We start from the raw sequence: 72,089 nt of genomic DNA, 5'->3' as shown, positions 1-72,089 counted from the left end.
CGATAAGTAGCTGATAGAAGTCTCGTGATAAATCAGATATTTGCGTAACTGAAATGAACATAAAGAATTCCTTCTAATTAAAAATTATACAAAGTATTAAACCTCTGCTGTCCCTTATCTTTGAATGCACATGCAGACTCATGTGTAATGTGAAACTGCAGTATTTTATTTAATAAATGTACCTGTTGCTGGAGAAGAGTATATCTCTAGCTCAAAAAACACATGTAAAGTCAAAACTACACACTTCCCCTTTCTCCTCTCCCACCTTCACTTCCAGTTCACATCCCATGCCATTTAAATATACTTCTGCCCCCTCCCCACTCAGCCTAACGCTGCCCATCCTCTATTCCACTCTACTTATAACTCCTCTAGCACCCCTCTACCTCACCCCCACTAAGCTGTAAGCATCCATGCTTCTCTATCAAGCTATGCCCACCTCCCCACAAACCGCCTACCCTTTCTCCTCCCCTCCATCTCACACATCCCCCATCCTACCGACCCCATCCACTAATCCTGCTTCACATTGCCTACCCCTGCACAACTCCCCTCCCACTAGCACCACAGCTCCCCTCTACTCCTCTCTTGCATTCTCATCAACGCCAGGTCTGTCAGTAGAAACAAGTACTTGATATTTGACCTTATCTCTGATGAAAACTCAGACTTTATTTTTTATCACTAAAACATGGTTCTTTGACAATTTCCTTCCTACTGCACGCATGGCATGTCCCCTGGTTACTCCCGGATCACGCACAACAGATCCAGCAGAACACAGGATATAGCTATCCTTCGCAAACCTCAACTCAACCCCCCACACTCTGAGAAACAACCCTGTAGCGATGACTGTGAATCCCTGCTTGTTAAATTGCAAATTTTACCCTCTTTCATTTGTCCACTCCTTCCTCCTCTTTTACAGATCCCTGGGCTATAATAGAACTTTTGCAGATTCCCTTTCTGACTCTGCAGCCACATTGATGATCTTGCACACCTCACTCACCCTTCTAGGGGATCTGGACATCTGGTCCAACATCCCATCCAATCCTATGACCCGTAAACTCATTGACAATCTGGAAGCCCTCATTCTGTCACAACGTATATTGGGGCCTACCCACATAGCAGGTCACACCCTGGATGCAGTGTTCAGCTCCACCAATCTAAGCTCTGCCATCTATGTCTCATTCCTAACACCCTGGCATCCTCCACCCTGCCTCCCTCTTCCCCCACTCCTGTATCCCTCTTTGGAACAAGGTATCTCCCTGCACATGTCTAACTCCCTACTCTCCTCCCTTTCCTCACTCCACCTGCAAGGTGGAAACCCCTCTCCTGACCACTTCCACCAATGGATTTCCGATGCCCTCTTGCCCCTCCCTCTGAGATCTGCCTTCAACTGTACAGGCCTTTCTCCCATGCGGTTAATCCCCTCCCTCAATTCACTCAAAATCCTCAACCACAGCCCCATCCTCCAGAATGAAACCACCCATGCTAGACAGACCAGGGCCCACAGGATGGAAATGAGGAAAGTCAAGAAATCATTCTATGGCTCCCGCATCTCCAACACCAACAACCCCTGTTAGGAAGTCCACAAAGTTATCACAGACTTCAAGTCTCCTCTCTGTGCAACCCCCTTCCCTCTGTTTCCCAAGCATTCTGTGTTGCCCTAATAGACACCACTGTTACAACATAGCCATTGAAAGAAACCTCTCCATTCTCAACACACTAGCATCCTTCTCCCCACTCTCACCGTTCCCACAATGCCCCGCCCCAACACACGCCCTGTTCTTTTCCTTCTCTGCCATCTCCCACCCCGAATACTTAAACCTCCTCTTAAATAGTCGCCTCTCAGACTCCCATTTTGACCTTTGCCCCCCGCTCTCCTCAAGAACATTCTCTCTTCCACATGCACAGGTAGCCTTGCCAGATCTTTAATCAACCACTCACTGATATCAAGCATTTCCCTGGAAGCATACAAAACCACTGACATCAAAAATGTACTAAAATATCCATCTCTTGACCCCCTCTGTCCCTCAATTACCACCCCATCTCTAACAAATGCTTAGTTGCCAAACTCATGGATCACACAGCTTATGCCCAGCTCAGCCTCTTCACAGAATTCCACAGCCTTCTTGACCCTGCTAGTAAGGTTTCAGACCCCTCCATGGAACCCAAGCTTCCCTTGTCTCAATCTGGGATGACCTGAAAATAAAAGCAGATTCAGAAGGCTGTGCCACACTTATCCTCCTGAAATTTTCGGCAGGTTTTGACACTATCAACCACACACTCTCTCAAACGGCTCTTCTCTCTTGGCATCATGGACTCTACCCTGAGATGGATCTCCTGTTTACTCTCCGACCTCTCCAAAATCACTTATCTCCAACCTTTCACATCTGTCCCCTGGCCGGTCCCCCATGAATTCCCTCAGGGAGCTTCCCTCTCCCCTCTCTTTTTCAACCTTTACCCATCCCCACTCCCCGCACTCACCCGGTCCCACAACCTCACATGCTACAACTATGCTGACGACACACAGATTTCTAGATCCCTAAATCCCCTTCTTCACCTTACCAAGATCTTGCATCCTGCCTAAAAGACATAAGGCTTCATTACGAGTATGGAGGTAGCCATGGTGCTATTAGCGCCATGGCTGCCTCCATACCGGGCTCCAATACCGGGTTCCTTCAATGAGGAATAACCGGGTCATTCCAACATGGGAGGACCCGGTAATTTCTCCTTGTAGGAACCATTCCCCATTCCCATTTGAGCCCCCATACGGCTCAATGGGAATGGAGAGGGAGCTAATAATGGGCATGTTTATAACGGCCCGTTATTAGCTCCATGTTCCCCTCATGGGACCCGAAAAGGACATCTGGTTCTACCAGACGTCTGTTCCGGGTCCCGCAAAGGGACCCTCATAATAGGCGCTCCCATAATGAAGGGTGCCGGTCCCGTACCGGCACCCTTCATTGCGGGAGCGCCTGGGTCGTAATGAGGCCCATAGACTGTTGGATGATGAACAACACTATTTTCTTCAACCCCGGAAAAACAGAAACACAAATCTGCGGCAAAACTGCTCTCCTTCCCCAACCCACCCCTTGGCTGCCCTCCTTAGGACAGCAACTCGCTACTTCATCGTCAAACCTGGGTTGCACATGCAGCTCAGACCTAACCCTATCTTGCCACATCATTGCCGTCTCTAGATCTTGCCACTTCCACCACTGCATGCTCAAGCAAATCTTTTATTACCTCTCCTACCCTCATAGAATCTCAGCAATCCTGGCCATCATCCTACACTGACTAAACTATGCCCATTCCCTCTATCTCAGCACCCCTGCTTTTCAACTCAGAATGCACCAACGGATGCAAGACTCTGCATCAAGGCTCCCCCTTGCACTCTCCCCCAGATAACACACCTCCAACTCCACTGGATGCCCATCGGCCGCTGGGACTTGTTCAAAGCCATGTGCATTACCCATCATGCCCCCACACAAGAGAGGCCCCAAATTCCTCCAACACAAACTTATACACTACCGCCCCAACAAAATCTTAAGATAAGGTTCTACACACCTCCTGGTGGCCTCACCGTTTAACTTCTCCAGACTAGAAGGCTCCTCCTTCTCACACACACACACACACACACACACACACCCCCCCCACACATTTTACCTTGTGGGGACTATGTGTGGATACCTGCCTTGTGGGGACTAACCCTTCCCAATGTTTTAGAAATGGGCTAATAGCAGAACTATGTTCAGAAAAAATTCATAATACAGGATCCAACTTCATATTTGCAAAAATACTTATTTTTACTCGCGTGTACGGTACCATCTTTGTGGGGACTTGAACGCGTGTTACCATCCTTGTGGGGACTTACTTTATTATTCTTATTTGGGATGGATTTCACCATAAGCAAATGGAAAAATGCTTACTTTATAGTACTCAATCGACATTATACAATTGTATTTCTACAAGTGAGTACCTGCCTGCATTATAGCTATCACAACAGATGGATTTCGATGGTTGGGGATTTCCTACAAGATGTTTAATTTGCATGCAAAACTTAAAAAGGCACTTAGTTTCTGGCATTAAACACTATTATAAACACTGAAAATGTTCCAGAAAAGATAACTGGGACAGAGGAGATGACTTGATTGACCCAGGCTCACACATTGTGGCCAAAAAGGAATAAATAATTCAGATTTAGATTTCATTCTTCACAGGCATCATCTTCCCTGCTAACTCATATCTCCTCTTTAGAAATGGTCTAATGGAAATGAGTTTGCTTTCTTCTTTTTGAATGTGTATACTAATAGTGGAGTTAACCTTCCTATAGGGGTCATGTTTGATTATGGAAAAGTTATTTTCCACAGAGATCATGTGCGATAATCATGAAACGATCCCCACAGAGACAGTGTGTACTTGCAATCATGTTGAGGTCACCACAGAGATGGTGTGTGATTGCAATGATCGTAAGATGCCCATAGAGATGGTGTGTGATTAGGACTATACTCAAGTCCCCACAGCGACAGTGTGTAATTATTGTGCTGTTGCGTGCTTGGGCATTAGCCGCTATATAAATCTAAATAGAATGCAAAAAATACAAATTCAAAATATGGTCCTCAAAGATATGGCAAGTGATTATGATAACACTAAAGTCCCCAGAGAGATGGTGTGTGATTACAATGATAAGGCCACCATAGTATAGTGATGGTGTGTGATTAGGACTATACTCAAGTCCCCACAGAGACAGTGTATAATTATGGTGATGTTAAGTACTTGGGCATTAGCTGCTATTTACATCTAAATATAATACAAAGAATGCAAATACAAAATATGGTCCCCACAGATATGGCAAGTGATTATGATAACACTAAAGTCCCCACAGAGCTGGTGTGTGATTACAATGATGATAAGGTCCCCATAAAGATGGTGTGGGATTAGGACTATACTCAATTCGCCACAGAGACTGTGTGTAATTATGATGCTGTTAAGAGTTTGGGCATTAGCCGCTATAGAAATCTAAATAAAATACAAAATAAAATACATATATAAAATAAGATCCCCACAGATATGGTAAGTGATTATGATAACACTAAAGTCCCCACAGAGATGGTGTGTGATTATGAAAAAACTCAAGTCCCCACAAAGACAGTGGGCCTCATTACCCGGTAGGTGTTAAACCAAGGTGCTATTAGCACCTTGGTTGACACCGGTACCATACCGGTACCACCTTGGCGGAAAGGGGAATTACCACCCCATTCCAAGGTTGGTGGGGCGGTAATTCCCCTTCCTCCAAGGCCATTCCCCATTCCCATTTTTGCCCCATAGGGCTCAATGGGAATGGGGAAGGTGCTAATTACGGCACCGCAAATTGCGGTACCGTAATTAGCTCCCTGGTCCCTTTGCGGGTTGGGTTTTAACACCTGCAAAAAGCAGGCGTTAAAGTATCCGACCCGCAAAGGGACCTCGTAGTAAGGTGTTAAGGGTTAACGGTCACCGGTACCATTAACGGTGACCGTTAACCCTTAACACCTACCGTGTAATGAGGCCAAGTGTGTAATTATGATGATGTTAAGCGCTTAGGATTAGCCGCTATAGAAATCTAAATAAAATGCGAAAAAATGACGAGTACAAAATAAGGTTTCCACAGATGAACACTAAAGTCCCCACAGAGATGTTGTGTCATTTCTAAGATGTTAAGGTCCCCACAGAGATGGTGTGTGATAATGATAACACTAAAGTCCCCACATAGAAGGTGTGTGATAAGAATATTGCTAAAGTCCACCCAGGGGCCACACAGAGGTCAACAAAAAACTGGAACTAAAAATGTGAGTCTAGTATTCAACTCCTCAATGGTTGTCCTAATAAATCATCACCCCTTCCACATATTAAATGATGTACCCCTCCTTCTCCTACCACTTACACTACACACACGTATTACACCTCACACATTGCAGCATTATGTCTATTAATACCAAATTAACCTGATGAAGACTTGCCAACGCTATCATCTCTATTTATTTGACTCACCCCCCTAAGGCAGTGGAAAATCAAGTATCACAGTGCTGCCATTTAATAGATTTGGGGCTTTCCTGTCTGGATAAAAGAGAAGTCCAAGTGCCACTGTCACAAACCACACAGACCCATACTGGCACTGAGGACTCAGGCACTGCCTCTGGCCTCCACACATCAGCAATGCTGGTTTTGAATATGATTCCCCCTCTAACCCACTATGACTCCGACCCCACCAGTTTTCTAGAAACATTGCATGCAATAAAACCACCAAAATGCAAAAGGTTTACTATGGAAGACCACATTTCAGTTCATGTATTGAGTGTGAAAATTATGTTGAAGTCCCATACAGATGGTGTGTGATTATAACGGCTTTATGGTCCTCACACAGATTGTGTGTGATGATGGTGATGATTAAATCCCCACAAAGATGGTGTGTGATTATAATATTGTTAAACTCACCTTATACATGGTGTGTGATAGAAATGAGGTTAAGGACCCCACAGAGATGGTGTTTGAATATAGTGATGTTAAAGTCTCCACAGCGATGGTGTGTGTTTATAAGGGTGTTCAAGCCCCTACAGAGATGGTGTGTGATAAAAATAAGTTTGAAGACCCCACAGAGATGGTGTTTGATTATATTGATGTTTTAGTCCTCACAGCAATGTTTTGTTTGATAATGGTGCTATTAAAGTCTTCATAGTGGTAGAGTGGGATAATAATGATGTTAACGTCTACACAGAGATGATGTGCAGCAATGTTAAAGTCAGAGATGGTAGGTAACAATGTTTGGTAAATGGATCTTGTATAATGTGGCTTAAGCTGTTTTGGTGGCTTCATGGCATTACTTACTGAAATAGAGGAAGGTGGGTATTGGTGGAAGCAGAGAAAATGTGATCTGCAAGTCCTGAAGTGTTTATTAATACAGATGTGGAAGTACATGCTTTTCTTTCTGTGAACTGGTAAAATACAGGGTGAGTTGGACATGTGGATTTTGTGTTGACATATGGGCCCTAGATGTGTTCCATGAAATACTAACAGGATTCATCTTATGAATATGGGTAGGTGTGTCAATGCAACATGGGGGGTGGGGGGATCATGAACGAGGGAGTGTGAAGGTTAATAACTTCACAAAAATGATTTTAAAGACCCCACAGAGATGTTATGTGATGTTGGTAAAGTTAAAATCTCTGTAGAGATAATAGATGATGATGGGAATGTCAAAGCCACTACAAATGTGTTATAAGATGGAAATGTTTAATGTTATATTCTGCCCTCATTGTTAATGTGTGATGATGGTTGTCTTACACATCGCATAGACAAGTTGTTGAGAGATGATGGTGATTTTGTTGGTCCCAGAAAGGTGCTGTGTGATGACAGGAAACTGAGGAAGCTGAATTAGAAGTCGGGTGTCAGTGATCCATAGTCGCCAAATTAGCATGTAGACCACATCGCCTCAAGCCAACAGACATCTTCTCCACAGCAATTGTTTGATGATGTTGGTGCTTTCATCTACATTGCTTTGAAATGTTGTTTTAAAATTGTGTGTACGGCACCATCTTTGTGGGGACTTGAACATGTGTTACTATCCATGTGGGAACTTGCATCATTACTCTGTTTTGGAATCCAGTGCTTTCATTTTCAAATGTAAATATGCATGGTTTACAACAACACACATTAATTACACAATTTTCTCTTCTATACAAGTAATTTTAAGACTCTTATGGGGTTCTTACTGAATGCAGTTTAATGATTTTGAATTTTCTACCAGATAAGTCATGTTTGCATGTTCACTTAAAGACACTAATGTTGACAGGAACCCACATTCCAAGTGAGTTAATTGGGATTGGCCTAGGATCATGCTATGTGGCAAAGATAGGAAACTGGGAATTATATTTCGGTTTTATGGCTCCATAGACACCATCTTAACCATGAGAATAGGTTCTCTGCACAATAATGGTATAATTATAAATATGTTACTCCCTACTTTGGGATGATGCATTGCGACAGTGAGATGTATGTCTCCAGAGGGATTTTATGTAGTGTGATGAAGTTGATTTAAAGTCCTCATAGGGCTGGTGTGTGATGATAGTGGGATTAAAGTTCCCATAGGGTTGGTGCGTACTAATGACATTAAAGTCCACACAGAGATGGAGTGTGAATATAGAGGTGTTGAAGTCCCCAGATAGATGGTGTATGATGACAATCAGTGAAGAGTGATGTTAAGATCAAACACAAATGTTTACGTGACCATAGATATTTTGTGCAATATTACAATGTATTAAGTTTCAACATAGGGGGTGAGTGAGGTGGGAGATTGCAAAGTCCTCCGAGAGTTGATGTGTGAGGATTGCGTTATTGAAGTCCCCACAGAGATGGTGTGTGATGATTGTGGCATTGGCGTCCCGAAAGAGGTGGTGTAGTTGTTGGAGATGTTTGAGTCACAACATAGAGTGAGCGTGATGAAGGGTCTGGTATAGTCCTTAAAGAGGTGATGTGTGATAATAATGCAGTTGAAGTCTCCACAGACATAGTGTGTGATAATAATTCCATTAAAGTCCCCACAGAGATGGTGTTTGACAATAGTGCTTCTGAGGTCCCCATATGGATGGTGTGTGAGGAGTGTGAAGAGTAACATTAATAACCAAAAGAGATGTTTAACTGACTGTAGATATTGTGTGGTATTAGAAATGTTTGATACCCAAAAGAGGTGTTATTGAGGAGGAGGATGCTACATCCTATCAGTGATAGCATGTGAAGATAAATTGCCAACACGCTGACCTATCCACAAAGGATGTAGATTGGGGATGTCTGGGGTTGTAAGCAAGTCTAAACCAGCTGTAACCACACACCGTGTGTTTAGGTATAGGCTCTGGGTGAGCCCACAACAGCACAACAGCCATTTTAGACCTGCCTTCTAGTGCCCAGAGAGAGAGTAATGGCTGGGGAAAACTGCAAGATGTCGTCTTTTCCTCCTGTGACACAAAGTGGCTTACAAAACTTTCAATGCAGCAAATGATACATTATTTTTTAGGAGAAATGATCTTTCAAATGTAAAGAACACCAGTCCTTGAACTTAGTAGGGATGTACATTTGCTCCTCATGGGCAGCTGGTATTCTTAATGAAATGGCAGCAAAATTTGCAATGAAAATAATGTATCAAGTATATAACAGAAAGCTACAGTACTGCAAGCGCTTCCCATGATAACACTGGGGGAAGCCGAAAATAAAAAGTATTCAAAATACTATTCCGAGGAGAAAAAGGGGTGTATTATCATCTGCTCAATGGTGGGGAGTAGGAAAGAGGACAACATGTGAAATGGTGGTCTTCGGGTGGGCTTGGGAGCCCATTTGGGGTAGAACATTTTTGACTTATTGGTGGAATACCTGGGGAATCTCGCGAGATTAACGCGGCAACATCGCAAGACCTGCTTGGAAAAGAAAGGGCTTCACACTAAACTAAAAAAGTGAAAGGGGTAGTAGAAGAGGGTCGAGGAGGGAAAACATAATGGTTGTGGTGGGGACCCAAGAAATGAAGGGGTGACATGGTGAGTGCCAGTGAGGATGGGGAAGACATTTTCATTTTGATACTTTGTCTTGTTACATTGCCGGGAGTGGGAATCTGGATACTCTGGTGGTATCATCACAGGAATAGGAAGAGGGGGGAAAAGTCCCTTGAACTCCAATTTAAACCTCATTTAAGCACAGATCAGGGGGGCAAAGGGTCTTTGGGAAGACTTGAAACAACATGTTAAATGGACACAGCTGTGGCCAGTGAAATACAGTGGACACAGCTGTGGCCAGTGGACCTGAGACCATCAGTCATGGCTACTGGCCCACTGGAAATGGCCATAGGGAAGTGGATCCTAAGATACCTAGGGGGTTATGGGCCTCAGCGGGTAGACCAGTGCAAATGGCCATGGTCTGGCCAGTGATCTTCCCTCTTTTAAAATCATTGGTGCAACATGCACGGTGGCCACGACCGGAACTGACTTCTAAAGTGATGGTTTCCTCTTTCCTCACACGATACTCTACATGGGTATGTTCCATAACATAGTTGGGTGGCTTGAGTACCTGCAGGAGGGTTTGGTGTGAACATGCAATTCACTGGTTCAAATGATGATAGAGCTGTCTCAGTCTTTATTCTTTGCTAATGATAAAATGTGTACCAATGAGTTAACAAGTGAATACAATCTATTATTTTTTATTCACTTCTATAAAACCAGCATATGTACCAAGAGCTGTAACAAAGTGCTAGAAAGAAACAGTTATCAGGACATTACATGTTTTAAAGATTACAGCAATTTATTGAAAGACATGCAGGGCTGAAAGAAGACGTTCAAGGGGCCATTTCAAAAAGTTGTTTGGGTCCTCTTGCCAACAGTTGGGAAAACCTGCCTGCATATGTTAACATAAATTACAGATCTGATATAATGTAAGGCCTTTAAATGGAAAAGGGCAGTGGAAAATGGGCACAGATATTTTCCATTGGTGCAGTTTTGTATTCATCGAGTGTCTGATCAAACAATGTGTTATGAGGTCTTTGAAGAAGGAAATCAGTGGAACATATAAAGGACCTCAAGTGGGGTAGGCAGCTGTGTGGTGAATAGATTGTTTCCTAAACAGTTACAATGGGTGATTTCCGTGGTTGAGGTTGCGTACCATGAGCCTCCTTGAAGCTCATTAATCTCCAAGCATACTCACTGCCCCCACACCATAGAGGTGAATGCAGAGCAAAATACTTTCAGGAGATTCACCTTTGGCCAGCAAATGCACAGCTTTTGGTTTGTGAGACTTATGCTTTCATATGAGCATACCTTCAGTACCATCTTGTAGCTTCATGTTATGGGAAACACCTAGATAAAGCAATGGAGGCAGGGGGTTATAGCTGCAGGTTATCATGAGACTCTTTATTGACTTCTGGCCAGCAGAACAAGCAGCCAGTGCCTAGCTGAAACCTTCAACGATCACTTAAGAAAAGCAACTAAACCTTCTTCTTCAGAGTCACAGGAGGCACCCAAAGCTTGGGGCACAATTTCAACGCGCATAGATTAACCTCCCTGATGCCACCTGATGACTTGAGATACCTACGAGAAAACTGAGATGATTCAAAGTGCAGTTACCAATGCAGTTGTGATATGAGGGGTCTCTAAAATACTGTTCACCCAAGCAGACTATCATCTGACTATCATCATGACAGCTCTACTTCTACTCTTCTGCATCAGCCCTTTGCCCTTTTGCCCGCTCTTCAAATGGTAAAGTCCAAAAGTAAATTGCTTTGATTTTCAGGCACATTGCATGACAAAAAATAAAAATAAAACACATCTTTTAAAAACAGTTTGCATTGTGGACCTTTTATCAAAAGGCTAAAACAGTGAGAAATGTGGACAACAAAAATGTAGAACAAGTTTTATAAACAACGTATATTTTACAAGATCAGACCAGTTGCAATTCAGTAAAAAAAATACAGGTGCAGAACAACGATTCAGCACAGCTCCAAAAACCTTTAGAAATACAGCTATTGTATGGACGAGCTTGAGTCAGGATTTTTTTATCGTTGCAAGCATTAGTTATCATAACTGTCTCTATACGATCGACCTCCATAGCTGCCACTGCTCCCACCACCACTGCTCTTAGAGTCCTGGGATCTACCATATCTGCCTCCTTATCCACCACCTCTATATACTCTGCTTCTGGATTAATACCCTCTCCTACCATAACTATCGTCACCTCGCCCTCTTCCTCCACATGAAAATCCACTCCCAGTCCCTACTCGGTACCCTCCACGGCTTCCGTCCGATTTGCCTTTATGGTGCACTCGGATCTGGCGCCTATCCAGGGCCTTGCCGTCCATGCCTTTTGATGCATTCTTTGCATCATCACAGGAATGCAAACCCTCTGGATCTCTGTGTTTCACGGTTCTTTATTGCTACAACCTCATCGATTGCGCCATATTTGCTAAATGCTGCTCCAAGTCATGTTCAGTTGTATCAAAACTGAGTCCGTCAATGAATATCTTGCCTTCATCAGAAGACATTGGACCTCATTACAAGTATGGCGGTCCAGAAATAAGGGTACCAGTAGCAACGTACCGGCACCCTTTCCAGACCGCCATACTACAACAATGCCGGTAGGTGCCACAGATCCGCCAACAGGCCTGACCTGCCGGGTTTTCAGGCACCTACCAGCAGGGTTGTCACTGAAGCACCGGCACCGTTTGCAGCGATGCCAGTGCTTCAGTGACCCCATTTCCATGGAGTCCTAGTGGACTCCATGTAAATGTGGAATTATAGTTACCGCAGCCACTTGTGATATCCTGGTGGCACTGGGATATCAGGCAGTGGTAATGCCACCCTCGTAATGAGGCCATTGTGTCACTGTTGGTTTCGAAAGTAAAAGGCGATGTAGGATTTCCATGAAGAACAGCTTCATTATGAGTTTGGGTTTATTATTGGGCTTCATTATGAGTTTGATGATAATTTGACCGTAAATCTGCCAAATTACCACCAAACTCATTTACCGTTACTGCCACTTGGTCTTGTGGGTTTACCACAGGATTACACGTGGTGGAAGCACAATGTTAATCCCCATTTTTGGATTTCGTAGGACTCAATGGGGATTCTAGTTTAATTTCTGGAAGCGGAAATGTAGCCGATGTTTGACCTTAAAGTGGCAGATTTAACTGCAGCATGAGGCTCGAGGAATATCTCAGACTCCAAGCCAAACTTGTAGTTTGGGGGTGGAGGGTGGTAAAAAGGCTACCCTTCCGTTGCTGACCAAAAAAGTGGTTGTTACAGAATTTCCACCAGTTTCTTCCTGAAATCGCTGCCCTTTTGTGCTAATATCCACAGACAGCTCTGTTAGTGGAGCTCAGTCCTAATGTATCCCCAACACGTTTGCCAAGTGTGGGCATAATAACAATAACAATTACATGGTTGTATTTATGTCAGATTTCTCCCCCTTCTATAAGCTGAAATAATAGGAGTTATAATGACCTAAATTAATGGTATGCACGTTATTGATATTGGAATTATGAAAGACTGAGCCAGTCCTGCCAAGATTTAAATCTTTGACTGTAGATTGCACACCCATGTCTTCAGTGAGCCCTTTCTTCACTGAGCGGTCTCTCCCTGGATTTGCACACTATTCTGCCAATGCAGCTCTGTTCTGACATTCAATGCGACATTTCTATTTCTTTCATTGCTTCAACCACACACAGCTGAATCAATGCACCTTAATCCTGATGTGGAGCTCGATAGTTTCTAATGCTCACCTAAATGTTTATATGCTATATGTATGCTGCTGATCATGTTTCCATATCTGCAGTATGTCCACATTATAGCTCGGAGAGCGTGTACAAAAACAGTTCTACCAAAGGACCTCTGCTTTGGTCACAGTGTTCCCGATCCCGATTGCTCACAGCACGCATAGGCTTTAACTAGATCTGTTTTCTTGGACACACAAGCAAAGGTGATACATTCCTGTGGGTGTAAATATTCCCTGCGGCTGTAAACTGAAAAGCACAATTTCATCTCCAAAACTTAAAGTAACTCAGTGAACTTTTCGCCTGTAAACTGTGACCTCTGGACATTTACAATTTCATGATATAAACTGACCAGCAAGGTATTTCCTTTTCAGTGTGCCCGCCTGAATTTCCCTTGTGTTCTGGGCAACCCCTCTCCATTGCAGATAAGCTCCCATTGCCATGGCTACCAGGTGGCTAAGCTGTGAACGGCAGCCATCAAGTTCTGAATGACAAAGGCTGTGTGCATTTGACTCTGCTTTGCGCCCCCTCACCCACTCTCATCCCTTCCTGGCTGCAAAACAAAGTGCTTCACGGGAATGAATGAAAGCACTCTTTACTTGGGCGGCAACTTTAAATATGAATCAAAGCAATTGCTGCATCATCTATTTCAAAACAAGGAATTCATGACTTGCAAGACAAGCACCTCAGTGAACTTTTGCTCTAACTTTCCTATAAAAATATAAACAAAGCGCATCTCGCAAAAACATATATCGGGGTATCATAGGAGATTGCTCTATTTGCGAGTTTGACATAAGGATCAACCTATTGTAGCAACAAAAATAGTAATTAATTGCTCAAACAATTACATGTTTAAAAATAAACGGGAATACGCATCTGTGGTGCCTAAAACATGTAATGTTAGCTAAGTTGATATTTTTATAGCAGTAAGTATCATGCCAAAACTCGCATTTAGAGTATGGGTTTTTAGAAACCCTGAAGTTTTAAATAGTTTCCACGTGATGTTTCAATAAACAGATCAGATGAATAACGTATTAGAGTATTATCCGTAAAACATGAACTTAAAACAGCAAATCAGCGCCCTCTGTGAATGTCTGGGCCATGCAAAATCTGTGGCTGACATAGCATGGTGCTTGTCCCAATTGAAGTGGCATGGTAAAACGACAATAAGCAATAATTTGGAAAATGTGTCACTATAAAGCACATTTAAAACAAAAATTCTGCTGGGTGTATACGCATGAGCTAATATAGATTTGAGAGCTTTAAGCGAGAAGTTTACATCAACTCTTCATGAATGAAAGTCATCATTTGCCATCAGCAACTGAGGGTTTTGGTTTTAAAGCAATGGTGTTTCCTGTTCTATTGAGAAATTCCTTTGCTTGGTATATTCTTTTCAACAGAAATTATCTAACTATATTTTACTGCCTTTAAATAAAATATAATTTGTATTGTGTTAATGCATGTATTTGATTGAGAGTTAAACATTAAACATAATAGTGAATTTTTTTCAGCCTCAACATCCCAAAAATACATGTTATGGTGCTCAGTTGTTGAGTCAAATCAAGCATGTATATAACAAATAAGTCATCAGACATGAAAAATTAGGAACTTTCCTTATTACTAGCTCATCCCTGATATTATGCATCGTATCCAATGTGGTAACTATAGGCAATTGGATCATTATGCCGATTCAGATTTTCTGTATATATGATATGATATGGCATTTGTAACGCACCTATGCACAAGTGTTTCAGGGCGCGACAAGGCAAGGAAGGGGGAACAGAGGGAGGACAGAGACAACGATCTTACTAGACCAAGTGACATTGAGATCGCGCAAGTGCAGGGCCAGGCGGGGAGTGGAAAAGTGCCAGGGGAAAGGGGAGGGGGCAGTGCTGTACATGGGATCAAAACAATAACAAGAAGTGCAGCCAGCAGCAAGTGCAAGGGTAGGTGCAGACAGCAGGTGTCTAAAAGTGCATGCAGGGGGACTGTAGGATTACAGATACTGACCCAAGTGCAAGGGTTGCTGGGAGGCAGTGCAGGTGTGCAACTGGGCAGGCAGGGACCTGTGCCCAAAATCAGAGGGTAGCCAGGTGACCAGTGCAGTATCAGACAGGAAATCAGCAGGGGAGAGGTAGAGAGAAGGCAGAAGCAAAGAGGAAGGTCTTGAGGTGCTTCCGGAACCATAGATTTAATAATAGAATTGCATCAGTTCGAGTGCTCTTTAATATCCATGTTTTCATTTTTTAGTGTTGCTAAAGTGTGGTTGATCTACGTTTTGAAGTGTTTTTATTTCGCTTTTATTGTTCTTCACTGGTTATATATTCCTATGGAAAGAGGAATTTTGTTCTTGTGCTCCAAATAGCATGTCGGCTTGTCTGACTACTTTGTCCACAAGGACCTGGAGCTCTGTAACACTGAATTCACTTGCAAGGCAATGGGGATAGGTGTCGGGTGCAAATCAATAAGCAATTGTAATAAGTATTTAATAATGTATTTATTTACAGGAGGAACAATGCTCTTTTGATCACAAAAGAATGTCCAATAGATAAGAAATTAGATTTGCCGGGAAGCTGTGAGCTTCTTACAATGGGAGCTTGAGGGACATTCTGATCAGGTTGTGGAGGGGAGTAAATGGAACAGTCACTGGGTACAATGCATAAGTGGACATTGTGACGAATCCCAGGATGTCGACACTGCTTCCATGGAAGAAGCCCGTTCCTATGATTCCAAGGAGGTGAGGCCGCTATCCGATAGTCCCTGTGGGGATGGCATTCTGAGAGTGGATCTCATGGAACGGGAAAACCCCTATGGGACCAGTGGCGACGATAGTGGGAGAACGCAGTATCCACCTTGGCCCACCTGTCCTTCACCCCCACTCTCCTCAACCCTACCCTCCTATCCTATACATTTCTGTACTATGGAAGAAGTAGGAAGGACTGATACGAGGAAGAATAGGGATGATTAAAATGAAGATCTGAAGCAAGAAACTGTGACAAGGAAGATGCACAGAGCTGCACAGTTCACTCAGAAGACTCTATCTGAACAGTCTAGTCTTCAGTCACAGAGCATACTGGTTGGGAGCATAAAGACAGACAACAGACTTGTCAGATGCTCCGGGGAGGAATCACGAGAGGGACTGAGGCTCGGAGAGAAAGTCGGCAAAAGTAGATCCAAGCACGGAGACAATAAAGGGGCGATCTCTACTGTTACCGCTAAACAAAATGAGAGGCTGGCTGTGGCAAGTGTGAGCAGCACAGCCTAACAGGAACACGCGGTCCGATGAAGAGGGAGATGCTAAAGTGGGTTTGGGCCATTGCGGCAAGTGGACAGGAATGTCAGAGAACCAGCAAAGCAGAAAAAACACAGGGTAGCCCGCGACCAACCGGAAGGCTGCAGCAAGATCCTGGCGGTAAATGGATGGCTGAGCCTTTGGTTGGGGGTCCCCATAAACTGAAGGAAACCTTAAAAAGCATGAACCCTGAAAAGTGGGGGAAAGAGGACAGCCCCTACGCAATCCTAAGAGACGGTTTACCAAGACACGGTAACAAGGGAAAAGGACATATCCAGTGATAAGAAGGCATAATCTTCTTCATGGCAGTACTTGGAGTGAGGGTGACCCAGGACTGTAACATAAAAAACACAAAGAGAACTGTGAGTGTCATATATCTGAAGACAGTACTTGGCAGGGGAGTAAACCAAGTCTGTAGAAGAGTACAAAGGAACACAGAGCTTGGCAGGCCTTTGAACTAAGTCTGTGTTTGAAACTAAGAGACCTGAGGAAGGAGTAAACCAGGTCTTCCAATCAGGGTTAGGGACCAACCACAGCTTGGAGGAATATTCAAGCCACTCTTCCTGGTTGCAGTGCCTGGTAGGAGAAAACCAGGTCTGCCAAGCAGTGTCAGGGACCCACCTCAGCTTGCAGGAGTATCCAAGTCACTCTTCTTCATTGCAGTGCCTGGTAGGAGGAAACCAGGTCTGCCAACCAGAGCCAAGGGCCCACCTCAGCTTAGAGGAGCATCCAAGCCACTTGTGTTCTCTTCTTCATTGCAGTACTTGGTCAAAGGAAGCCAGATCTGCCAACCAGGGTCAGAGACCCAACGCAGTTTGGAGACATACTCAAATTCATCTTCTTTTTCATAGTGCCTGGTGAGAAAAGAACCAAGCCTTTTTATCCAAGCGCCGGGGGCTCGAGGGACAGAGAAGAGGAATTGTGTTACAAGCCGGAAGAAGGCTGGGGAAGGAAGATATCCCCTAGCAGTTGATGGACTGCAACAGAAGCCTAAGGAAGGCTGGGGAAGGGAGACATTCCCTTCACCAGTTAAAGGAACTAATAAACTCTGAATTCTCTTTTTGTCCAGGCAAAGAGAGTCATGCCTGTGGGCCAGGAAGACCTCCTTATCATTTAGTTTAAACGTAGCGTGTGAGCGACAGAGTTAGGATTCTGACATTGGACATTGAGACTTTTGCTTTCGACATCTTGATGGTGACATCTGTTATTTTGGCTGAGGCTGGGAAACCCCACTTAAAGTTAGGGTAAAATAGGCTTTTCTTTACATTTTCATGATATAATAAAGGTTTATGCCAACCAATATGACCCATCTGTGTCACAGTCTAATACTGCACCCTTACACCATACATAGATTAAGAACAACCAACATTGCACATTTTTAATTGCAGGCCGATGTTTGGCCAGCTTTGCACGGGATGTTTGTTTGTTTTTTTATTTGTTTTTATATAGCGCTCCTGACCCAGGGGTATATGGGCGCTTAAGTATCAAGTTACAGGCAAAGGTAAGAAACATTTGTACATTTGTGCAGCATATGTAAAGTTACAAGAAAGCAGATACTGACAAGCAGACATAGTAAGGATGCAATCATACATTAGGCATACAAACATAATTGGTTATTTATTGAGTAACCAAGTGATGACCTTAGTTCTGAAAGGTTGGAAGGTAGGGGTGGATTTGATATCCAATGGGATAGTGTTCCACAGTTGTGAGGCTAGAACTGGGAAGCTGGATCCACCGGATCTTTTAAGGGAGTATTTGGGCACCGTCAGTTGGAAAGTATTGGAGGATCTGGTGGTTCTGGTATTCTGTTTTACGGTGAATTAATGTGACTCTGATGAGTGAAGTGCTTGAGTGGAAACAGAGGAAATGAGGGGCAGAGGCAGGTTAGAGGCAAGGGAAAATGTTAGATAGCAGGCAGATGAGAGGTAGGTTAAGAAGGTAACTCAGAGGTGAGGAGGTAGACTTTTAGTTTGTTTTTGAACAAGTAGTCATGACATAATTGTCAATTTGTCAGGTAATCTACCGACGGCACAATTGTTACATAATTTCTCGCTCTCCCTGAATCATGCAATGCCTTATGGAATAAGGGGGGAAATGGTTAATGTCACTAGGGGATTACCCCATTTCCACCAGAGGTAACAGACATGAACTGCAACTGGATTGCGAACATACATGTTATCTTTGAATCTTCAATACTGTAAACTCATGCATGTGCCTTGATATGCTTTCTTATAATCTTGTGCACTTTGTGATAGTGGTCCTGCTCTTGGGAAATGGTGTTCATATGGTGCAGCCTTTGTGCCATCTCTGTGTGTCTGTGTTGCACCTGTCATCTTACACCAGAGAACTGTGTTGTCTCCTGTCTAGGTATGGTTTTCCTATACATTAGGGGACTTGTAGTGCAGTCTTTAATCATGTGGGTTTTTGTATTCCTTTCATGCCCAGATGTTGTTGTGCAGGGATTTGTCCAGTGGAGTAGCGCTTCTCAGGTGTTGGGTCAGAGAGCCGGTCCTTCTAGCACAGGGCTGTGAAAGGGCTTGTATTACATTATAATCACATAGGTGAAACCCCTCCCCTCATGGGTCCTACCCTTTGCACTTGTGAACCTTGTGTGTTGGATGTTGATTGCCTTTGTTGGGTCACAATATATATTGGTATTGCAGAAGACCATGGCATCATTAGTGGAACCTGGGGAAGAGGGCATAGCAATGGTTCATATTAAGGTCTGCATCACAGGTCACCTGCATGTTAAAGACATGTTGTTGTTTCCTGTTACAATACACCTCTTCCAATACCTAGGGCCCCACCAATGTGACCACTATTATTCATTAGGATGTATCATTCAGCTTGCACCATGGCAGAAAAAGTCACTACACAAATATTAGAAGTTGATTAGATAATTTTATTCAGATATGCTGGTGGAAATTATTTAAAAATACGAACCAACCCTGGCATTTGAATATGTTATGTTTTTACATATGACTATTTATTCTGGTAAGATTTGGCATATTCATTCATAGGAACAATAAGCTGAGCAAAAGCAGTACTGACAAAGGAAACTGTCACTGAGGGGTATTGTCACTAATTCAGTTTTTGAAAGACTGGCATTGGTCGTTATTATCTCGGATTTTGGTGTGCACCAATCACAAGCATTTTACTCTCCAGCTCAAGACACCTTTAGAAATCCACTTCACTTGCCATTGAGGCTCCATGCCAAATGTGCGTCTATTTTCCCTTCTCCTATTCGTTTTTCCCTAAATTAATTTTTGTATATACGAAAGGGAGACATATGTTCTCTACAGTTGCTTAAAGCACTTCCTATGTTTGAAAACACCACCAGCCCAGTAGGCTTTTGGAATGAACAATTTGAAACAACTTACTTTGTACATGAAAAACGCCTCTAAAATTGTATTTAGATAACAACTGATTATGTGAAATAAAGTGACCCAGTGTACTTTGAAATACACCATTTTACCAGTAATGTCCAAAACATCCATTGCAATGTGTCATCTACACAATAACCTGCCAAAATATCACTAAACTGTATTGTGCTTTCACCAACATTAATCCAGTTCACTTTAAAATGGAACATTCCTACAGCTTCTCCAGAATGTCAGACTCGCTTAGGGCATGCATGGTCATACTCTTAATGATTTAATGCAGCATATGGAAACATGAGAAGCAGGATTGCAGTGATAGAAAACTTATTTTTTTTAAATTAAGCCTATACTTTGGAAACTCTGTTATAGTCGCACATTTTTGTGTGAAATCGGCTCTGAAGAAAAATATTAGGCCTCAAGTATATGCCGGTCAAGTGGCACAGCGAGTAGAGCGCTCGCTTTGACACTTTGACACACCGTGGGTAATAATAAGCAGCGCTCAGATACCCGAGGGTTCGTAGCGCTATATAAATGCGAAATAATAATAATAATGAATAGCACCCGTCTTAAATAAAAGAATCGAAAATACATATGCGGTCGAACAATGTACCATTTTGGAGAGAGTGTTTGGGAAATCCAGTCTGAAACCACTGTGGCTAATCAACCCTCTGCCCTCACTTTGCTTCCTCCCCCTTCTCCACATCAGGTTATTCTAAGTTGAAGAGTGGAAAGGAGGTGTGAATTTCCATGGGCAGAGCAGCTTCTACATGACAATAGCTGTTACCTTGAAGCTTTGGCTCTTGTGAAATCTGATCCCCAGTGCAAACCCAAACCGATGGCATTCATTGAGAGACAAATAGTTTAAAATAATCCTTATATTTAGGATGATAAAGTGAAGCAGCACTATTAACTTTATAATCTAAGCACATTTAAGGCGCACGATTATTTACTGTAATTAAACATTTCCATGGTTCCTTATTTAAAACATAATTATATTGTGCTTAGTTTAACAATATAAATGTATTGCAAATAACAATATAAATGTATTGCAAATGCTAAAGCAAAAATGTAATCTTTCATGTCAAGTGTGTAACCAGTTTAAATATTGACAAGTGTGTGCATACTTTGCACCAAAAGAAGTTTGTAAAGAAACTGAAAAGGTGTGTTTCCATTAAAGCAGTGCACAGTTTGAACTCTCCTAAAAAGGTAAGGTCTGTGAGGCATTGGTACAAGCCTAATTGAACGCCACAGTTGCGCAGCAGGACAATTTGACGTGGCCTGTTTTGTGCGGGCGATTCGCCATGACCGCTTTGGTGCAGGAGACTTTTGGGCGCCCCCATTTTGGCGCACCCATTTCAGAGCTGGAACATGTCGCCACAGTGATCTTTTGGTGCCAGGAATGCCGCATAATTCTTTTTTCTATATATGCTACACCTGCACAATATCGAACTTGTGACTTTCGGGGGACACGGAGATAGCTGCAGACAGCACCTTGACTCACGGAGCTATCATGCCTGCAATGCATCAGGCTAATATATGAAGTTACTTTGACATTCTGGAGTTTGTGTCACGAGAGACCAAAATGCCTATCCAAAAAAGCAATACTTTGCAGGAGGAGGCAGGTTCACAAGGCACACGTTGAAATGTACATGTCGCTTTGGCACCGGTGTGAGGCCTCCCAGTGACTGCGTTCAGGCTCCTGGCATGGTCGCAATAGGTCTCTGGCCCCTTCATCGTTGTGATCACCGACCCTTCAGTGGGCAAGTACCTTTCTTAACGATTTAATGTGCCTAGAAAGGGCCAACACAGCACCCCAAAGAAGAACACGATTGTTTCCGCGCATATTATAACCATTACTCTCTATTGTTAGGTATGGCATTTAAGACCAGCTTTTACCAAACAATTCCCGGTGTAATCTTTTTGATCGGGAACAGTTAATTTGAGCGCACACATTATTTTACAACTGAAAAAAGTGATCTCTAGTGGAAAATGTGAACTTACTAGGATTTATACAGTGCTCTGCTGCGATTTGCCTACTGCACACACAGAAACACACAGAAACGCGTGGGCGTGTGCACAGGCACACACGCCAAACATGACCAGACGTTGAGGTGGGATATTAAACGCTGAAATCAAATCGTGCATGGCGGGGCAGTGCCAGGGATGCGTGAATAAAGTGGCACACATCAACGGAATGCAGCGATCTGTTTGCACATCAGTGCTGCCCAGACTTGCAAGGTCACCCCCTGACCCCCAACCCCACAATTGGGGCAGAGAAAGGGACCGCATAATTGTCATTGGGGCAGGCTTGAGCGTATATGTGCCCGGGGCCAATCGCAAAATTGATAAGATCATTGATATTGATATTTTATTTCTATCGCGCTCGTACACAAATGTTTCAGAACGTGACAAGGCAAGGGAGGGGAACAGGGGAGAACAAAACAACGATCTTACTAGTCTCAGTGACATTGAGAACACGCAAGTGCATGGGAGGCGGGAGGGGAAAAGTGCATGGAAGGGGGAGAAGTGGAAAGTGCGGAGCAAAGGAGAAACAGATAAATAATAATATATAAATATATAATAAAGGCAACAAACAGTGGTACTGCAGCCGGCAAGTGCTGGGTTTAAGGCAGCAGACAGGGTAGGTCTGATAAGTGCAGGAAGAAAAAGGAGGGGACTGTATGGGTACAGATACAGTCCCCAGTGCAAGGGGTAGTGCGGGAGGGTGGCAGGGTGAGCAGGTACCTTGGCCCGGAGGACAGAGGGTGGCCAGGTGCACAGTGCCAAGAGAGAACAGATCAGCAGGAGAGAGGGGGAGCGAAGGCAGAAGAAAAGTGGAAGGTCTCGAGGTGCTTCCGGAACCTGAGCTGGTTCTCCTCAAGTTTTAGAGTGGCAGGGAGGCTGTCCCAGAGGGAGGCCCCAGCCGAAGACAGACATCTACCCCAAGCTTGTTTATTTAAAAAATAACTGACCCGGAAGGGAGTCAGAGATAGAGGAGCGAAGAGCTCGAGAGGGGAGGTATTTGCGGAGGGATAGCTGAAGGTATTCTGGACCCATGCCCCAGAAAGCCTTGTGGACAATGCAGAGGGATTTTAATTTAATCCTTGCATCTACTGGGAGCCAATGGAGGGATTTCAGAGCTGGAGAGATATGATGCCAGGGCTTAAGGCCAAAGACAAGTCTTGCATTCCTGTTCTGGATTAGTGGCAGAGGGCAGAGAGTAGAGGCAGGTAGATTTAGAAAGAGGCTGTTACAATAGTCCAACCTAGAGAGAACCAGAGCTTCGGAGACCATGAGCTTCTGGGGGAAGGAGAGGAAAGACAGAGTACCTCTGAGGAGGTACAGTAGGAAGTTTGACTTTTTGGAGACCTCAGAGATGTGGGCGGAGAAGGAAAGTGTGGAGTTAAAGATGACCCCGAGGTTCTTAGCCTCGCAGGTGGGGGTAGGAGGAGGGCCAAGAGATGCCGGCCAGATATTGAGGGGAAAAGGATGGTGTAGGTGTGCCAATGAGGAGGTTCTCTATCTTGCTGACATTCAGACAAAGATCATTTACAGCACACCAATCTTGAATGGCAGTTAGGCAATCAGAGACGAGAGAGGAAGAGGTGGCCGAAGGCAGCCTGAAAATGAGTTGAGTGTCGTCAGCGTAGCACTGGAAATTTGAGCAGAAAACGGCAATGCAGTGGGTGAGAGTTGCCGTGTGAGAGTTGCCAGGTATTGGTTGAAAAGCCAGGGCAAAGAGGTCAGACCCCTGGGGAACACCACAGGTAGAGAGGAAGATAGATGATAGAAAGGACCCAAGTTGGACATGGGAGGGTTGATCAGAGAGAAAAGAGGTCAGCCAGGCCTGAGCTTGATCAGTGACACCCAGGTTATCATGGAGAAGGTTGAGCAGGATGCTATGGTTGACTATGTCGAAGGCAGAAGAGAGATCGAGGAGGATGAGGACAGAAGGAATGTTAGAGTCAAGGTTGGAGAGCAGATCTACATGGATGTTCAGGAGAGCAGTTTCCATGCTTCTGGCAGCTCTGAAGCCAGACTGGTGGTCATGGAGACAGCCAACAGAATTGGAATGAAGGTTAAGCTGAGAGATGGCCAACTTTTTCAGGAGTTTGCCCAGTAAGGGAGTAATGGAAATTGGGTGATAGTTAGCCGGACAAGAAGGATCAGATGTGGGTTTCTTGAGAATAGGATGCACAAGGGGGTGCTTCAGAGGGGAGGGGAAGGATCCTGAGGCAAAGGAGTGGTTGCAAAAATCAGCAAGGGCTGGAGCGAGTGTGTCAATGTGGTCCTTGATGATTTTAGAGGAACAGGGATGAACCTGTTTTGACAAGGCTTTCATAGATCAGACTTGTCTAGCGACCTTGTCAGGGGAGAAAAGAGGAAAGGACGAGAAGGAGGGTGGAGGGGTGGCTGAAGGAGAGTCAGCAAGCACAAATGGAGAGGGGAGAGAGGGGCAGAGGTGGAGAGGGTGGACAGGATGTCCTGGGTTTTTTAAATGAAGTGACAGACAAGGGCATTGCAAAGAGCCTGGGAGGCAACAGGAGGGGTAGATACTGCAGCAGGGTTTTCCAGCTCCTTGCAGATTTTAAAGAGCACGTCCGAGTTGTTAGATGCTGCAGAGACACAAGCTTGAATGTGTGCGCTCTTCTTGGTGAGGACAGAGAGACAGTTTTTCCTTTGTAGCAGGCGACAAGCCATTTTGTCAGAGGATGAACAAGAAGCCCTCCATTTCCTCTCAGCCACCCTACACTTACGTTTAAGTGTAGCTAGGTCAGAGCCATACCAGGAATTGAACTTGGCTTTGGACTTCAAACAGATCCTCATGACAGGGGCAAGAGCAGCAAGAGTATCAGAAATTGAAGAGTAGAGCAGAGACAGGTCTATGTCAGGATGTGAGACAGCCAGAGGTGGACGGGGGGAGAAAGTGGTGGCGAAAGCCTCAACTGACACACGCTTCATGGGCCGGATGTCCAAGGTAGGTGGCAGTGTTGGCTTGGGGGGGGAAGAGAGGGAGAGATGAGAGGAGTGGTCAGAGGGATGGAGAGGGGTAGGTCAGAGGAGATCAAGACATCTAGTGTGTGCCCTGCAGAGTGAGGGAGGATGGACAGGGAGAGGGAGTCGCAAAAGAGTACAGAGGAGGAACAAGGAGAGTCTAAATGGATATTGAGGTCACCGAGGAGGAGCAGTTGAGTGGTAGAGTCCAGGAGGGAGGAGGAGAGGTCCGCCCACTCAGAGAGAAATGAGGTGATTTCGCCAGGAGGCCAGTAGATGGTAGCCACAGTAAGAGAATGGGTAGGAGAGAGAGAGCCTACAGACAAGGCATTCAAACGAGGGGTAGGTCTGAGTGGGAATGATAGAGGCAGGAATCCACTCAGGAAAGATCAGGGATACCCCCCCACCGGACCGGGAGCATCTGGTGTGGAGAGGATCTTGTAGCCATTGGGGATTAGAGTGTCAAACCTCGTGACAGAGCTTGCCATGAACCATGTCTCAGTAAGACCAAGGACATCAAGGTCTAGTTCTTCAAGGAAGTGGCAGATGTCAGAGGAGTGTTTGACAGCAGAGCGAGTGTTGAGAGTGGCAATATGAAGAAGGTTGCCAGCCTTAAAGACCTTCCGGAGAGGGGTACAGATCAGAGGTACGCTCTGCGGAGGAGAAGGGGCCCTAGGAGGGGCAGAGGAGGAGGAGAGAGAGGGTAAATTAGCCAAGGGGGGAGAGGAGGGGACAGCAGGAGATGAGAGGAAATTGATGAGGCGAGGGAAGCGCCTATCAAAGTAGAGGAGATTGGCCTGAGGGCTTTGGACCATGGTGCATGTTTATAGGGAAGAGAGCATAGAATGTCCAATTCAGAACCTGGAACCCCGGCTTCTACTCCCGGCTTTAGCGCTTGACTAGCCACACTGTGTGATTCTTGACAAGGGTAGAATTGCAAATATAATGCATTATACAGGTATGCAGTGCCGTGTACCCACTTCCTCCCCTCTCGGTTTGTGAGGTCAAGAAACCCATTCCCTACTCAATCTAGTCAAGTAGGAGAAAGTGTAGGCTTGCAATGAAAAAAGGCAACATATGTAACTTTAAAATAAATGGCCAGCAAAATTCCAAAGTGCGTAGTATGTTTACCCATATGCCACTGAGTGTTTTTAGATGGGTTATATCAATGCCAATTTCTGACAACCACAAAAACCGAGTCCCTAAAATGCACACAGCATTAACCTCCATTTGGCGTGAGGGTGTTTAAGTGCGGGCAGCTGGTGGCAAGTTCCAGGGTAAGTGCAGACATCACGTGTCAAGTGCTGGCAGGGGGCTGTAGGGGCACAGAAACAACCCCTGAGTGCTAGGGTTGCCAAGGGGTCAGTGCAGGTGTCCAAATGGCCAGAGAGGGGACCTGGGCCCGAGATCAGAGGAAAGCCAGGTAACCAGTGCAGATTCAGTTTCAACCCAGGCAATCAGCCGGAGAGAGAAGAAGAGAAAGCAGAAGCAAAGAGGAAGGTCTTGAAGGGCTTTCGGAACCAGAGCTGGTTCGCCTCAAGTTTGAGAGTGGCAGGGAGGCTGTCCCAGAGGCAGGCCCCAGCCGAAGAAAGAGATTTACCACCAACTAGTTGCTTGGAGAAGCAGCTGACCCTGAGGGAGTTGGAGGCGGATGCGCAAAGAGCTAGACAAGGAAGATATTTAGGAAGAGAGAGTGGAAGATATTGAGGCCCCAGGCCCCAGAAGCCCTTGTGGAAAATGCAGTGGGTTTTGAACTTGGAGTCAGTGCATAGTTCTCAGTCCTGGAGAGATACGATCCCTGGACTTGAGGCCAAGGACAAGTCTCGCAGTCCTGTTCTGGATGAGTTGCAGAGGATGGATGGAGAGTAGAAGCAGACAGATTTAGAAAGAGGCTGTTGCAGTAGTCCAGCCTAGAGATAACAAGAGCTCTTGAGACAGTGAGCTTCTGGGGGAAGGAGAGGAAAGGAAGAATACCTCTGAGGAGGTGCAGCTGGTAGTGTGATTTCTTAGAGACGTCAGAGATGTGAGAAGAGAAGGAGAGTGTGGAGTCGAAGATGACCCCAAGGTTTTTAGCCTCACAGGTGGGAGCAGGAAAAGGGCCAGGAGTGGCTGGTCAGAGAGTGACAGGAAAGGAGGGAGCAGGTGTGCCAATGAGGAGAATCTTGGTCTTACTGGCATTAAGGGAGAGATAATTGGCGGCACACCGTTCCTGGATAGCAGACAGACAGTCAGAGATGAGAGAAGGAGAAGAGGTGACAAAAGGGAGCCTGAAAATGAGTTGAGTGTCATCCGCATAGCACCGAAGGTTGTGGCAGAGAGCGGCAATGAGGTGGACAAGAAGTGCAAGGTATTGGTTGAACAGCCAGGGAGAGAGGTTAGACCCCTGGGGAACACCACAGATAGAGATAGAGACAGAGGAGAGGAGGTAGTTGGATCTGGGAGGTTTGGTTGGAGAGGAAAGAGGTCAGCCAAGCCAGGGCCTGATCGGTGATACCCAGGTTATCACGGAGATGGTTGAGCAGGATGTCATGGTTGACCATGTCAAAGGCAGAAGAGAGGTCAAGTAAGATGAGGACACAGGGTGTGTTGTAATCCAGGTTGGAGAGCAGGTCTTCACAGATGTTCAGGAGAGCAGTTTCCATGCTTCTGGCAGCTCTGAAGCCAGACTGATGGTCACAGACAACCAACTGATTCAGTTTGAAGATTAAGCTGGGCCAGCTTTTCCAGGAGTTTGTCCAGGAAAGGAGTACATAGCATGAGAACTATACCATCACATTATACATAGCATGCGTTGGTGTACAATGGTTACTTTGAACATTCCCAGTTAAATAGTTCATGGAGCTATAAGAGTGAAAAAGTGACTAACTGAAATCTGGTGGCAAAATCTTGTTTTTCTCTATGCATGCCCCAAAATGCATAGTGAAACGGGATCTGATGAACTACTCGCACCTGATATGAGAGACACTAACCCAAGAGTAATGAGATGGTTCCTAGATCTCCAATCATTTTGCTTCACCGTAGAACAGCGGATGGGGAAAGAACAGCGGAATATGTATTTTCTAAATTGATTTTCTAAATAGAGATGGGGAACCCACCATTGTTAGGGGAAGGGTATTTGACAAATCATAGGTATTCATCCCTTTTCCCCTAGTGGGAGACCCTCCCAGTGTAAGGCTAGCGATGTGAGCCCACTCCACAAGGTCCTTCCTAGGGGATGAGGCAAGTGGAACCTCAGTGGGAGAGACATATACAACACCACCAAACCAAGCCCATACAGACTTCAATATTTTCGCACAACTTCACTGTGAAGATGATCCATATTACCACAAGCTATCTCTGTAAGGTACAAAATTAAAAAACAATGGCAACTTAAATATCCTCACACACCATCACTACATTGACCTCTGTATCGCCATTGCACCATCACTTTGGGGACTTCAATATCATGACACAGAAAACCTGCAGGGACTTCATTAGAAGTGCACATAATGTTGGGACTATTCTCAGATAATTGCATATGTTTGGTGGTTAAAGGGGGCATTTTCCCATCTAGGAAAGCACCTTTTGATTTACAAACAAGATACTATTTTCAAAGTAAGGAAAATAAATCCACATAGCGCCAATTGCCTGTTTGGCATTGGCTCTCCCTATTGAATTGTGGATATTTCAAATTAGTTGCTCTGTAGCAATGGGGTTAATTCAATATGTACGTATGGCTGGCTGGGGTGCAGTGCCCGATGCTTGAAAAGGCTGGGTGACCATTTGGGGTCAGGAGAACATCCTGCCTTCTCTCTGTGACTCTGTCTATGTCCCATCTGGCTGTGGTGGCTCTAGTAGCTTACTCAGGGAAATTCCAGGTTTGGGTCTGTGTCTAAGCTAAGCAGGAAGTGTCTCATGTGGAGCCTGAGTTTGGTTGTAGTGAGATCAGTTGGAGCAGTTGTACCTATTGTGCCTTTAACACCATACTTTGTTTGTTACTGCCTTCATAAAAAGTTTGGGAATCATACTAGGAGAGAATTAGGAAGCAGCTTTGCAAGGGCATCGCCCCTAATGAATTGAGAAGGTGGTAGGTGGGTATGGGGAAGAGACCACTGAAAAACCCTACTCAGTCTTCCTCCAGGTAACTAAAGCCACTGGCCTAAGGGTCCTGGTAAGCTGGATTTCCTGGTCTCCATGCAGGTGTGGCTCATAGATACTGGGCGGCATGAAACTGGCCCACCACATATTATGGAGGATCAAAGCTAGCCCTGTGATAAGACTGAGTGCTTTCTATGCTGCGGCAAGCAGCTCAGTAAGTGAACCAGGTCTGAATTTAACTGCAAAGGGAAACATAGTTTCTCTTTGACAGCTTTCAGTACCCTAGTGAGCATGCCCAATGGGCAAAACTAATAAGTGTTATTGTGTGGCTAGACTGGCCTGAATTGGTGCATCCCACCTGCACATCTTTTCTTATTGTGGTATGGCATTTTGTGCTAGGCACCAAAGTTAAAGAATCATGATCAGTGTTATTATATGGCTAGATTGCCCTACAATGGTGCAACCAGTCTGCAAATAGTTTAATACTGTGGCATGGCATTTCTTAGTGGCATAAGGAGGTAAGCCAACATGAGGGTTCTTAAGTTGACATAATAGCGTACATTGGTGATGGCAGTCTCTCATTGTGGCATTGCATTTTGTACTGTCACAGCTAACAGGAGTATGTTTCTATCTGGTAATACTGGCATATTTGGTGCAGTCTGCATGGACTTGTATGGGCACAGCCAGCATGACATTTTTTTAAAACGTGCAAATATTGTGCACAAAGGCATTGTGGAAATGAATTGGAAAACGCTTCTGTGCATTGTTGGTGACTTGCAGTCATTGGAAGTTTTCATGTGTTACTATACAAAATCGATTGCAAACTGTGTGGCATTTTACCCAATTGTTTACTGTAAGTGTGCTGTAAAATGCACTATTTTAGCCTATTGTATAAAAAAGATTTTCAGGGAAGGAACCCACACGAGTCCCCCTTTTGTTAGTTCCTGATCCCTCGCTACACTCAGTCACTCCACCATATTCGTGGGAAACATATACACCCGTCCAATAAAAAATTCTTACCAGCCATCACTGTCCCTAGTGTACCCGCTAGCTCAAGGAACAGGGTCAGGACCCTGCATTTTTCACAACATAGAGAAAACTGTTGACATGAACTAATCAGATTAATATTGTATTAGTTTAGTACAATAACATGATCACTGAGGATAGAATCAAAATATTTCATTGCAAAATCTGAAACGTAGATAACACTGACATTTACTTGCAACTTTCCCATCCTTTTCTCTTACCTGCGCTCATTTTCTTTCTTCCAGCAGATTAAGGTCTGCATACCTTTGGTAGGTTCATGGTATGCCACCCCATGGGCAAGCATATGTGTTCTACTGTGCATACCACTGTGCTGGCAATTTCGCACAGTTTAAACCATGATCACATAACAAAGCATATAATGCCAAAACCTTGCATATTACAGTACATACCCTTTCTGATGTTCACCCACCCGTGACATCCAGTGCATCCTTCCCTTCAGTGCTAGGATTCCCAAAGCTCTGTCATTGAGTGGATCCCCCATTTTTATAGTGGGGGGATGGAAGACAGGTGTAGATGGGGTCAGCAATATAAGTTTATGACACTCAACCTTTAACTTTAATAATGTAACCTACTTCTTACCTGTCTCCAGCAGCCCCCACTTGCCTAAGATATGCCAATTCTAGAAGGGGCCAGTTATCTTTTAACAGAATGGACAACTGGTTCGGTCAGAGTGGGCCAGTTTCATAAGTTACTAATAGGCTTCACCAATGTTACTAAGCAAATATGTTTTCAAACATGTTAGTTGCAGCATATCTTACCACAGAGACCACCTTGGTTAATACACAAACAGTCTGTTCTGGATAGTGATGAATTGTAATGTGTGATTGTGACCCACTTTTTCAATGGTGCCTGGACCAATGTAATGCCCCAGTCTGAACCTGCCATGTTGCACCACGGTGGGAAGTGGACTTGGGATAAAAATGCAAAAACCTCTTTGTAAGAAACACAGGGATATGACTTTTAGCAGACAGAAAAGTAAAGACAGACAGCAAAATGCTGGTGTACGATTTGTTTAGTTGATCTTAAGCTTTTTCTCTTCTCCCAGTACACCAGCAGACTTTTACATTTGTATATAAAAAGGGGTAAGCACACAATACTATTTACATTATTAACCTACCTAAACAGCTGAATTACTAAAAACAGTACAGAAAAGAGTCCTTTTAAAATATAAACAGTTCTTCCAAAAAATAAAAGTCCTTAAAAATATATGCAAATGTTTCCATACAGTGTGCTGTAACTATGTATAAAAAACATTACTTGTGAGCCAGCCAGGCCAGCGCTGTCACAAGGTCCTTTCTGCTATGGGTATTTCTCTTCCTCTGTGTTGTGATGGTTCTCTGGCAGGCTAGCAGCAGCAGCATGTGTGATGGGTCCCCAAAGTTTCTTTTGGATGGGCAGCTTATGCCAGGTGCAGCCCAGCATTTATGGCAGTGTGGGGGCAGGGGCCCAAACCAATGCTCCACCCAGGCTGCATCTGCCAGATGCAGCCCCGGCAGTCTCGGAGGCCTGTCTTGGCAGGGGGCAGGCCTTAAATCATTACACAGCGCTCCCCTCTCTACTGGAGAGCGCCACACCTGACAATGGAGGGTGAGAGGGGGGCAATGACTGGGGGCGTTCCCCGCACATAGAGCCATGTGGAGCCAGGCCACGGCAGTAACAGGAGTGCAAGGAGGCAGTGGTGGGTTCTGGCACTCCCCTACCTATCTGGGGAGAATCACTCTTTCAGCTCGGGCCCGCAGAGGTGAAAAAGAACTAGCAAAGGTGCAGGGAGGAGTGCTGCTCAATACTCCTCAGTGGAGGTTCAGACCAACTGTCTTCAAGGCGCTGTGCTCATGCTGCAAACCTTTTCCTTTTTAAAGAATCCCTGTGTGGCATCACGTGCGGATGTCTTTTACTCTAATTTGTTGCATGCTTCTCCCCATTAAAATATCCTCAACCTTGAGGATAGCCATGGCCTGAATTATAAATCTTTCTGGCTAGCAACTTGCTCCACACACCTACCACTCCCCACGACCTGAGACTGGGTGATCTGCTCCTCACTGTTTCCTCCCCTGATTGTTTGGAGATCCCTTTCCCACCCTCCCCCTCCGAATACCCTAACAATAATAATAATAATAATAATAATAATAATAATAATAATAATAATATAAAAATAATTGAGCCATGATTTAGATCTACAGTCCACCTGCCACAGTACCCCTGAACTCGTAGACACCTGCACTAAAGAAGAAAGAATGGAAAACTGAGGATCAGGCAATGGGAAACTCACATTGGACCCATGGTGAATCCTAAGTTAGTTTCATGACAGTCCTGCTCTCCCTGGTTGCAGGATGAAGATCAGCCGGTGCCTCATCTAGAGTTTCTTCCTGACCCAGTGATCAACCCTGTACCAAGTCAGGCACCCTATATTCCAGTGGAGGAATGGGTAAGGGTTCCCTGCCACATCCAAGTTAGCAGGAGCAATGGGATCAGGATTAGTCTCGAAAGAACACTCCCACATTCGGGTTCACGTCCTCTTCTCTCACTACCGGTGTCAGCTCAAACTCATCCTGGACTTGGAGCAGATGGTTCCGGTGCAAGCTCTTGATGTTTCTTGGCTGTACTCATACCCACAGTCAGTAGACAGGCAGCACTACTAATTGATGCTCAATGTTGAATGGTTGAGACTCCCACTTGTTACTCAGCTTGTTCTGTCCACTCTTTCCTAGGCTGTGGATCAACACACAATCACCAGGTGGAAGACTTGCATCAATGTGCAAGATTCAAGGCAACTGAGGATCTGTGTAGTCCAGAATTGGTTTCAGGATTCGAGGAGCTCAAGTAGTGAGGATCCGCTTCAGCTCCTTGAATGCCTCCTGGCATTAGTCGGTCCACCTATCATCAAAGGGCTCATGTGGATGGTGTAAATGGTCTGAAGAGTTGATGGCAGTCCTGCGGCTCCTCTAGTTAGGCAGGTATCCTTTGATGAGGTCCACAAGCGGTTGCACGATGTTGGCATATCCCACAACAAATCTCCAGTAGCAGTTAAAGAATTCAAGGAAACTCTGTAACTCCTTCAAGTGACCAGGTGAGGAGGGATTCCGTCTTTGCGGGATCTACAGGAATGCTGTCTGCAGAGATGATGATTCTGCTGTATTTGATGCTTGTCCAGCAAACTGGCACTTGTTCACATTGACCTTTAGCCCTAGCTCCCTTAGGCAGTAATTCTGCCAAAAATGCCCCATAGAGTCCAATGGACACTGAAAAAATGGGAATATACTCCGCCACCACCATGTGTAATCCACCGGTAAATCTGCCAGACCAAGTGGCGGTAACAGTAAGTCCAGTGGATTTACAGACAGAATACCGCTCAACTCATAATGGCCCCCATTGTCAGGTGAGATTTCGTTCAATTTCTGATTTAGCCGTGTACTAAATTAAGATTGATGTAACATTACCATTACATGATTTCATGTTAACATAAAACACACTCAGGCCTATGAATACCTTCTTAAATGATTTTAACCTCTTCACAAAACCTCTCTTTTACTTCCTTGAAGCATTATATATCTGTAAGGCATTTAATGTCAAGGAGCCCACATACGAAATGTTTAATATCATAATACATCTTCATTAAGGAGACTTCAACATCAGCACACACCATCCATGTGAGGACTTCAATATCATCACATATCAACCCTGTGGGGACCTCACCATCAGCACACACCATCCATGTGAGGACTTCAATATCATCACATATCAACCCTGTGGGGACCTCAACATCAGCACACACCATCCATGTGAGGACTTAAATATCATCACATATCAACCCTGTGGGGACCTCACCATCAGCACACACCATCCATGTGAGGACTTCAATATCATCCCCGTGGGGACATCACCATCAGCACACACCATCTATGTGAGGACTTCAATATCATCACATATCAACCCTGTGGGGACCTCAACATCAGCACACACCATTCAGTTGAAGGATTCAATATCATTGCATACCATTTCTATGGGCCCTTGAGCATAATTACATACTATTCTTATGTGGCCTTCTATACAATGACACACCATCCCTGTGAGGACCTCTATCATCAAACAACATCCCAGTGGGGACCTCAACATGACCACACACCATCCTTTTGGTGGACTCAGTACCATCATATCAGCTCTATGGGGACTTCAGCATCATTACATACTATTCGTATTCACATACCCTTGTATGGCCAATTGGGTGCATCTCTGGCTTCATTTGCATCACCTGAATGCATTTTCCTTCCCCTTTTGGGTATTTTTGGTTAAATTGGGCACTATTTTTGGCAGTGTTTCGTTCGGTATTTTAACCTGAAGATAGGATGGAATTAGCATTTTTATTTCCAGCGCTAATTCCACTGGACAATTTAGCCCCGGGGGAATTATCAGTGGTTTTCATTACTTATTCCTCCAGCGCTAATTTCTTCAGGGTTAATTCCACCAGAGGTATTAGCGTCCATTTTCAATAACCCTTATATCAGCAGATTGATCAAAGTGGCGGCAATTCCATTACTGCCACTTTTTCCCCTTAGAGATCAACTTGTAATGAAACCAAATGAGTATCAATTAAACATCAACCTTTTGAATATTTTTTGAATAATCAGACAAAATGTGATGCCAACATTCAATTAATTCACACATCATTCAGACTATAGACAAGATGACATCCGTGCACATAATGTGTTGTCTTGACAGTGTAGAATTCAATATCAACACACACCACCCCTATAGGGACTTCAACAAAATCACAGAAAAATAAAGAAGTAAAGTAAGTCACATTGTGATTCGCTTGTTACAAAAGTAGCCAATGCTTGAAATGAATCTGGAAGTGTGTTGTGCAATCAATGAGGGAAGACTTAAATAGCATATCAATTATATCCAATTCTGCAAACATACAAAATACACAAAAAACAGCGTCATTTCATTATTTTACATTTAAACGCAGAGTTAAGGCCATTTAAAACATAATTGTATTTGTGTATAAATGGTTCCCATGAATCTGCTGTCTGCTGCCTAAGCATGTAGGGCATCCGATTTATCAAGTGTGTTTAAATTCCTGTCCGTGTGTTGATGACTGCAATACCACACCCAGCCTGCGGGGGCAGAGCTGAGTAAAAAATCAACACACCAAAATAAACACAGGTCCCCACAAGGCCATTTTTTAAAAAGTTATAAAAATTGGCACAGACGACTTTTAAGTTGTTTTAAATCATTTGGAAGGCATTACCATGGGGTTTAGGTCCCCACAGTGAAATCAAGTCCCCACAGCGTGTGTGTGTGTTTTCATACCCAAGTCCCCACAAGGATAGTAAAACACACACACACACACACACACACACACACGCGACTGCAGCAGCTAATCCCCCCTAGTGGGGCAGACTTTGGAAAACTGAAAGCGCTGTGAACAATTCTTCCTCTGCTCCCTTTGGAAAACGGCACTACACTGGTAACCTCTTCGATAATGGGGTCCATAGATTACTGCAATGGTATCTATATAGGACAACCGAAGCATCAGATTCAGAGACTTCAAGTTCTTCAGAAGACTGTGGCTCTCTCTCCAAGCTCCATGACTGACCTCTTCCACGGCTCTTCTTCTACGGCTTCATTGGCTGCCGGTGGGTTCAAGATTTTGTGTGTCATGCATCAAGCTCTTTATAATGTTGGGCCTCATTATTTGAGGAAAAACTGGCAAGGTATTATCCAGTTCGAAGCCTACGGTCAGTAACACAAATCTTGTAGAAAATTAAAAAATGTCATTGCAAGCGTCTGGGTGGACGATCCTTTTCAGTATTGGCCCCACCCTATGGAATGTCTTGCCATTCCATTTGAGAGCTCAGACCGAATATCTTACCTTTAGGAAGCTACTAAAGACTTATCTCTTTGGTTTCTTCACTGCTTCTTAGGCTGTGGTTCTTGTTGTGTGAAACCGCTCCACCTCAGTGCCTTGATGCCTTCGGGCCACCGTTCACACTTTATAAATCCTAAATAAATACTGTTTCTCCATTCAGTTACTATGCTTCACTCCTCTATATATGATCCGGGCCCTGCTCCAACCCTCTCTCCCCTGTGCCACTGATTATTTATTTATTATGTATTTATTTATTTCAATTCTTAGTAACGTGCCAAATTGCCCAGAGGCCTCACAGCGCACATGAAACAAACAAGACAGTGACATGAAAGAGAAAAGTGAGGCGTGGAAATCTGAAAAGAGACCATTTGGAGAGGACTAAGGAGTGTTAAAGGGATAGGTCTTCAGATTTTTTTTTAAATTGATCAGAGAGGAGGAACTCTTAAGGTGACAAGGTAGAGCATTCCAAAGAGCAGGGACAGCGACAATAAAGATGGTTTTGCCAAATTTGACTGAACGGAAGTGTGGCTGACTAAGCCTGGCCTGCTGAGTGGACCTCAGTGATCGACTAGGGACATAACGATGAATGCACTGGGTCAGATAGAGGGGTGCAGCGTCAATCAAGTATTTGAAAGTAAGAGTGAGTATCTTGAAGGATACGCTATGCTTGATGGGCAACCAGTGCAGTTTTTTCCTAGCTTCAGTGATAGAGGAATGCCTGGGTAAACCAAGCACTGCTCGGACTGCACCATTTTGGGTCGTCTGGAGGGCGGTGATATTAACTGCAGACATGCATGCAAGGAGGCTATTGCAGTAATCTAACCTAGAATAAACAAGGGCAGGTGCAAGAAGGGACATGTTGCTGACAGAAAGGAAAGTTGCTTGTTGATCCAGCTACAGGTTGCCCTAGTTTTAGCAACATGTAAGCGCATTGAGAGCTCAGCGTCAATGGTGATGCCAAGAGTCTTAACGCTTTGTGCCACTGGAATAGACACACTAGCAACGGTAAATGAGTCATATTCCTTAGGAAGGATTTTTAACATGTGGCTTGATCCTGCAATGAGAAGCTCAGTTTTATCCACGTTCAGAGGCATGAAATTCTGGCTCATCCACAAGTGGATGATAGAATAGATGGCAGAAATGGCATTGGAGTCTGTGGGATAGGAGCCAGACAGTTCAAGGATGACCTGGGTGTCGTCAGCGTAGTTCGTATACAGAACACCCAGGTTGTCGAGCATGAGAAGCAAGGGGAGAATATAAATATTAAACAGGGTGGGCGATAGAGAGAATCCCTGGGGGACACCGCGTGTGAGCAAAGATGGTATAGAAGAAGCATTTTGGATGACCACATGGGCGTTCACAGGACCAAAGAAAGAGACTAGCCATTGCGTGGTGAGATTCAAGCAATCGACGAGGGATTGTAGCCTAGTTGCCAGGAGCGCATGGCCGACCAAGTCGAATGCAGCAGAGAGATCCAACAGCATCAAGAGTGCAGGATGGCCATGATCAATGATGGATCCTAGATTTAATTTTAAATCCAGCATGGCAGTTTCAGTGCCGTGACAGGCACGATAACCGGACTGACGAGGCCCAAGGATAGCATTGTCGTCGATACATTTCTGTAACTGAAGATAGGCGACTTGGTCCATGACCTTAAGAAGGAAGGTCACGTTGGTGATAGGGCGATGATGTTTAGCAAGAAGGGGGTCCAGATTGGATTTTTTGAGAAGGGGCGTCATCCATGCCTCCGTGAGGTTAGTTGGTACTAGGCCTTCTATAAAGGACTGATTGATCAGTTTAGTGATCCAGGGACTAATAGTTTCTAGGCATTGTACCAGCAACCTAGAAGGACAAGCATCGCCTTTGCATGAGGTGGGCTTCATTTTTAGTATGATAGAAGTCACTTTGGATACTGTGCAAAGGGTGAAAGAGAAAGACGCCTTCATAGTAGGGGAGTTAAGGGTCGTCCCTCGAGACGAGTGAGGGAGTGAATCAATAGGCACACTGGAGAGAGAATGGTCAAGGGCAGTCTTCGATGATGAGGATTTTTCAGATAAGTGAACAGGTATGGGAACAAGAGGTGCCGCCGGGGCAGTAACAGGGGCGTTAGTGGAGGTCGAAGCACTAGCTACAAGATGTGAGGCAATTTTTGCCAAGAAGGCATAATGGATGGTTTGACACCGGGTGCCTGCACCATTGTCTGAGTGTTAGAGTTAAATTCTTGAAGGATGGGAAAAAGTTCCTTAGATCTGTATTTGGCTTGTTGAATAAGATTGCAGTAATAGGATGCTTTTGCCTTAATCACAGCAGATTTGAATGTTTTTACTGAGCTTTTATAAGCGGCGAGCAAATCTGGAGAGGGAAGATTTTGCCACACACGTTCAGCTGAACGTCTAAGATGTCTTAGTGCCAGAATTTCATCATTTAACCAGTGTTTGGTAAGGGTTTCTGGTTTGATGTGTCTGGTACTTAAGGGGGCAAGGTTCTCCACAATAGAGTCCAGTGTTTTTTCAAGTGTTCAGAGATTTTGGTAGAGTCTTCAAGATTACACAGATTACCTAATCTATTGGTGAGTTCATGGGATAGCCTTGCAGGGGTTCGTTTTTTGAACAATCTTGTGACAATAGGGTGTCTAGGTATGGTGTCCACACTGGGAGATACAGTGGGTAGAGTGATCATATATTTGAGTAAAGAGTGATCAGACCAGGGGCATGGCGAGATAGTGGGGCTGGAGGCTTGGGTTTCATGAAAGAGAACCCAATCAAGAATATGACCACCTACATGGGTGGATTCAGTAACCTGCTGACAAAATCCAATAGAGGATACAGCAGTAAGCAGTGATTGTGCGGTTTTATCAGAGGGAACATTGGCCCATAAGTTAAAATCGCCGAAAAGAATGACCAGGCCTTTGTTGCTGGTGATACTGTTAAGAATATATAACAATTGTTCTTCAAACAGAGGTAAGTTGCGATGAGGCCGGTAGATAAGAATAACAGTTAATGTGATGTTATTAGAGATCTTAATTTTGATGAGCAGAGATTCACATACATCAGGAGATTCATGTGGGCAGAGGTGGTATTGAAGGCTGTCTCTCAGAAGGAGGGTGACCCCTCCACCTTTAGAAACCTGACGGTCAGCCCTAAGTAAAGCATATCCTGGGAGGATAGCCAAGATGGCCTCGTTGGAGATGCAGTCATTGAGCCATGACTCAGTGACTCAGATCGAAGCCAGCTTGCGTAAGCAAATCTTCTACCTCTACTCCATGAGACATCAAGGATCGAGTGTTGAGGAGCGTGGTGGATAGAGACTTGGGTTGGCGGCTTTTTTCTGGTAGGTAATGCAACAGTCGGATTAGTGGTAACCAAGTGCTCATGCCCTGCCAAGCGACCTTTAGGTATAGGACACATGTTGAAGGACACAAGTACCCAGTACCCAGCACAGAAACAGAAAAGATAGCGTCCATAGATGCCGGTTTACCTGAGTGGACGGTATGCAGGATGAAACGAGGTACGGAAGCCAAACGTCCACACTCTGGACGCAAACCGGTGCTAACCGGGCCACATAATGCGCCAGGGCTGACGTGTCGCCAACGTGCTTATGAGTAAGGATAAGCTTGGGCATTGTAGTTCAATAGAACTACAGGTAAATGCTGATTTGTTGCACACTAGCGACGCGGAAGTAATCAGACGCGAGAAGAGCATGATGAAAGCAAATCCTCTTTAACCAGAACGATGTTTCTAACTCGCACTGTAGCAGCAAGACAATTAGAGGCTATCAAACTGACAATTACTTCTGGGCTCCATCTAAGGCAAGGTCAGGTAAGAAGTACAAGGGTATCTGATGGCATTCTATGATGTGTCACAAATGCCCGTGGTGAACAAACTCACTCAGACACACAGACAGCACTCTAGGAACCAACAACAGGCATACCAGCAAAAGATGGAGAAGAGCTGAAACAATTCAGTATTATACCGGCGCTCCCCATTCAGTTACTTTCCTTCACTCTGCCAGCTGTCATCTGGGCCCTGCTGCAACCCTCTTGCTTTTTTCTCTCCTGTGACACTGCTACCCTCCACCCCACCAGAAGAGACAAAGTAGGGCGCCCAGTGGAGTTGTGGGGGCTTCCTACTACCACCATTTGGAAGACCTTCAAAAGAAGGCTTGGTATTGTACCTGCATGGATTAGAGGGTGGACAATCTGTTACACTTGAACTCTTCTGTGAGGGTGGGCAATGTGCTGCACCTGTATGGATTTGGGGGTGGACTATGTGATGCATTCGGATTGTCTAAGGATGGTCATGGTATTACTTTTTAATGTTTTCTGTGGGTGGGCTTTTTCATTGCACTCAAACTGCCTTAATGGGGTAAGCATATTGAATTTCAGCATATCACACTGAGAAGAACTCTGAGGGGAGGTAGAATATTGCACTCAGACTGATTTTTGAAGGCGGGAAATGTGTTCAACCCGGATGGACTTGTGGGTGGTCTATGTGCTGCATTGTGACTGGTTAGGGGTGGGAGATGGATCACTCCTTAATGCATCTTGAGGGTGAGCTTTCTGTCTGCATCTGAACTGTCTGATGGGAAACAATATATTGCAGTTGGATGGACCGGAGAGTGGGCAGCACATTCACACTCAGTTGAACAAAGAGGATGGGCAATGTATTGCCCTTTGATTGATACTGAGAATGGGTAGCTTTTCCACTAAGACAGAGTCGCCAATGATCGTCTTTGTATAGGACTTGGAAGGGGTGAGCATGTAACCATCCTGCTGCACTTAGTGAAGACCATGAGGGTGACCTAGTTACGATTTGACCAGGGTGCTGCATCTAGTCAAGTCCATGTGGGCAACCAAGTTACAGTTTCTAGGCGATTGTAGAATGTGCTCAACTACATGTCATGCAGGTGTTAGCAGACTGTCGCCTTTACGGCTAAGTGGGTTCTTGAAGGTAACTGCCTAATGAAAGCTGGATGCATGCAGAATTCACCCACCATGAGTTATCAGCCCAGATGTACCAGAATGATGCTGAATTTTCCAACTATAGGCTTTCACTTGATTATAGTCAATGCTTTTTTTTACACTTACAATCCACATCATTGTTACTTTTCATGACAAAAATTCCAACCGGATTTGCCCACATAATTGACTGTTCTCTTACATAGACATCCCTGCTTATCTCCCCAGTGTACGTCTCGCCATCCATAGACATGCAAATTAGACGTGGGTGGGTAGCAGGAACTCGACCAAGACCTCATAACCTTTAATGGCCATTATGCAAACATGCATACTAGCACCTCCTATCTTTCCAAGACTTCGCACTTTGGTCCTTCCGAGGGCATTCAACCCACAGCACGTTGGGAACATACCCATGGTCAAAGCCACTTTACAAATGATGAAATTAAATTAAACCAAAAGCTGTGCATGCATATAAAGATTGGCACTTGCACATATCTACATTCACTGAAATAAAGTTCGTAAAGGGACATTATGGCTAAATTGCACTAATAAAAACCTATGAAATTTAGTGAAAAAACATTGTTAATGGAATGTTATGATTACATGTAGAAGCGAAAAGCCCCAGAAATTCACCAGTTATTTGTAAGCTAAGCAACCATAACTTGCACCACCACCGTGCACTGCTAAGACTAACATCCAGGACATGATAGATGATATCACAAATCTAATTGATGACGTCACTGATGACATCACATATTAAATTAATTTGTATAAACAGTCCCTACAAGAGGTTGTGTTTATAATGTTGTTAACAAGATGTCAGGGGTAATAGGGAGTCATATCATGAACTTCTTCATGTATTAAAGGATGTAGTCATGTAAACAAAACATTATATTCGTGTTGTTTTCCACTCCCCTCTCCCTCGCACGCCTCCCCTTCCTTTCCCCTTGAACTTCTTGGTCTGCCACTTGCATGATCTAAATAAAACAAGGCATAGTAAGTGTAAATAACCGGAGGGAGCGTCTGTACTCCTGCTCTCTATATGATAGAGGAGAGGCACAGAGGACCCCACTCAAGATTTTCTATTAGGGTAGCTATGGTCAAGCAATCAAGGCATAACTTCCCAGGAGGTGATGCGGGCTGGTTCTTAAGTACAGTCTAGTCCCCAAGCAACCACAAAGGAATGTCCACACACTATGTTAGTGATAACACAGTTCTTTATATAAATAAGGTTCATATTATATACACAATCACAATAACGCACTTTGTGCTCCGACAATTCTAAAATGGTAAATATATACAGTTCTAGGTGGTACCACTATTACTCTAATTCCATTAAAATGCATCAACTGTACTCAGTTCAAATAACATACGAATCAACACAGCAAAACAATGTCAACCATAGATTTAGGAGTAAGACAAGTTGGTTAGACAATTGGCAGAATACTGGCCCTGATAACTAGACACAGTACTGCATGAGGAGCCCCCCTCCTGGGCAACCTGTAAATGAAGATGCCCTACAAGCCTTGTCCATATATTGTCTATTAGAGTCTTATCTCCTTCTATAAAACTTCTACTTTCCCAAAGTACCTGGTTTCATAGAGTTCTTCACTGAGTCGTCGACAGGCACTACTTGAGCGCACTCAGGCAGGACCTGTGGGTCATTGAGATTCGGTGAAGAAAGAGGCAAACGTAGCCATAGAGGGAGCAGCTTCGATCTTCATGGTGCTTGTTGATGAGAGCTCATAAATGTCCTGTGAAGAAGAGGCGTGTGGTGCACCTCGACGAGTGATTGCTGCCGCAAAGAGTCAATGAAGAACTTTGGCCCAGCAAGGGCATCGGGTCATCGGTGAAGGCGAACGGTACATGACCACGGCTGGCTTCAGTAGGTTTGTCTGCGTCTCTGAGGTCTTCGGATGGCGGGAAAACCACCGGCGGATTCTCCTCAGTCGTCGGCAGCCTTGACTTTCTCCGGCAGGATGAAAGCGGTCGACAAGGATGAACAAGGGAGTCCTTTGATCAAATGTTCGTAGGAAAAGGATCACTGCGGCTCCGGTCAGTGACAGCAGTCGGTGATGGTGGACAGCTGTCCGGTTCTTTTCATCGTTCTCCTCGGCTGTCCCCTTCTCCGGTTGGCAGCCTTTCATAGGTCTCTCTATCAGGGAGCTTTGGCAAAGATCAGCTGGTGCACAACGGTCCCTCGTAGCTCAGGAAGAGATTTACTAGCCAGGTCCTTCCTTGGATCAGTTCCTTGAAGGCACAGCAGCTTTTAGATTAGCGAAGGACAGCAGCAGCAGTTCTTCTTCTTCCAGTGTGCTTCAAAGTTAAGCATCAGTTTCAACTTCAGCTTCTGAATGATTTCTAGCAGTGAGAGGCCCCCAGATATACTGTTGATCTCCCATTAACTCTGCTGGGTCACACTTAGGCAACCAATCACTCAGAAGGGCATTCAGGCAGTCAGGCAGCCAATCAGGCACACAGTTCCTTCAGGCCATTCTTCTCCATCCAGACACTCACAACACAAAATGTGGATTCAGACAAGCACTTTGTAATTCAGCACTACACACAGCATTCATACCAGTTTCGGGCAGGGCTGTCTCAGTCATTCTGTCAAACACCAGATACTAGACACCCACAACATGGAATGCATATTCATCACACACTCCATTCACCCAGGTCCCACCCCATGGGTGTACCCATAACATACAGTCATTGGGAAGGCTCTAGCCGGTCTGGCCTGGACTTCCCCACACTACCACTTCTACCCAACAGGCAGTCAGGGGGAAGGGACAGATTCAGGGCTTCCTGGGACTTTGGGAAAAGTAAGGAAACAGGTGATAGAAATCAAGACGCCACAGGGGCTATCTTGTTTCCTATCAGGAATCCACTGATTCCAATGACAGGGCCTGGGCATCCCAAAATGAAGGATGCACACGGCACCTCGAAATTCAGCACAGATCTGCCACCAGAACATACCCTGCTCTGTGGGCCACACACAGGTGTCCAAAACCATACACTAGGAGTACAGGGTCGTACTCCCACCCATGGGTTCCATAAGGGTATCCAAAGGGTCTGTTCATCAAACCAAATACAGGAAGAGCCGCACCGCCAGGAGTCCCACATGAACTGCTGTGTGGAAAACAAGACAGAACACATGATACAAAGCAATAAAGGACAAGGATTCAGAGGCCCTGTCCCTCTGATGCATTTCCAGCATCACAGTAAGATCATTTGTCTTGTCCTCCCTCTGTCTTCCTTCCATTGTCTTGTCGTGCCTAGAAACACTTGTGTTCAGGTGTGTTGCAAATCAATTATCATATCATATCATATCATATCATACTCAGTCGCGGACAACCTGGGCAGTGCTCGTACAGGACCACCTCCATGCACCGCCACACCAAATCCAACCACCAGGATGCACTAAGAAAGGCTGTTCCTTTCTTAGGAAGTAGTAGGATGTCTTCCTCTACCTCATCTTTCTCAACAAATACTTCAACCACGCAGCCTACTGCTGTGGGACATAAAATCCCACCAGCTAGCATGCAAGCCATAAAAGAGGATGTTGATCCATATCTTTCGAAGACATCAGTTCTCTGTATATACTGCAACACATCACTCTGTAGAGGGGAGCAATTTCAAAGTGCTTTTGAAGCTGTAATCAGAGAGCATGAGAAACACTGCCCCTACCTTATATTTAACGCATGCGCAACATCTTCACCTGTCCATCTGCCCCTCAATATTTGTGGTTAGTCCACGTTACTTCCTGGCCTCTCCTGCAAAAAAAATAAAAAAATAAACTAAAAAATAGGAACCACCTTTCACAGGTAAAAAATAGAAGTAAAACAAAATCTTATAGACTCCATTTAATTTACATGTTTTAGTAAAGTAGTTAAACTCAATAAGAATCTCCGAAATTCCCATCAGCATTTCCAACTAGGCTAATGGAAATAATGGACAATTATATACTAGAGAAAAAGAAAAAAGCACAGAAACAATTTTTTGTCCGAAATTATTCTCTCTAGTATGCAACAAATACCATAATCCATTGTCCTTCATGACTAATGAGTCCCACAAATTCCGCTTTCTAGCCCATACCTTATTAAAAAAACTTGGATTGCACATAAATACCACCGCACAAGACAGCCATTCTACTCTTTTTACTGTTATACTTGTAACACTCCCTATTGTCTGCTTTAAAACATTCACACATATATCTACCAATTTGCAAAAAAACTGTGCATGTATCCTATCAACATATCAAACTTCCACACACCAAATGCCGCTAAAAATGTTCTACCAATCTTTTCCATATGCATTTCACTTGCTTATTTAAAAAAAATTGTACACACTGCTGCTTTAAATTCATAAATGCATTGTGCAGTAAAACAAGTGCACGAATGGAAGGAGTAGTAGACATTACCAAGTGATCATCGAAGCCCAGAAGGAAAGTGCCAAGACATACCAGAGCTTTGATCCTGTCCAAGCTGGATTATTGTAATGCTCCATATGTAGGCTGCAACAAATACATCACGAACAAAATTCAAATTTTACAAAATAATGCTTTAAGAGCTGCACTAAGCCTCCCGAAGAAAGCCCACTCAGAGACTAGAAGATCTGTCAACTGGCTCTCAACGAAAGACAAAATATTCCTTAAATCTGTCTCTCTGACTCACAAATGCCTCCACCAAGCTGCCCCCAATACTTGATAACGAGATTCACTAGACCAGCATCCTGCCGCCCTTCCAGAAAGGTCAACTCTAACCTCCTTCTGGTGCCAAGATTCAAATGCACTATGTCGGAGGGAATAGCTTTCCTGTCAAAGCAGCACAATTATGGAACTCCCTACCACCATCCATCAGGGAAGACCTTCCCTATCCTCAATTCAGATCTAATACAATCCTCTGGCTCAAGGAACATGACACCTAACGCTCTTCCTTGCTGTGCCATACTTAACTACTGTAAATTGTGTTTAACTATGTATACCTACTGACCCTCTATGTTTAGACATATCATATAACTTGCAAATATTGTATATTTCCTGTAATTATAATTTGAGGTATCGGTTTTCATTGTTCTTGATGTTTTCCAGCAATGTAACCTCATTTGGACTCCATCTATTGTGCTCCCTGTAACCTAAGCTTTACAATCCTCTTGTTGCTTTTGCACCCTGCTACCTTTGGGTTAGGCACGCACTACAAATAATGAACAAACAAACAAACCAAATTAGAAGGCCACTAGCTACCTACTGGGGCACAGGAGTCCCAAGAGTGTGGTACACATCCACCAAACGGTAGACCCACAGTAGTTAGTAGAGATGAGATTAACTAAAATAGGAACCAAAAATAGAGTGTTCATACATTTCGGGAACTTAAGGATGTCCAGCTCAGGTGTAACAGGAGCAGGAAGTCTGCTTCAAACACAAGCAACGGCAAAAGACAGACACATTCCTCCAACTCTCTGTTTCAAAAAATCATTTGACAAGCAGAGTATTAGAGTAAAAGCAGCAGAGGGCTCTAGCATGGCAGTATTTAGGGAAGCAAAGTTGCAAGTAGCAGGAGCTAATGTACACATTGTATATATCCACTGATATGATCCCGGAACTTGAGGCCAAGGATAAGTCTTGCAGCTCTTACCCAAAGGAGGCATAAACAACAAGGAGGGAGGATAATGAACGGGCTCTTGCAGTAGTACAGCTTACTCCAAACCGGGGCTCTAGACACGTTCACCTTTTGGGTGAAGGTGAGAAACGGTACAATGTCTGTAAGGAGGAGGATATTTGACGCATGGGCTTTGTTTACAAGTTCCAAATTGTAAAGAATAAAGCACAGACAAGACTTAAAGATAACCCCATGGTTTTTGACCTCATAGAATGGTGAGTACACGGCCCAATGACAGTGGCCAGAGCGTTCGGAGAAAAATTGGCACAGGTATCACAGTAAACAATATCTCCATTTACTAGCATTGACACACAGATTGTTAGCTGCAAACAATTCCTCAATCACAGTTAGACACGTAGAGATAAAAACCCAGGACTACAAAATAGTTCAGGGAAGTTAATGGAAACCAACGTGCCATTAACATAACACTAGATATAATAAAATAACAAGTACATCAGGTAAGCCTGGGGAACGAAATACATATGCAAGAACCACAATTACTGCATAAAACCTTTGGGTACTCTACAGGTAAATAGTGAAGTGCTACAGTACAAACAGCCCATTTGCACCTGGTAAGGATGGTTAGTGAGGAAAACAAATTAGCCAGTCTAGCACCTGCTTCACAATGCTAATGGTATCACGTAACCATTAAATGAGGATACAATTCTTGCCCATAAAGAAGGTGACAGACACATAAAAAAGCACTGTCCTCAATTGTACTACAATTAGTGGTCAAAGTGAATGGGAGTGGTTGGGAGCAGTGCTCCTCCCCTTTTTCAAATGAGTGTTCTTTTATTTGAAAAGAAACCGTTCTGGAATAGTTTCATTTTAAACTAAAACTGTAAGAAGTTCCAACGTGCACTTTCAGTACACTACACAACATGTTCTCTTAAACAGCAGGTACATCTCTTTGGGGGTTTGTATGGGGGGTTTGTATTGTGTGTGGAAGGGGACGTGGTGATGGGGTTTCTGAGAAGTGTATGTGGACCAGCAGGAAACATAATTCCACTACTTTTTTTTGTAAACTTCGACCACTAACTACAATCATAAATACCATATACAATGTAATTATATTATTTCAAATATTACAAAGTCTGTATACTCCCACTGCATTATTTATAATTAGAATACATATTACTATAGCGTGTCTTTCCAGTGGACAGATTCCTGGTGGCATGTCCATAGGCCATGCCCCCAAGAATCTTGCCTTGGCCACAACCAGCACAATAAAATTACCATACAACAAATACGTACAATACACAAATAACAAAACTCGCCATCAACACCCCCAACCATGTAATATCAGCAGACACTAAGAGGTGACCACAGACTCAGCAGCATCGGCAAACTCTTTTTCACCTATAAAAACAGCACCATAGCATCTTTATTCCACTCCCCCAACCTTTCTACACCCTCTTTCAGCCATCAAATAACCCTAACTGTGTTTTCAAAGTGCTCGTTCACAGCATTGTCCATGGACTACCATGCTGTCCACGGATCGTATAGCACCTGCACCCACTTTTTTCACCTATAAAAGCAGCTCCAAATCATCATTACTCCACCCTGCACCCTTTCCAGGGCTTCTTTTGGCCACCAAATAACCCCAAATAAGTTTTCCAGACTTTTTCCCCACCACGCTATCCGTGGACACCTGAGGCTGTCCGCGGATGAAACATGGCGGCCATTACCAAAAATAAGACAAACATCACACTTTTCACTATACAATCAGGGGGTATGTCCGATGTCAGCAGACATCAGCCAGACCCTGATTGGTCCAGGGAGGTGTCCACGGACCAAACCGGGAAGTGAGTCTGCGGACTGAACCCTAGTATAGCACTTTTTTTTTAACCTACTGTTTAGCTGTTTTAAAATAAACTACTGGATGGATTCACACCAAATTTACAAAAGCACGCTATTAGGACCAAGTCACCGCTCATGCCACTAATTTGGTGAAAATCTGTCCAGCTGTTTGGGATGTAGGCTGTTAAGCGATATTCAATCAACACTACAGCTAAGTCAATGCCTAGTCTGGGATGCTGAGGAAAACCCTTATTGATGTATTTTTATGTCCAGTTCAGTACTCTGGATGACAACCCTTGTATAACACCCCCCTCTTATAATCCCCCTGACCCCACTGAGCCAAGAAGTAGGTTTGTTTTGCAAATTTAAAAGGTTTATTTGGACAATTCAACAATATATATCTATCACACTTTATAAATAAATTGATAACTGATATCACACTTCAGAATATGACCGTGATCAACAATGGATAATGTTACAGGGGTACACTGATTTGGTTACTTAGGAGTAGTATAGAGGATGAGGTAGCTGAAAATGCTTGATGGTTTCAAGGAAATGCAAGGTGAAATAATTGCAGTACAGAAAATAAACTGATATGGTTTCACAAGAGATAATATGTTCACTTTTCCCCTGGTGGCAATTCACCCCCCCTATATGCAATGCAAGGAGATGGAAGTAACACACACAGTCTTCAGGAAGACAATCAAATACAATACAGAATTCAGTTCCCCCCCAGCAAGCTTAGACAACAGGTATGCTTTTTAAAACATAGGCCCAAAATGCTTTTAAATGTGATGGCAATGGATGGGACAAGGTGCTAACTGATTTTAATTCCCTCTAGAGATTCAGGGTGAGTGAGAGATGCTTGTTGGTATTAGTTCAGGCTCACTTTAGCAATGCTCTATGAGTTATTACCAGGTTGCAAACAGATTTTAACAAAGGAAAGAATGGAGCTGCTATTTTGACAAGTGGAGCAATTGAGCCAAAATCGCAAATCGCGGTAAATTTCGCGAGTGCGTAAATCGTGATTGCGGAAAAAGTATAGGGAGTAGGAAGTCAGTTCTAGGTTCGTTGGAAAGCCTAGAATCACAGCTTTAAAATGAAAGTTAAACCACGTTCCTAAAAAGGTTAAACAAACGGTTCCGGAGATACAGACGATTTAATAAAGGTAGATTTTCGGATTTAAAGTAAAACTCAAAATGACAGGTGACAGCTTGCAGCTGCAGAATTGACAGGTGACAGTTGTGCAGCTTTATAAATGACAGATCACACGATTTCTAGGAGGCTGTTCTAATTAGGTTAAAATAGTTTGGATTAGATTATTTTAACTAAGAGATTGGGTTCTGCACAGTTCTAGTGGATACTCACTTCTAATTTTGAAAGGAATGGGCCTCGTCACGGATCTGGTCAACACATCCAGCGGCGGTTCTCTCTGCTCGGCAGGTCAATCAGGCACCGGTTCTGCTCACAGCGATCCGGATCTCTGGTTCTGCTCACAGCGTTCTGGGTCTGGTCTGCGGTTCCGGCACAAGTTCTTGGCAAAGCATTCAAACAGCTCGCCCGCTGTTGAATAGTTTGGTTAGGTTTGCTGGATTCTGAAGGCCTGCTGAGAATACTTTTGCTTGCAGTGGGCCTTCTTGGTTCAAAGTTCTGTAGTCTCTGTTTAGCTTGGAAGTCTAAGTGTTGGATCTCTGGATGTGAAGTCGTCGGTCAGCATGCTCCGCAGCAAATGGAATTGAATGTCTCTACCTGTCCCAGCAGTCTCTTTTTATGTGTTTTAAAAAGTGGGTTGAGAGGCTAGCATCACTAAGCCTGCCCCTCTCTTGATTTGATAGGTCAATAGATTCTTTGGTCCCTGATTTGGGAAGGGATAGTGTGTCAGAGTGATGTCATTTTTATGACCTGCAGAAATGACACTCCTCTGGTCAATGTGCACACATATCTATACCTGATCCAAATGCATATTTCCCAGGTACACAGTTGTTTGACATCACATACACACATCATATATTACTAAAGATAGTCCCTGTCCCGACTCTGGCGTTTCTAGGAGCTTGCATTCAAACATGGCAACTTATTTTCGATTTTAGTGGGTTTTGCAACATTGGTTTTTCATCAAAAATTATACAAAGGTACATTTCCCTTCCACATATATCCCAGTAACTTTCCATGTCTCTAGCTTAAATACAGTGGGCCTCATTCCGACCCTGGCGTTAACCAAGGCGCTATTAGCGCCTTGGTTGACGCCGTTATCTTTCTGACTCCGCCATGGTGAATGGCGGAATTACCGCCCCATTCCAAGGTTGGCGGGGTCGGTAATTCCCCATTCACCATGGGCCCTTCCCTATTCCCATTTTTGCCCCATAGGGCTCAATGGGAATGGGGAAGGTGCTAATTATGGCACCGTAAATTACAGTGCCGTAATTAGCTCCAAGGTCCCTTTGCGGGTTGGTTTTTTAACGCCTGCAAAAAGCAGGTGTTAAGTTCCAACCCGCAAAGGGAACTCGGAATAGGGCGGTACGGGTTTAACGGCACCGGTCTCGTTACCGGTGACCGTTAACCCTTACCGCCCGACTCGGAATGAGGCCCAGTGTCTACAATATTCATAATTAGCGGGGTTTTGCCCCAGAACATGGTACAAATCGGAGTTTGGACTCAAATCGTGAGGGCATTTTCCATACTAAGACTCTCAAAGTTGTACATTCCTGTCATTTGGTTACAATAAGTTATCACTGTTTCTATAAAATATATATTTGTTGCAATTCAACTCCCCAAAGTGTTTGGGTCCGCCTCCAGAAGTCTGGGTGGGTCAGTGATCACATGTCTCTCCTTGCTGGCAGAGGGCTGTTGACAGGAAACACTCAAAATTAACATACCCCATTCAACTGAAAGGGGCTATTGTCTCTCTCCTCCAGGCTGAAGGGGAAACCCCCTCCCTCTCACTCAGAAGGGCCATGTGATATCCTGCCTCCTGTTGTTAGTGTCTGGGGTGTTAAGAGTTCTCAACCTCTTGGCCTCTGGGAACAGCAGGTGGCTAAGATTTTCAATTAACCAACAAGCTTTGAAGTCCCTGCCCCTCTTGCAACTCCTAAATACAGTTTAGTTTAGTTTAGTTTAGTTTATTATTTGTATAGCGCCGCCTGGCCCTAGGGCATCCAGGCGCTTGCGATGAATACAACAAGAATAATGAATACAACAAGAATAATGCAGCAGAAATGTACAAATCGATTACATATTTACAAATTTACAGTCTTGGTGCATGCTAGTTCGGTAGGGCTAGGCAGTTTCTTTGGATAGAAGCCAAGTTTTGGTGTTGTGTCTAAATCTGTGAAAGGACGGTTCTGATCTCAGCTCGAGTGGAAGTGAATTCCAAAGTTTGGAGGCAAGCACGGGGAAGCTGGAGCCACCTGCTTTTTGGAGCTTAAATCTTGGGATATTTAAGCAGTGTGTTTGAGCTGATCTGGTAGGGCGCGCTGGGGTGTGGTGCTTGAGGTTGTCGGATAGGTATCTGGGTGCTTGGTTAGCTAGGCATTTGTGTGTGAGTGAGATGGTTTTATATTCAATTCTTTGTGGTATGGATAGCCAATGGCAGGTGCGTCTGGCGTCCGAGATGTGTTCATGTTTGGGTATGTTCAGGGCTGCTCGCAAGGCGTTGTTTTGTATGACTTGTAGTTTGTTGATATTTTTCTGACTGGTTCCCAAGTATAGCGCATTGCAGTAGTCAACTTTGGAAAGGACTAGCGCTCTGGCTAAGGTGATGCAGTTGGATGGTGAGAGGTAAGGTCTGCTGGCATTGATAAGTTTACAAGTGTAAGCAGTGGCTGATGAGATGGAATTGATCTGTCTTGTCAGTGTGAGGGAGGAGTCGAGGTAGATTCCTAGGGTTTTGACGCTGTTAGAGACGATGATGTTATTGCCGTCTATAGTGAATGCTTGATAGAGTTTGTCGAGTTTATTAAGTCTGGGTTGGGAACCTAGGAGAAGAAGCTCGGTCTTGTCGTCATTAAGGCATAGGCCATGCTTGCCCATCCATTCTTGGATAATGGAATAAATGTTGTTGAGAGCAGTGAGGTCGGTGGAGTAGTCGCCTGTTAAAGGGATCAGTATTTGGGTGTCATCTGCGTAGTTGGTGTAGATGACACCCAAACGGTCCAGTATGTCAAAGAGGGGTTTCGTGAATACATTGTATAGAGTGGGGGAGACGCAGGAGCCCTGGGGGACACCGCAAGTGACTGGGGCTGGGATGGCAGAGGCTGTGGGTGCGAAGACTCTCATGGATCTGTTGTTAAGGAAGGAATGGATCCATGCGTTGGCGTTATCTGAAAATTTGGCTGCTGAGGATAGATGTTTGCAGAGGATGTCGTGGTTGACCAGGTCGAAGGCGGCCGATAAGTCAAGGAGGAGAAGGAGGGCTAGTTTACCATTGTCTTTAATGTTGTCCATCTGTGTCTTAAGGTCAATCAGGGCGGTCTCAGTGCCGTGTTTGGGGCGGAATCCTGATTGTCTGAGTCCTGGTAAGTTATTTTTCTCAAGGTGGTTCTGTATCTGGAGATAGGCAGCTCTGTCGAGGATTTTTAGTAGGAAGGGTACAGTCGTTATGGGTCTGTAGTTGGTGGGGACATTAGGGTCAAGGGTGGGCTTCTTAAGTAAAGGAAGAACCCAGGAGTCCTTGAGGTTGTTGGGCACTATGTTGGAGGTGAAAGATGCGTTGATGAGGGAGGTGATGAAGGGAGCAAGTTGTTTGGCTGCATCTTTAATGATAGGGGCTGGGCAAGTGTCGCCTTGGCATTTGGACGGTTTAAGAGAGTAGATTATTTCTTCAACCTCTTTAATGGTTATGGTGGAAAACTCAAAGAGGTTATTGTCATCATTTTGGGGGGTGGTGTGGGTGTGTGTAGAGGGGGTGATGTTATCGGAGAGGGTGAGGCTTTCTTTCTTTGTCAGGATTTTGGCTTGTAGCGTGGCAATTTTGCCTAGGAGTGCTTCCTGGATGTTCGTGCACCAGTGGATGTCTTTGTTGCAAGTGTCTGGAATGGGGGAGGGTGATTCGAGTTCTCTCAGGATATTGAAGAGCTCTTTGGTATTAGATTTGGCGTTGCTGATTCTTTCATTGTACATGTTTTTTTTAGACTGGATGATGGCTGATTTATAGATGTTCGATGCTAGTGCGTAGGATGTCTTATTAATAGTGGATGGTGACTGTTTCCATGTTAATTCAGCTTGTCTTTTGGCTTTGCGGAGTGTTTTTAGTTTGGGGGTGAACCAGGAATTGAGGTGTGCTCGTGGTTTGGCTTTCCGAAGCTTGAGTGGTGCTATGGTGTTTATGGCCTTAAGGATAGTTGTGTTGTATAAATCTACTAATTCAGTAGGGTTGGTCATGGTGGGTGAGAAGTCGGTGATGGGTTGGAGTAGCGGGAGGAGTTTCTCTAGTGTGATATTTTTGTTGTTTCTTGTGAGTGTGGGTGGGGCATTGGAGGAGGGCACTGGTGTTTGAGTGCCTTTGTTGATGGTGAAGGTAATAAGGTGGTGATCGGTCCAGGGGCATGGAGTGTTGGAGAGGATGGTAGTGTTGCAATTGAGGTCAGCTATCCAGTCAAGGATGCGGCCTTTGTTGTGTGTGGGTTGTGCGATATGGTGGGTGAGTCCTAATTCTGAAATAGTGTTGGCGATAGTGTGAGCTTTGTCATCTTTCTCATCATTGAGACCTAGATTAAAGTCTCCTAGGATGAGTAGTCGAGAGTTAGGTTTGATATTGTTAGAGAGTAGAAGGGCTATGTCGTCATTAAGGATAGTATGGGGCCTGGCGGTCTGTAGATGAGGTGGATGGTGATAGTGCTTGTGTGCGTTGTGGATAGTTTGAGGGTGAGTAATTCCGCTGATGTCAGTGATTGGTTTTGTATGTGTCTAATGTTGATGGAACTTTTTGCAATAACGGCTACTCCACCACCTTTAGCTGTTTGTCTGTCTGCACGGTAGATGGTATAGTCATTGGGTATAGCAAGTGATAGAGAGGGGCCAGATGCTGGGTGGAGCCAGGTCTCTGTAATAGCTATGAAGTCGAGATCATTGACGGTAATAATGTCGGCAATGTCTAAGGCATGGGCGACTACAGATCTCGCATTGATGAGTGCACCTTTAATGGTTTCGGTGGTGATGCATGATTTTTTGGTGTGGGTGCGGGGGGAGGATGCGATCAGGCCGTGTGCTATCTGGTCTGTCGGAAGTGTAGGGCGTGTGCAGTGAGGGGCAGATTTGGTTAAGGTTATGTTTTGTTTGTTGCCTAGATTGGGGAAGGATGCGGGTGTGTGTGTTCTGGATCTGAGTCGGGTGAATCTCGATAATCCTGAGCAGGGATAGGATCTGCTGGTAGTGAGGTTCGTGATAGTGGGTTGGCCGATGGGAGTAGTTTGTGATGCTTCTTGGGGGCTGGGGGTGTCTGCTATGCGATGAGAGTCAATGGAGGAGGTAGGCTGGAAGGGGTTGATGTTGGGTAGGAAGGGGGTGGGGCAGGGTATGGGATAATGTCTGGGGCAGGCTAGTCTGCTGAGGCCGTTGGGGTGTAAGCGAAAGTGTGACCCTGTACAAGGGGTGTCATGGGGGACCAGGCAGAATGGGAACATAATGAGGAAGGTCCAGGTTATCATGTCTGAGTTTAGAGGGAACTGACGCACAAAATCGTCAGAGAGAAGCTAGTGCGCAATGTTAGTACACAATGGTGCTGTAGTGAGGGTACTAGCGCAGAGAATCGGAGAAATGCTAGTGCACAGTGCTGATACCCAGTACTAATACACAGTGTACTCTAAGCGACCATAGGGCATTACACAATGTCACAGTAGTCTCTAAGCGACCATAAGGCACTTACACAATGTCACAGTAGTCTCTAAGCGACCATAAGGCACTACACAATGTCACAGTAGTCTCTAAGCGACCATAAGGCACAACACAAGTGGTCACAGTGGTCTCTACGTGACCATAAGGCACTTACACAATGTCACAGTAGTCTCTAAGCGACCATAAGGCACTTACACAATGTCACAGTAGTCTCTAAGCGACCATAAGGCACTACACAATGTCACAGTAGTCTCTAAGCGACCATAAGGCATAACACAAGTGGTCACAGTGGTCTCTACGTGACCATAAGGCACTACACAATGTCACAGTAGTCTCTAGGCGACCATAAGGCACTACACAATGTCACAGTAGTCTTTAAGCGACCATAAGGCACAACACAAGTGGTCACAGTGGTCTCTACGCGACCATAAGGCACTACACAATGTCACAGTAGTCTCTAGGCGACCATAAGGCACAACACAAGTGGTCACAGTGGTCTCTAAGCGACCATAAGGCACTACACAATGTCACAGTAGTCTCTAGGCGACCATAAGGCACAACACAAGTGGTCACAGTGGTCTCTAAGCGACCATAAGGCACTACACAATGTCACAGTAGTCTCTAGGCGACCATAAGGCACAACACAAGTGGTCACAGTGGTCTCTAAGCGACCATAAGGCACTACACAATGTGAGCAGTAGTCTGTGTTATACCGTACTGCGAGAACAGGGTTCAGTGAAGGCTTGAAACAGTTCAGGTTGCTGGCTGGAACAGTTGAAGAAAGGTTGCTGTAAGGGGCGGTATGTTTACCCCAGAGGAGATGGGCAGGGGATCTAGCCCTATGCTCGGTGGTGTATACAGGCTAGAGATAGGCACAGTGCACAGTGCCTTCGAGGTGGGCCGGTTCGGAACCTGCTGGCTTGTGGTTGGCTGCCAATAGAGGAGAGGGGCCAATCACGATGTTTGCAGGGTTGCGGGGCCGGCTGGAGGGCTAAAGATGCGGCGGACAGCCATCTTTAAATGGTGTGGACCTCGGGGCTTCGATTGGTGGCTGGATGCACTTTGAGTGCATTAATGGGGCAGATCCTGGCAGGAAGGGCCGCACTGGGCAGCGCTGGAGCAGTGCGGATATTACTAAATAATTTGCCGCGTGTTGTCTTCAAGACGCACGCTCGTGCTGTAGCTAGGGACTCGTGACATACCTGGTGTCAGCAGCTTCAGCAGTAGATGGAAGGAGCTCCTGCTCATGGTGGCTCTGGATTGGTAAGGGCAGAGTTTCCCTGTCAGAGTTTAGACCGCTAGCGCCGCCTTGGGGAATTTGTTGGTACTGCATCCATTTTTGAGTTGTCTTGAATTACTTCATTTCAATAGAGTGGTCTTTTGCTTGATAGAATAGGACCCTTGCTTAACATTGTTTTGATGGCATCCTTACAGTAGACTGGTGATGTGGAACCCCCCACAAGAAGGTTGTATCTTTAGAGTGGCCTGTGCCAAATGCGCAGTTCTCCTGGATTCTGGCGTGAATGTGGGCGGCTACAGCTCATCCCCACATCCACCCAGTCTATTGATTTAGTTTGTTTTGGGATAGAATAATGGGCGGCGACAGCTCATCCCCACATTTACCCAGTCTAAGGATTCAACATGGGTCAAAACCCTTGACAAGGCGAGAGCAAAGTTTTGTTTCCATTGGGTCTATGAGGATTTCCACACATTTTGGGACCCCCTATAACTTTGCCCGCCTTGGGCAAAACCGCACCAAACTTTGCAAAACCATTCTGAGGGGGGCATATACTTCTTCTGCCAAGTTTTGTGAGCAACTTAACCATAACTACAAGGCTGCTATGCAGGCCCTGTAATTAAGGGTCGGTGGTAGTGACAGTGTAGTTATGGTTAAGTTGGCTTTCCTATAGGAACAGCAGTTGTTAGGTGGCTTAAAACTTTGGCACATTCGATGAACCTGCACAAAACCTTGGAGGAAAAAAAGGACTCTACTCATTTTGCACTGTTTGATATGGGTTTGTCAAGGGGGACAAAGTTGTAGGTGGATTTGCACCAAATTCATGCGAGGAGTGATGGCCTGGTCCCGAAAGCGAGTGTTTGCAAATTTGGTGTTTATCCTTCCAGTCATTTCTTTTAAAAAATGGCCTAAATGTAGGTAAGATGTCGCTAGATGTTGCAGACAGATTTTGATGTATGCGGGCGCTCATTGGGAATTTTGGAGTGTGGGTATAGGAGTAGACAAAGTAAGCCTGGCGTTTTGGCCAATGGCACAATTGTTCAGGGCAACGCACCTTAAATTTGCACCCACTGTTGTGCAGCCTATGACGTGATGACATTACTAATTACATCATCTATGATATCACTGATGACATCACTGATGGAATCACTGGTGACATCACTGTTTACATCATATATAACACCACTGATGCCATCTGTGATTGCATCAGACATATTATCATTTATGAGTTAGCTAATGAATGCTTGTTTAACTAAAAAAACAATTTAAGCCATGGCCTTTGACATGGCCAAGGCTGTGGACACTGTGCATGGCCGAAGGCCATTGCTAGTGGGTGGCTAGTGTTGTACAATATACAGTGGGCATGGCAGAAGGCTGAACTGCTGCCTATGGCCTGAAGGCCATGGCTAGTGGCTGGTGAGTGTTGTAAAATATACAGTGGACACCGATGAAGGCCGTGGCCACTGCCACTTAATCTGTTATAGTATGCTGGGGAGATGGCTGAAGGCCATGGCTAGTGGCTGGTTAGGTTTGTGAAATATAGAGTGGGCACGGCCAAATGCCATGGCCACTGGTCGCAGCCACTTGCTATGGAGGAAGGCCATGGCTAATGTCTCCTAATGTGTTAAAATATAAAATGGGCATGGCCAAAGGCTGTGATCACTGACCATGGCCACAGACCATTGCTAGTGGGCTCTTAATGTGTTAAACTATACAGTGGGCACTGGGCAAAGACTGCGACACTGGCCATAGCCGCTTAGTGTTATATGATGTAATCAGAGATTCCAAAAGTGATGTCATAGATGATTTAATTAGTGATGGCACCAGTGATGTCATCAGGGATGTCATCTCTGATATCATCATTGTGGTCATAGGCTGCACAACAGGGGGTGTTAAGTTAAGGTGGCTTTAGCTGAATTTCAGGGATTTTGTTACATTAACTTCTCACCTTAACATCCCTGCAAATGACGTTTTCTCCTTGAATTTCAAGGATTTATTTACAATGTATTGCTCTCCTTAACATCCATGCAAGTAAAGTTTTATCTTGAATTTAAAAAGGTTTTGTTATTCCATACATAATTGACATTAATAATACAGACAATTGAGCTAATAAAAATGATGTATCATGTGTAGAAAGTAAAATAAAAAGAAATTGGGCAACCACATTTCCCCCAAATAAACCTGCTCTAAAAAAACGTAGTTTGCATATTTACCTATATTTTTCAAGTGTTTACATTTACATGTACTGTTGATAAATAGAACGTTATTAAAGTGTTAGAATAACAGTATACAAAGACTGCACTGAATGCATCCTAAAAGAATTCTTTACAAGACTACTACGCAAATGTATATGTACATTTGTTTTTTAAGCTTTCACAGTAGATAACTGCAGCTTTAATTAAATGCATAAGGATATTTCGTTTTTTTAACACACCCTGTATTGAAAAGATCAATTAACGGTCTTTGATCCATGTATACAGTATGTTTTTTTATTGTCTATTTGTATAACAGAAAAGTTGACTTGAAAAGGACCGTTTTGGGAGCTAAGGAAAAACGAGGTAGGAATTGGGAAGGGAAAACACTAGGATTCATACATATAAAAAAAGGTTAAAAAAAAGAACATTTATTTTTTCACATTTTATATTTTGTACATTTTTTTCTGTTATTTTTCTAAAGAATGGGGTAAAAAAAAATGAACACTTAAAATATACCTAGCATTGCCAATTGGCTATATGTTCTAAAAGAGTCTTGCCCAAAGCGTCTCGGATGCCACCTCCCACCTCCATCAACTGTGACAGGTTTTGCAGATCACAATACAATTCGAAAGATTGGGTGCAGGCAGGATGGGCTGATGTTGGGTGTTAGTTGGTGGAAAATAGCTGGTAATTTTATTGGAAGTCTGTGTCGCAGATGATAAATACTGCTGTGCTGGTCTTGCTCCATGTGCTTTGACCTTATGTATCACATGAGCCTTCCTATATGCTCAATTCACTTCATCCCAATGGCCATGGACAAAATGTTGAATTAACGTGGATAATGTTGAATTAACATGGATGTCCCCAAGCTTTGCGACAGCTTGTGTGAATGTCCCCTGCGCATAACCTTACCACAGAATGTGCGTATGACCTCCTCGATCTCCTTTTTGCTCTGTTGGTCCTTTACGTGGAAATGTTGCCAACTATCAGCAATGGCTTTTTGTACACATTGCTTCTTCCATGGCGGTAAAGCAACACCACCTCATCATCAGTGCTGGTCATAGTCATTTTCAAATGCAGGACCGTTAAGGCAAATAAAAACTGTAAAAATACATAACACAAAAAAGACTCAGGGCATCATTACATGGAATGCGTTAAGGGTTCACCGGTACCGGTAAGGGCACCGGTACCGGTAAACCCTTACCGCCTTACTACGAGGTCCCTTTGCGGGACCCGACCTCAACAGCTGATTTTACCAGCTGTTAAGGAACGGGCCCGCAAAGGGACCTTGGTGCTAATTACGGTACCACAATTTGCAGTACCATAATTAGCTCCTTCCCTATTCCCATTGAGCCCTATGGAGGCAAAAATGGGAATGGGGAAGTGCCTTGGTGAATGGGGAATTACCGCCCCGCTCACCTTGGAGTAGGATGGTAATTCCGCCATCCACCAAGGCGGACACAGTAAAATACCGGCGGCAACCATGGCGCTAATAGCGCCATGGTTACCGCACACCGTGTAATGAGGCCCCCTGCCTCTTAATATCAAACACTTAAAAAAGAGCAGGCTAAAATAACAAGCTAAAATTAAAAAAAATAACAAACTACAGAGCACAAGACAATGGTACGGGAAGAAGAAAGGTAAAAAAGGAATGGATAAATGAAGGTACTGCTTTTAAAAGTTCCTGAAGACTTAAAAAGAAGTTCACCCAACAAGAGACAAAAAGCAATGACAGGAAACAGGAAAGCGGGGCTTGCGAGAGGATTATAACCACAATTATACAATATAGCGAACCAGAATGTGCTTTTGGTATGTGCGGGTTCTCCCAAGCGCAATGATGTGATCGCACCTGAATTATTGACCAATCACCTAAATCAATGAGAAGACGCATCTGCACGTGGCTGTAGCTGCGTTGAAGGAGGGCCCACTTTTTTTTTGAAAGCTGTGTTCACACGGCTATGCGGCATCGTGCCTGTTTTCCACAGCCACTCGAAAGTCAAGCTTCAACGACGAGCTAACTTTCTTTGTGCCTGTAGCACAATCTCCTAAAACTACACCTCACTCTCAAGCAATACAAATGTACTATATAGAAAAACTCTTAATATAATGATACAATATAATCTAAATTTGTATTGGAAAATATAGACATCACTCAAAAAAGTAAATTCTCTGATAGGTTGAACAGTATCTGAGGTACTAGATATCCTATTGGCAGCTACCCACAACACAAACAATAAACAACCAATCAGAAAGTAAACACAAGAAATTCCACCTTCTCTCTTCATGTAATCTTCCTCCATTTCTAATTCTAATATCTTAGGTGACACGCAGTATTTTTTCTACGAAAGTACAATGGAAAACTACATGGAATGGCTGGAGGAGATATGCAATGTACATGATAATAGAGAGAGCACACCAAATACGCCAAAATACTACACTCAGTGTACTCCAAAGCAGTTCTTTAAAGACTACTTATCATATATAAAAATACAAATACAATGAAATAACAGACATCACATATAAATACACAAATACAATGAAATAGCATCCAAAACATTTTTCTAAGATAAATCATCAATTATAGCCGCGGCAGAGTTCATTGACGTATTTTCTTTAGCCACAATAACAATATGAAACTTTGGGGGTAAGTCACTTGGATTTTTTATACATCTATACATAATACATCTGTCTTAGAAAGGGCTCTTTCAGGTGCAAATAGCTTACATTTTTGCACATCGATGCCTAAAGCAGTGGGTATGGTCCAACGACCCTCCTCAGCCGTTGCTGTGGTTAACCGCACCTCAGGATTTAAACACTCCATTGGGTGATACTGTAGCCGCTGTTATTCAGCTATGTTTAAACAAATAATAATATGCTTCTATCTGTAAAAAAAGGGTTAGGGTGAAATTACCTAAGTAGAAAAGTCCTTTCACCAAAGGTCTGACCCCCATTTATTCGCATATTTATATGTGGGGGGGTAAAGTTAATAAAAATGTATAGGTTTTAGGTGGGGGGGCCGTGTGGGGTCTCACCCCACATATATATATATATATATATATATATATATATGCGAGAAAAAAAACAAAAAAAAAACAAGGACTTTTGGTGGTTGAACTTTTCAACTCGATAATTTCACGCATATCCTAAAAAAAGAAAACATAATTAGTTAAAGAACACATACACACTTTAACAAACACAATTTGACACACATGTTTTATGACCCTCATATCTTGTATGCAGTGTAACACATGCACTATATAAGATATAACATGTGTGCATGCAACACTGTTGTTGTCTTTCACATGCTAATCATTGGGACATTGGGAAAAAAAATCCAACTTGGATTTAAAAAGAAACGTACAATAATAGAAAAAAGTATAAAAACTACCACTACAATAAACAAACAGGGATATATAACTTGGTGAGAATAAACAAAGGACGTTATACTGGGTGGTTGCAGGACAGAGAATAGGGAAGGTTATGTAAGCTTGGGGAACACGAGAGACTAGGGTGTATGAGAAACCTGAAGGTGTCTCACCCGCTAGTCCCCGGTGATCTGTCATCCAGGTGGCCAGGACACGACCATCACTATTGTATACAGTTCCTGGGGGTGGAACAGTGTAACAGGATCACCTGGATGGGGGGACTTTGGGGAGTGGAAGTGGGACACTGATGGGTGAGACTGGGTACCCCCTTCTTTATAACACCTTTTCCCCATCCTACCCCATAGGATATGTAAAAGCTCTACCTCCTCCATTCCTAAACAAATACTTTCTCACACCGTGAAAGACAACGGCCTAACACCAGAGTTGTTTACCTGACATGTCCCAAAACAAGGGTCAGGCAATTGCCGATAACTGCGCACACATGACGGCCCTTTCCCTTCACCACAGGGAAAAGGCGGAGCATGAAAGCACACTTTGAGCAAGGCTGAGAGCACGAGGAAGCAACTATTTCAGGACGACAGTTCAAACAAAGGAGAAAGGTGGACGAAACCGAAAGGATGATAAGGAGGCAAAGCCTTCGATAAAGGAAGATTAAGATTGGGAATTGCAGCTGTCAATAGGTGTGGCAGATGTCAACAGTACACAGGTCCCTCCCACACTAATAGCCAGGGCGTGGAAAAGAGCTTGCCGCCGTGGTACCATCCTTGATTCCAGCGGAAGAAAAGGCAACGAGTTCAACCCAGCTGGTGAGTCGGAGATAACTGATAGAAAACCAGACTGTGTCGAGCTCATGGTTGCAGAAGCTACATTTGCGTAAAGAACACAAGATAATAGATAACGTCCTTTTGTGAACATCAGAGGTATAAGGGTTAAAGTGGTCCAGCGCTCATTCGAAAGATTCTAACAGAAGCCCTGCTCCTGAACATGGAGAATGTGATGAACTGTGAAACTGCACCTGAAATGGTGTTTGTGTCACGCTTGAGGGGAACTTGTTATGGATTTCAATCTGGCGACACACACCTTGGTCTCAGGCTAGGATGTAGCACTCAATTGAGATGCCTTTCTCTTTATTTTATGCAAATTCAATTTGAGATGGTACACAACACATCTCACACACCCTTTTTCAAATACACCTGGTCACAATGGACCATGAAGCAGGCCGGTTGGTGAAACTGCAATATTTATTTATTTGTAACATTCAAAAGTAATCATACCATTTTTAATATGGGGCAGCAATCACCAATGGGGTGATAATTACAATGAAAATGGAAGCAATGTACTTGGTTAACCTTCTCCTAGAACATTTACAAAGCATAAGTGAATAGGAGCACTGTTTGAATTAGGACAGATAGCACCCAAGGTAAGGTTTTTCCTCTGCAATGTTCACTAACCCACAATTAGATTCCGAGTGGATAGAAAGAAGCAGCAGGTAGTTAGGAATAAGGGACAGCAAACAGAATCAAAATCCAACCTTCCCTCTCAAAATACGAGGCAAAAACCCCTAGCTATGGCATGAAATGACACCCAGAAAAGGACAAATAAATAATTAATGTGTGGTTAAATGTGTGAGGCAAAGATGATTTCTCACCACAACAGGAATGCATAAACACTAGCAATCACAATGCAATGGATCAAAAAGAAGCAAATAATTCGAAAATATGTGAAAAGTTAGAACATGCTGCAGCGAATGACATTGGAAAGTTGCAGTTTTCTCAATTCCCGCTTTAAATGACCCAAACGGTTAAATAAAAAAGGGTGAAATACTGAAAATCACAATGCAGTTTTTGGTCTGGGGGACATATGTATATCACAGGGACAATATCAAAGTGAAAGAAATGTGGTAGCTGAAGATTTGAATGCGATTTTTTTGGGTGGAATGAGGGTCAGTTTTAGGAAAATAGAGCAGATAAAATGAAAACTTCGGTTTTGAAAGAAAGGCAAATGTTACTTAAACTAAATTATTTAGACTATATTGTTAAAGAGGAACACAGTAAGCTCCAATGTTGATTTGCAAAGTCAACTTTGTCACCCGAGTGCTCAACTTTAACTGGAAATTAGTTTGATTACTCAAAATATGACTAAGGGTTTATGATTTTCACCAGACAGAAATGAAAAGAGAGATGGCGCTAACACTTCGAAAGTCAAGGGCATGGTGCAGAGATAATTCTCACAGTTTTAAAAAGTTACCAGGGTATGGATAGGATTGCTTTGAGAGTGGAATAAAGAAAAATCAAGATGGGGTAGACTATGAGTTATGGGATGTGGGATACTCACAGTCCACTTTTGAGTCTGATATTTTGGACAGTCAACTGGTTCTGGTCACAAAAGAATCTGGTCACTGGATAGCAGACCCCTTGGCAAAAGACAGCTGGGCAAAGGTCTGGTCACCGGATAACAAGGACAGCTGGATGATAGGGCTGCAGTGGGCTGCAAGCCGGTCTGATTTCAGGATGCAAAAGGTACCACAGCTTTTCCCCCTTTTGATATGATTTTAGTGGGGGCTTTTCTGGATCAATGGCCTTGCTTGGGATAGGATCAGCAATGCTTTGGCCTTGTAGTGAAATCTGGAATCAGCAAGATGAATGTAGCAGATCAGGAACGCCAGCGCAGGAAAGTCAGGAGAGGATGTGTGTCTAGAGTTCTGTCAAGGATTCTTAATTATATAGCATTAGTGACATCATATAACTATATGGTCAGGCAGGCTTAGCTAACCACGCCTCTAATACACTGGGTTGGTCAGGGGTTATAGTCCCTGTCTCACTCTCAGCTGGTTGGATTTCAAGGGCAAGATGTCAGATTTATGATGTGAGTTTTACAATGTTCAAAACCTCCTACAGTTACTTTAGCTAAAATCCAGTTTTGCCACAAATGGCACATTTATACAGTTGAAGCATCTTAACAAATTACATAAGCAGGTGACATATTTTATGCAGACCATTCCAGTCCAACCCTCCAGTTTGTGAGACATTGTTTAGCCCATCTAATACTTTTTTTAGTCATTTTGAGTATGAAATATTCGGCCTAAAATTTTGTAACTTTACACATGTGTCTGGATTATCGTTAGGCATGTCAGTATTCAATTTTACATTGGATCAGGTACACTTTCCTCGGAATACCCAATTCTCTGCCGTTCCCTTCCCAAGGTGTCAGTGAATGCTACCATTTAAACTGTTAACTTTTCACATTTCTGCAAAGTCCTGCTGCAGAGATAAAAGTCTTTAACATTTTTATTAATAAATAGTCTTTGGAGGCAAATGTTCAGTCTGTTTCCCATATATGGGCATGCCTCCAAGGCTACCCCCCTCATTCCAGGGTTGTCACAGAGATTTTCTTTGAAGCTTCTGGTAGAAGTTTGGGGAAGTGTGATTTTCTTTTCACATACCCATGTCCCAGAAATCCCATTGTCAGAGGCTGGAGCACATACTGAAGTCTGGAAAGGTAGCACTTATCACTTGTGTGTCTAGTATCTACTGTGGGGGCCTTTGGCTGCTAGCATCCCCCCCAGCCGAAATCTGTTTGGGTGGTTTTCCCTCATGTAGCCACTGCCTTATAATTCGTTATTTTTTTTATTTTTGTTATAAATCAGAATAAAGCCTGTTGAATAAAATCCCCCAGATATATCTTTTACAGCAAAACTCTTTATATTGCTAGATAATGGCAGGGCCCTATCCAACATACACGTTTAAACAAGTATTTTTCTTTCTTTGCAAAAGAACATTTTAAACAAGAGATGACTGCTGGTACTGTCCTTACCAATTCGATTTTTCTATTTCCTGTGACTTTGCCCCATGGTTTTTGAGCCAGAGTTAGTTTTTTGTATGCAGCACTTTGTTTAAATATAGATGCACTGGAATTGACATAGGTCCAGAAAGCCAGGGCCTTTTTGACGTGTTGATCCTGGACATTTTGTAGACACAATTAAAGCATTTCCCGTGTAGCTGAAGGAACACTTTTGTTGATTTTCTTAGGTTTGGATGGCACAGCCTGCCATTCAGGAATAAGACTCTTTTCTGATGGAACACAATGTGAATATGGATGGGCATGACAGGGTCTTTTTGATAAAGGTAGTGTGATGAAGAACAGGAAAAATAGCATCACAGCAGCATAATTTTAAAAATGAAATATTCCCTTTTTCAACAGGAATTTTGGGCTTGCAGCAAAGCAGCGCTGCTTTTTCACTCCATTTCTTTAAGACATACAAGAACACCCCCTAGAACCCTTTCTCTGGGTGCTCCCTGTTCCATCTTGCCATATGCGGTTTGGCTAAACAGTGCAGTCATCCTTTTTTACTCTGCAAAACGTACTTTTGGTGTGAGGCAGTGGTGCTCACATGAGCCAGCGCAGCCATTTTGCTGGTTCTGCTGAAGTGCAGCTTGGTGATATGGGGAAGTACTGCAGAGTGGGTAAATATATCCCACAAATTCCCCTCCACCCGACTCTAATGATATTTCTTGTTGAGGGAGAGTAGGGGAAAGTGGGATTCATCAATGGAGCAAAGCTGTGTTCATCAGGTGGGGTCCTTACATCAGGGAGCGGTACTCCACGATCGTCCCGTTGTCTCTTGTTGTAGTGTGGAGTGATAGCCGCAGCTCTCCTTCTGGTCTTCCTTTATGGTGTGGAGTGACACCCCCAGATTTTCTTTGATATTTCCTTGGTAGTGAAGGCGCAACCAGCATGAATCTATGAAATAAACACAAACCGGTTACTACATTTTCCCACTGACGGCCCCCCACCCCCCGGAAGGATGACAGCAGTGGGACACACGTGCATTCAATAATGACAATTGACAATGAAGAAAAAATACTACCTGTTACATAATTATACCTATACATCTATCTGTTCCCTTCTGGTTCTTCTTTTTCTTATTCTCATGCTTCAGATGTCTCCTCTATTTGGTTTTCTCTGGGCTCCTCAATTTATGCCTAGGGTGACACCTTTTTAACTGATTAATATGGACCCATTTCTCTTCTACAATTTGAAAAGGTCTGCACCAGCTTGGTAAAAATGTATGCTCATTGGTCTGGTTCCTTTGGAAATTGTACAAGTAGACCCTGTCTCCTACTTGGTATTCCTTTTTGGTTGTTTTTAAATCATATTGAGTCTTCATACCCTCTGCAGATCTTTCCAGTTTCTGCTGAGCATACGCAAAAGCATGTCGAAGGTGTTTTCTTAGATTCTCAACATACTCATGAGTTGTGGAGGCGTTTATCAGTGTCTGCTCTTGTGTTCTATAGAGCAGATGCTGAGGTAGCACCATCCTTCGTCCAGTCATCAGCTCAAATGGAGACATCTTAGTTGCAGAAGAAGGTGCAGATCTGATGGCCATCAGGACAAGTGGTAATCAGATGTCTCAACTTGGCCCAGAGTCTGCCACAAACATTTTTAGAATGCTCACAATGGTTTTATTGTACCTCCCAACTCCACCACTAGAGGACAGCAAGTAGGCAATGTGAAGTTTCCTTTTTACCCCAAGTATCTCCCACATCTTTGTCATCACTTCGCTGGTGAAGTGACTACCTTGGTCTGACTCAATCCTTTGGGGTAGGCCAAAAATGCGAGCAGATGTGGTTGATCATCAGGGCAGCTGCTGTTTCTGCCTTGCAATTTGGGGCCGGGAGACATCCCACTCATTTGGGAAACAAGCATGTTACGGTTAACATGTACTTGTTCCCCCTAGAGGAGCGAATCACATGCCCGATGAAATCTACTTGTAAATCTGACCAAGGCAGTGTCATCCTCCTCTTCTGGAGGGTAGCTTGGTGTGTGAGTGAATTTGGCTGAAATTGTGCACACACAAGACACCCCTTTAAGTATTGGTCGAGGTCCTGCGCCATGTGTGGCCAGTATGCAACCTTTCATAAGATTTCTAGAGTAGTGTGAAACTCCCGATGACTGGCTGTGGCCGCATCATGGGCGTGACTAAGCATCAGGCTTCGGAATGAGGTAGGTACCACCCACTGGTCACAGCCAGTGATGGATCTACTTACCAACAAACCGTCTTAGATTCTGAACATTTTTTAACACTTCATCAACACTCTGAGGTCCTCTTTCCCAATGTAATCGGTATCTGTCAGGGGAATGTTATCAGGGTCCTCAATGTGTTGATATAATTTACCAATAATTGGATGCCCTTTTTGTGCCATGATTAAATCAGCATCCGGGGTCTCATTACTCCTTACTCCACTGGGCAGTTGAGAGTTCATTGTGAGCATTTGTCTGGGACCTAGTGATAGCAGTGACCTGGATTTCCTGCAACAGGGATTCAATCTCGAGGAGATCCCCCTGGATGGCTCTGGTTTTGGCCAGTTGATAAGCTAGGTCTTTTCCAGTTTTGTCTGGCCCCTCTATTCTGGAATGACCCTTGATCTTCTTCCAATAGATTGTCATCCCACTAGAGGTGACCAGATCATCAATATTTTGGATTAGCTTGCCATGTTTGAGAGGTTTGTTATTAGCACATAGCATGCTTCTGATTTTCCAATTAACCAGGTGCTCCACGAACCCGTTCCGTACATAATCTGAATCAGTGATTATGACCAGTTCGTGGAGTTGGTGTTGGATGGTAGTGAGGATGGCCTGATGAACTGCCATCAACTCCACCGCCTGACTACTCCATGGACCGATTTTGTAACCAGCGGAGGGTTCCAGGGCATCATTCACCCAGGCATTCCCAACGCCGGCAAACAGTTCCTTTTCCCCGTTGTTGTCAACGTGGTAGCAACACCCGTCTACATAAACTGTGGGCATTCCCTGGCACTTGTCTTCTTCATAGACTTGTGTGTGGGGAATTCAGGTACGCCCCCATGTTGTCCTGGGTTTTAAGACTTTCGTCCTCAAGACAGTTTTCTCTGGCACAATCATGCAAGTCAGCCAGACCTTGCCAGGGGGGACTCTTCTTGTTCTGGCCATATAAGACCTCCACAGGAAAGCCTTGCATTGACAGAATCCAGGAAGTAATTCTGGAATTCCTCACATTTCCGGCCCAGATTCTGTCACTTTCCAGGTATTGCAAAGGCTGGTGTGGAGTCTCCACTATGATTTGTTCCCCCTGGATGAACGGGCGGTAATCTTTCAATGCCCACACCGTTGCCAGGAGTGATTTCTCACAATCATTGAATTTTTCCTCCTACCGAGTCCCTACTGACGGGCACGGTCCAGTACCCATTTGTAAGGACATTGGCAGTGTATACCTTTGACCCCTAGATCTGGGACAGCCCCTGGTCAATGTAGGGGAGGGGCCATCGGGACATGTGGACCCATTTATTTGGCTCCCTCAGGTATGGGCAGAGTCTCCATTCGCCGTTTGGTTTTAAGATCCCCGGCACCGGATTATTAAAGGTGCTGTGAACTGGATGAACTATCCCACAGGACTCAAGGTTTTTGATTATTTCTGTCAGGCACTCCATGGATGCAAGAGGCAAGTGATATTGCTTCATAAGCACTGGAGTCATTGCAGGGTCAGTGGGAATTGTTGTAGTATGGATTTCTGTGCAACCACAGTCCACCGCAAAGAGATCTTGAACATCTAAGAATACCTGCTTCAACTTTTACTTCTGTTCCGGAGTCTCACAGGCATCAGCTAGGTTGACCCACTCTTCAACCATTTTCCTGAAGCCTGGAAAGACTTGCAGTTTTGCTATCTCAGCGGCCTCCTCCAGCTGGGTGGAGAGGTCTCTGGTTAGAGTATTGACCTGGCAGAGGGTTTCAGGTAGGAGAGGCTGTCATTGTGGACCTGGAAGATCATCTCATCCTGCCTGACATGACAGGTCACCTCTTTCTCTGTGTAAGGGCAGGGAGAATACACAAGGAAATTCCCCCTTGCTAGGGGAAGATCCTGTCTGGTGGTAAGTCATTGTCACTGTCATGGTCAAAACAGTCGTTGGGGATTGGTCCTATCAATTCGTTTCCTAGATCCATGGAAAACTGTCGGTCATCAACTGCCATTCCAATAATGGTGCCTGCGCCCAGAGTGATACTCCTGAGGTCGCTGTTATGCACCAATGTTGGAATGGTTTTGTGATCTGTATTGACTAATGGTGTTGGATTTAACCCAAACCCCTGCTGTTGGAGATGGGCATATGATGAGGTGTACATATGTGTCAGGATTTTGCAGTTTCTGTTCTCTTTGAGTTTTTAATTCAAGCGGGAATAGTCGTGTCCGTCCTGGGATGGTGACCTCCTCTCCAATTTTAACTTCAACTGCAGACGGCAGCAATTGGGCTGACCGAAATGCTTTTCCTGAATCATCAGAGTCCATTAGATTTCCCCCTAGTAGGGATGAGGCTTTGTAACTTATCTGGTCCAAATTAATGGCAAAACGATTGAGAATGTCACCGCCTAAATAGAATGCAGCAGGGACATCTCGCACAACCCAACAATTATGTTCTATGCTTTTGTTTTCTATAGAAATTTTGAGCATGCACCTGCTAGGCAGGAGATGTTTGGAATTGGGTGTTTCCAGGCCCATTTCCCACTTATCAATCAATTTAAATGTGGGAATGGCTGGATCTTTTGGGAGCTTTCGGAACATGGCTTCGCTGATGAAGCTCCTACCGTTGTTCTCGCACACTCAAGAGTAATTTTCTGAATATCAGCTAAACTTTGAGCTGGTTTCTCATCACTTTTGGCTATAGAATTGGGGTTTTCAGATTGTGAATCAGTATAACATTTCAAAGTATTTCCTTGCAGTGTGGAATGCCACTTGAAACTGGAAGGAAGGTTGATTTTCAGGAATGGAAATCCCATCACCATTTTGTTGTCCTATAGCAATTACTGTCACGTCAGGTTTTTGATTGTTCTGGATATTAAACACAATATGATCAGGTTTTTGTTCAACCATGTGGCATGTGGCATTTAAACTAATATGGTTGACACTCTGTTTTAATTTTATTGGCCTGTTAGTCTGAGACCGGAGAACCTTGTTCACACCGTCTATTAGGGGGGACAACCTACGCAGGATGTCATTCCCTAGTAGACAGGGTGTTCCTTCTGGAGTCACGACTATGACCGGTGGTGTTTCACTATGTTTCGCCCAATTTTTATTTCCAAATCCGCAGTCCCCTCGACAGGAATTTTTTTTCCCATTGAAGTTCTGGAGTTGTCCAGGAAGAGGGGTGAGATGGATCTGGTATCTCTCCCCCCTTCCTGAATTTAGCTGTTCAAAGGCCCTTTTTGACAGAAGTGTGGCTTTGGATCCCATGTCCATCAGTGCTGAAAACGTACATTGCCCTTGCACTTGGACCGGGGCATACAATCTACCCTCCTTCTCCTCAAGTGGGCAAAGGTAATATGCATTTTGGGCAAGCTGGGCGGTCAATTTCTTTATTTTGTACTTGTAACGCTCACCTGATTCTCGCAGAGGCGCCGGTCTTGACTGGGCGACTACCGTATCTTCAAAGGTGATGTGTAGCACCCGGTTGGCTCTTTGGGCTGGACCTCTGTGCACTGTATGCCTGACGTGTAGAGTAAGATGTCTTAGGTAAGTGAATGCCGAGCTCTCCATCTGCCTCGGGGCAGGGTGCTGTAACCAGTTTCTTCACTGGATAGGTAGCGCAGGCCTCTTGACTTCAGAGGACTGCTGTCCGTCGTTTACTGCACGAACGGTAAGTTTCGAGTCATTCAAATGTCTTTAAAGTCTTTAGTAATGATGTCTCTTGTTTTGCAGGGTTCCGGCGATGGCGGATGACGGGCTGAAGTGAGTTGAAGATGGAGCCCGTGTGATGAATAGAAGCGCCTGGAAGCACGTAAGTAAGCGCTTGTTGCCTGCTTCACTATGCGCTCTAACTGTCTTTTTATTTTGCAGGTACGAGTTCGGAGCGGCTGCAGGGTGCCGGAATACCCACTGGATTAGATGTGGAAAGGAGTAATGGCACGTGAGTATTAAAGTTCCCCAATGTCTTTAAACGCACCTTGTTTTGTCTTTCAGATGCGGGATGCAGCGCCGAAGGCCTCCGGAGCGTGCGAAGAGTTGGTAAACTTTTGCCTTTCAGATGCCGGAATGCTAACCTGTTCTTTCTTGTCTTATAGGTGTTGCTGAAGACTG

Source organism: Ambystoma mexicanum, chromosome 5p, assembly GCF_040938575.1.
Source record: "Ambystoma mexicanum isolate Mex_15411 chromosome 5p, UKY_AmexF1_1, whole genome shotgun sequence".
In the NCBI taxonomy this organism is placed as follows: Eukaryota; Metazoa; Chordata; class Amphibia; order Caudata; family Ambystomatidae; genus Ambystoma; species Ambystoma mexicanum.
This window is presented reverse-complemented; position numbering follows the sequence as displayed.